This window comes from Pagrus major, chromosome 9 (genome assembly GCF_040436345.1).
Source record: "Pagrus major chromosome 9, Pma_NU_1.0".
Taxonomy (NCBI): domain Eukaryota; kingdom Metazoa; phylum Chordata; class Actinopteri; order Spariformes; family Sparidae; genus Pagrus; species Pagrus major.
In genome coordinates, this window is record NC_133223.1 from 17,446,728 (window position 1) to 17,502,109 (window position 55,382).

Here is a 55,382-nt window from a genome sequence, read left to right on the forward strand (position 1 = left end):
AGAAAGTATTTTATTTTGGTAGTCCATTTATTTGCACATTATACTTATATACAACTAATAAAATGCTTTAACTCAAAACAAAGTCTGCTACTTAGACAACTGTGTCTCTGACTGGTAACATTTATCATTTTATGACCTGTTGTCCATTTATTTAAGTCAAGGATTATTTTATTTTTTTATTCATTTTTTCGCCCCAGATCTGATTCTATCATCTCACTGAAGCCTGTTGACCTCTAACAGTGCGAACAAAAACACGCATGCATGATCTGTGCTCAAATACATTATTTCTCTCCCCAGTGAACCTGACACAATAAGACTGATGTCATTCATTCATCCGGGCCAATCCCAGAGCGCACAGCACCGCTGCCCCTCCTCTCCTCTCCTCTCCTCTCCTACTGCACAGAGCTGATGTGATGATGTGGGGCAGGTATGATAAATGGAAGGGCATCAGATCAGAGGCTTGTCACTTTTTACATGCATGTACTCATAAAAAAGGAGATTTCCCCTGCAGGTAATTAGTGGCCTCCTCGGTGTTTTATAAGTAGCTGAACTCACATTGTTCCCGCTCTAATACGAGGCCTGTGCAGTTTTAAATGCAGTCATTTTGCTTTCAGCCTCAGCAGCATTCATAAAAACCACCTCCTCTGACATCAGCATGAGGAGGATGTCATGCAAACTCTCATGAATCTGTGTGAAGATGTTCAAACAGCTGAAGTCAGTGAAGCTACAGCTTGTTTAGCATCTTTAACTGAAGTGGTCTCTGCTAATAAAGTCTCCTCTGATTAATTAATGACAATAAACAGCTGTTTGCTTCTTGCTGTAGAACAACTAATGGGTTTGTGGAGCACGAGAACACTTAAAGATCCCACAAAACACCAAATGCGGCAATAAAAAGGCAAATAAATCACACACAAATGCTGAACTTGGTGATCTTTTTTACACACAGAGCTCCAAAAACCACTTTCAAAAGTGAACCACGTCACGTGACCACGTGTCTCAGCCAATCACCGTGCTCAGGAAAAGCCTGCTGAACGTGTCCAGAGAGGCAGACTGTTGGGCAACAGCGCCTTCTGCTGGCACTTTAACGACCTCTCCTCTGTTCCACTGCAAAAAATGTCCAACAACACTGACAAATACTTTCACTTTATCACGGGTTTGATGGAAATATGGAAGAAATGTGCAAGACGGGAGAAGAAGCTGCAAATTCTGCATGCGAGTTAGTTCATTTCAATATTATTTGAATTAAATAGAGGTGTCTTAATTCAAGAGGGCTGATGAGTCTTGATGAGACTGGGTTTAATTAAGCTCTAGATAGATAGATCAATAGCTTTATTAATTCCCGAAGGTAAATTAGGTTCATTTAAACCAATGAAACTGCACGTGACTCAAGAGAAATCATCTCAGCCTTTCGCAAAATTATTTTCCTTGTGGTTTTTTTGTAATATGTTGAAAAAATAGAATTCAACAGAGTGTCGTGCAAATGTTTTGCAGTGTAGATGTTTTTATTGCTTGTGATTATGCCGATGAAGCGAAATAAACTCGTGTCTCGTGATGATTTTGATGTGAACACAGAAACTTGTCAATGAACGAGTCATTTCGTCTCACTGCAAAACGAAAAGAATGAAGAGGTAACACAAATAACAGCTTTTTAAAAACACCTTTTAGGTTTAATGTAAGCTAACAGGAAGAAATGTTTGTTTACTCTGTTTCACAATAATCCAAAAGAGTCTAATTTTGGACTACAACAAGTCTGCAGGGGGTTAAACGAGGGTGGAAAGGGGAAACCACATCCATTCATGCAAACTATCTGTTCTAATGTGAGCAGGGCCTGCGGTCAGACATCGTTCTACATAATAAGAAGTTAGAAAAACACACAGATATCGTGTGGGATATCCACATTGTCAGATTACACAACAGTGTAAAGCCATGTCTAATTTGCTCAGGCTTCTTCTTGCGCCTCTCTCCTCTCTCAGGGTCCATTTTGCCGCATTGCAGTAAGGCTGTAAATACTTTCGCAGCTGCCTGTCAGGCCACAGTGAAATACTGTCTTTGTCTAGTTGGCCCCATCTCCAAGCAGCTGAACACTGCTATGAAAACTCAACTTCTTCTGCCAGACTCGCATATGTGGAATAAAGCAAGGCAAACATTCTTCTGTGTGAAATTCTGTGCAGCATTTTAGCAAGTGAGCAAGTGTGGGGGGAAATACAGTGTCTTCATGAGACCAGTGCAGATATTCTGGAAGCTAAAGAAATGCTAAATGATAAAAAAAAAAAAAAAATGTGGGATCACTGCCATCTTAGAAGCTAGAGGATAATAAAAGGTTTGTCGACGTGCAATAAGGAGCTTCAAATTGGAAACGAAAGGGGAACTCTGTGGTTCAATACATGGAGCTCTCTTCTAAATAACTGCATCAGAAAAATACAGCTCAGACACCATCATCACAAACACAAGATACATTTCTGCAGAATAATCTAGAAATAAAAGGTGAGAGCCACGATGAAGAAACATGAAAACATGTCATAATAAAGTTGATTATTACTATAAAGAAAATATTTCTCTTTGATTCTTGCCACATAAAGGCACATTTTCACTAATACCAACATCATTATTAGCCTTTTCTGCGTTTAAACTACAAAAGCTTTGTATTTCAACACATCCAGCAACGTGTGAAATTACCCGAAAGCCCTTACCCTGCTGCTAATTTACATGACTAATGAAACAGGAAGCTGTCAAACTTCACATGCAGACACACGCGCGTAAATAAAGTCCATTATGACACAGAAAGCTTACCTATAGCCGGGAGGTAATCCATGTTCATTCTCTGAGGTTTACCTCTGCGGAACATTTTTGATAAAGCTGTGAAGAGCAAGATCTGCTTCTGCTTCTGCTGCTGCTGCTGCTGCTGCTGCTGCTTCTGCTACTTGCATGAAGATGTCAGATCTGTAGAAAAGTTGAAACGCTCCTCTTGTCATCCAGCAGAACGAGCATCTCAGTGCCGCAAATATGCGCCGATCGGACGTTTTATGAGACGAATGCGATTTTTAAGAAAGCCGACCGTGGCGCATCGGTTTGAACGCCATAGACTCAGAATGCAGTGGGAAAAAAATCGCCTGGGAAATCAGGAAAAGAGCCATGAAGACGTTTGCCTCTCACACATGACCAGTGGCATCCAATGACAGGCGATGGAGGCACATAAAAAGGTCTATTACCAAGTTGTAAATTGTCCCCGCACAAAAAGGAATTTCGACTGCAGCAATTCTCCCCATCTTTGCTGCATAATGGCAGAAGCCCCTCCATGTCCTCTGGAGGAAAACAAGAGGGGCTTTCCCTCCTGTTTTTTTTTTCCTTCTTCTTTTTTTGTTTCTGTCACACAACTATGAAATGTTAAATCTTAGAGCCCTTAGATTTTAGCCTTGAAATGTTTCAGCTTCATCATAACGCACATTCTTTAGCAGAACAGAAAATAGAAGATTTTAAAATGTAAAATGTGCCACTTTTCCTTGAACATATGGCAGAATCATGATGACGCAACGTTTTTGCTTCGCTCAGGATGAAAGTCGACATATTTTATTTAATAAAAAAATAAGAATTCATTAGATTTTTTTATCTGAGCGGTTTTTGCGTCGAATTGAAGCTTTTAGCGCGACGGAATTAATTACTTTCTTTTATTTTTGTTGCTTTTCAGGGAGCGGCCCTTACACCGACTGTTAACAAAATGTCACATGATACAACCAGCTATTTTATTCGGATTTATTACGACTAAAACTGGTGCGTAAAAATGTGCGTAAAATCATCAAAAATAGCCTAAAACTGAGACATTGGCCTTCTCCGAGTTGTTGCTCCACTATTGCTCGAGACGACAAAATATGTTTTTAAATCGATCTGTGTGTTTCCTGCTCCACATCATCGCTACAGGCCTGCTGTTATTCATACATATGAGGACGAAATGAGAGAGAAATAAATGATGATATATGAAAACGTTTCACACTATTGACCCTCGAGATTTAAAGGCTAAATATTGCAGCTGCAGCTCTCCTCCGTGTGTACACTTCTGCAGCAGCATAAAAGGAATTTCTTTCATTTCATTCTCGTTCATCTGGTCGCATGCCAGAGTCAGCACTGTGCGATTTATAGTCAGGCTATGGCTCGCTCTCTGGTTTCCTGTCTTATAGCTTTGTGCATGTGTGTGTGTGTGTGTGTGTGTGTGTGTGTGTGTGTGTGTGTGTGTGTTGCAAGAGATCAGGATTTGTTGCATTGCTGTGACATTGTTGTAAGTAACTCTAGTCCAGTTTCGTCCAGTGGGGAGAGGCCATTCTTCTGTTGGAGGGGTTAGAAAAAAATCTGGATTAACGTCGCTTTAGTCGCGGTGTAAAGAGATGAAGATAGAGGACTATTTGTCCGCGCATTTTTCTTACATGATGCTCTCGTCCGATGTTTGAGGTCACTGATGGTCAGAGAGCAGCCACGTTGCACTGGTCGGTTGGTGTTAGTTCCAGTATGTGATGTGGTGGAGGAGTAGTGCACAGTATGAGTGATGGAGAGGCAAAGACAAATCTATGAAGCTCACACTGGCCATTTCCTTTGATTAGGGGTAACACATGGTGTCTGCTGCAAGTCTGCTGGTGCGAATCAAATATTTAAACTGTGCACTTTTAACAAACCTGACTCATAAATTAGTTGGATAGTTCTGATATCGGCATATTGGCCGATAAATGCATATAGGCTACACACACATGCACATTTTATTTTTTATTTTTTATTTATTTATTGCAGTGATCCTTCAAATGGTTATCAAACACTTGTGATAAAGATATGTAATGGACGCAGAATATGTTATTGTCTAAAATGTCATCAGTGCACTAAAACAGTAAACTTACAGGGAATTTAATATTTAGAAATGACCCCAAGGAGCTTTTTTTGCTTATATTATAACCCCTTAAAAAAATATCAGAGGCCGATAAAGAAGTATCTGCGATAGGCCAGTATTGCTCTATAATATCTGCAAATATCTCAATATATCTGTCAAGGGCTAATAAATAGTTAGCTAGATAGCTAAATAGCTAAATAGATAGATGTCCTTGGTTTGTAATAACAAAAGGAAACTAGATTTTGCCAGCATCAGCTTACAGTGTTTGAGTCCAGAATTCCTGACTGATATTGGGATAAAAAAAGACATAGGCCTATGAAAAAGACATGGCATTGGTGGGTGGGGTTGGTAGGTTACACACACAGCTGCAACATTGTTAGACACCTAGAAGACCAATAAAAAATGGTGGCAACAACCAGTACACCACGTCTCATCGTGAGTCTGGTGGGCTTTTCTGTCTGTCTTCCTGTTCTCTCCAACTACCTCGGTTTAAAAACAGGCCATAAAGCCAATTTGGCTTACTTTCAATCCCGGCGAAAGGAATAAAGCCACACATCCAAATTAACGGCTCAGCACAGTAAATTAGTTGCAGTTGTAGCCTGTGTGCGCGTGCGTTGCTTTGAGTTGTCTGCTGACATCTAAACGTGATTTAAAAAAATAAAAAAACATCATTATTTTTAGTGGAGAAAATTCAAATAAGCTTTAAATTTTGACTTTAAAACCTTAAGTCCAACAGGAAAGTAGGCCTATGCATTGTGGTAATGTGATATTATCAACTTAGGCTCAAATGATGTGGTTTACTTTGATCACAGAGCTCTGATTGTGGTTTCCGCACGGCCTGATTCGCCTGAAATTAGGCCTAACCCAAATACGCAGAGGCCGTTATATAGCCTGGCTGCGCAATAGAAGAAGGCCAGTTGGTGGATTTTATAATGATAATTATTATTATTGTTGTTCTTGTTTTGTTTTTACATCATGTTGGTTGCATTGACTATTTTGATTTTACTAGCCACATGAATCAGAACTTGGAGCCATCATTTCAAAAGTCTGTTGCCATGGAAGTACCCAATGACTGATTCAAGTTTGCACGCGAACACGTGATTGTGATGATGTCATAACACAACATCCAGTTAGTAAACACACACACACAAAAAAAAAACTATACGGACAAATCAATCAATAATCAAATCACAACAATAAAAGTTTCATGGCGGAGTGGTGCGTTCAGGAGTCTCACAAGCCTGAGGAATAAAGAGTGCCATAATGGCCAAGATCATGAACTGACTGATCAGTTATGATGATTTAATTATTACAAATCCGTTGTTATAGCAACCGCCCCAGATCCAGTGTGGACATCCACCTCATCATTTCACATGTGCACCATATTACTTTACAACTTTGTTGGAATGACGCCATTTCATTCTGGGCTGCTCAGTCTGTCTCTCTGTCTCGCGCATAGGAACACACTGTAGAACCTCCGGGGTTCTTCAGAACGCGAGACGTCACAGTTCACTCTGGACTCCGGAATACCTGCTTGTCAAATTGCGTCATAGAGCTGAAGTATTTCACAGCTGCTGTGGTTTTGGTTGTGAACAAAAAAACGACAAGCAGGAAAACACCGCGAGATTTTAAAATGTCACAATAAGGCGAGGTTGGTTTAACGTCAAGAGAGCCTATAGGCTGGACAACAAGGTTTACTGAAGTAAGGTTTCCAGTCATAGGTTCAATTCAACACACACACACACACACACAGAGTGAGAGAGAGAGAGACAGAGAGAGGGAGGGAGGGAGAGGGAGAGAGAGAGAGAGGGAGAGAGAGCAGCAATTCTCCTGAAACCAGCCCAAGTTTGTTCCCAAATCGTTGACGTAAACTGTTATGTTGGCGTGTAAATGGAGGTAATGTGACTGCAGCTAATGGCCAGAGTGAAATAGTTGACCCCATGGCCTCTAAAGAAAGAGGCACATGACTACCCATAACTGTAAATCGATTATGACTGCGTGGACATATTGACAGAAATCCCCTCGTTATCAAAGAAAATGTTTCATCTGGTTATTGTGCGCGTGTAATCGACACATATGTCTTGCTGAACATTGTCACTATGAGGTCTGAAGTTATTCGGCCCTGATCGTCTCCGTCTCCTCTGCAGTCTACTGTCTTTATCACACATACACAGCTCGAGACATCAGGACGTCGCATCTCTTAAGATGCAAATAATCAATCCAGCATTTTCTCTAATTGCTTCAATATTTTCGCATCCATCTTGTGCTCTCTGCGCGCCGCCATTGGCTGCCAGTGTTTGGATGCTTCACACAACTGCAAACCTCATGACAATCATAATTTTAATGGCGATGAGTGAAGTAATGTTCACACCAGCTCCTCAGGACACAGCGAGGGAGGCGCCTCTTACTCTTCCTCTGCAGACTGAATTAAGAAAAACACACTGCTGCACTGCTGCGTTCTCATCAGATGTGTCAAACTGGAGTCCTGCGGTGTTTAAAGCTCCGAGAATCTGCTTTCAACTGCAAGTTAACGACTGTGAGGGTTTATCAGATGCCTCAGGCCCTGAGCTGGATGGTCAGAGGGTTTTGGCATCAGATAATGGAAATTAGGGGCCTCTTTTAATTATTCTAATTCCTCTTATCGTACTTTTCAAATTGTAAATTGTTTCTGTGCTGTGTTGATTTATTTGTTTGTTTCACTGACCTGGCTTTTAAAGAGGGGAAAACATATAGCTATTTTCTTCCACAGGCCCAGTATAGCACTGCTGATGTAAGTCACTTAAACATAAACATTTGAATTTGAAGTATTTTTAGCATTGTGGGGGGAAAAAAACACACAAGGCATGTGTTGGGCATGTTTAGAAGCTCCAGAGCCAAAACAGAGCTTACGTATAAATATTAGTCTACCATCAAAGGACACAAGTACAGGGACAATAAAATACATTTAGAATTAATCGATTTAATAAAGTTTTGAAGAAAATTGATGGTGTTTTAAAGGGGAGATTTAGAGAAATACATTTTCTAAAGTTGACTATAATTGTCTCTGTTGTTTCCATGTGTGCAGGATGATGAGGTGAGGCTGAGGACTTCTTTAACCCTTTACTGTGTCGATGAAAAGAGGCTGCTCTTCTGTGAAAATGTATATTTCTGAATTGTTGTTTGACGGATGTAAATTAGCACTATGCCCAATCCGGCATGTTTACATCGTGTGTTTAATAACGTGCTCTGTCCCTATCCAATAAACAAATAAAATTAGTTACTATGTATTTTTTTTGATTGCTCAGATTTGGGGTTTTAACATTATTAATGGACCGTTTATTTTATTTGAAAATAAAACATTTTTTTAAACTGCAATGGGCGATTAAAAAACATAAATTAGGACTTTTAATTGTTTAAATCAACGTGATATTCTTTTTTTTTCGCTCCCACAAAACAACAGCTGTCGACTCAGGACCTAAAATTGTACCATAATTGTTTACAATGCTGTAAAATCGACCCCCACACTTTTCACTCCTCACACTCTGGACTTTTGAGACGTTCACAATCCAAAAACCTCGACTATTATAAAGGACATTCAGAGATTCAGCCCACAGTATGTTTTCTACACTTTCTTCTCTGATTTTCATACAACTCAGTGGATCCATGAGTGCATGCTGAATGGTTTGCTGCATGTGTTGCCTTCACGTTCCAGCTGTGAATGAACTGCAGTAACTGAGACTAAAAGGACAATATCGCCCTCTAGCGCTCTCGTCACTTCCCCCCTGAAGCTCCAGCAGAGATAAAGTGATTGTATCTGTTTTGGCACGATTCAGGGTTTTCCCCATTTTGATCTGACTCGTGACTTTAAAATTGTTTCACTGATTTATAGGCAAAAGATCAATAAAAAAAAGATTGATGTCTGCTTCAGTAAAAACACTTAGTTTTCTCTGATTTTGCCTTCATGGGGTCAAAACCAGCACACACGGCCTGGTTTAACATTTCAAAATAAAATAAAAGCATCTGACTGTAAGGCTGCACCGGACACCAGTCAACGTGAAGTTTTTTTTTCCCATCAGTGGGAAGTGCAGTTGATGAATAAACCTGACCATTAAGGTTGGGGGGTGATTTCCTCTGAAACAATTCATCGACCAGACACCCTGTGGAAAAGTGTCTACATTCTGTTTGTCAGCAACAGACGCGAACGCCCGAGAAAAAAGGGGGTTTCAAAGGAGAGTGTAATTACTGGCCAGGGCCATAAAGTCATTTAGGCCAGACGTCTAGCCATTTCTATAGCTTTATTGGACCGCGTTTCTTCCTGCTTTAAAGTAATTATTCGTACAAGTTGGACAATAAATTGGAAATCCGCCGCAACACCTCTCCCAATCGTAAACACTTTATTACTCGTTTCTTCTGCGTTTACAAAATCCAGCGTTGAAAAAGAGTTAAATCAACCAATAATGTAACTTCTACTTCTACTACTCTGATTTAAAGGGGACTTTAAATTCATATATTTTGTGCAGATGCATTTGTAGTCTGCAATTAAGAAAATGTAGGCGTCAAACGCTCAAAAAAACAAACAAAAAAAACTGTTGTGTTACATTTTGTGTTGTATTTTTCTAGTAGTCGTCACGGTTAAAAAAAAACAAACAGGCCTCCAGGAGGATTTCCTGATTTTTAAAAAATTAAAAAACTTAAATAAAAAAGGCTAAAGTCGGCCGAAACATGCAGAGAAATGTGATATATTTATTAACGCTGACGTTAAGTGGATCATTTCCAATTCTCCAAGCAAAACGCAGAACTATTTTTCAGTCCATGTTTTTTTTTTTTTTTTTTTTTACCAATAAAGAAAATAGGGGTTGAACGCACGCTTTACTGACGCAGCATCTCCGTGTGTGTATACTGACAGAGACAGAAGTCAAAGTAGTTCAAGCTGTGAAAATGTTTTATATACAACTCCACATTCTTAACAACTATAAAAGCAATACACATAGGCACGTTTACTGTGGGAGGGGGTGCTGGACTCATCTGAGAGGCTGCTTGAACACCCCAGTGTGTGTTTGTGAAATCAAACAGATCATTTCAGATGAACTGAAACTGTATTCTTTTTTTTTTAAAGAATCCGTGTCTGTATATCCGGACAAACTCCTGCACGTTTTGATGCATATTCGGCCAAACACGTTCTGACACTGACACGCTAGAAAAAAATAATAATAATAATAATAATAATAAAACGGCTACCTTGGCTCCTACCAAAATAAATGTAAATAGTTCAGATGGCTTCCTTGGTACAAACATGAAACTGTGTGAGTCGGCAGCAGCAGCAGCAGCAGCAGCAGCAGCAGCAGCAGCAGCAGCAGCGGGGATGTTTCATAGGTGATCCTTTCCGCTCCTCTCTCTGTTCATCTTCTTCATTTTCATCCTCCTGTTCTGGAACCAGATCTTCACTTGTCTCTCGGTTAAACTGAGTATGCGGGCCACCTCATAGCGCCGGTCTCTTGTCAAATACATGTTGTAGAGGAACTCCTTCTCCAGCTCCAAAGTCTGATATTTTGTGTACGGGCACCGCTTCTTTCTCGTCGAGCGGGCGTGAATCCAGTTTGCCGCAGGGTTGCCTGCAAAAAAAAACAACAACAAGGGGGAAAAGATATATAATAAGATACATGTGATGAGGGTGTTTTGGATTTGAAACTTTAATGGCTTCAGTAAATGGTTGCCAGATTGGGGCTCGGGGACCTGTGAGGACACTGGTGTGGTTACAGGGAATCAAAAGCACCAAAAAAAGGAGGAAATAGTTTAATTTGAAGGAGTGTTTAGGTGATATGTTTCCTTGTTTTTTACACACACATCAAAATAAATCACATCAGGTAAAGTCTCATCGACTCTGAGCGTTGTGTATCTGTTTTGGGTGTCCTGTGACATGCAGAACTTCAGGATCCCCTGTAATAACCCGTGCAGGGCGGGTTTTTTCCCCTTCCCGAGCCGCGGTATAGTACGAGACACTTTTATAGGTTAGTAAAACCTCCAGTTTTACACACCCAGCTCATACAGTTCTTCAGGGTTGTAAATCAGCACCGGCTATTTCGTTTACTTACTTGGGTCAAGTTGTTGTTGTTTCTCCTCTTTGGGCTCGCTGTGGCTCGAAAGCTCACTTCCACTGAGATCCCTGTTCGCCTTTTCTGGACACTCCGACGCTCCGCACGCGAACTCACCGGCGAGCGGCCGAGCCTCTGCCTCCAAGGCGTCGCACTCCGCAGCTTTCGGTGGCAAGACCTCCGGCTTGGTCCCGTACGGCCGACCGCCGGAGTGAAATCCGGCGAACGAAACGTGGTTGGAGATGGGGTCCATCCAGGAGCGGACGCCGACATATCTGCCGTCCGAGGCGGGGAGATGGGACTGGTGGTGGTGGTGGTGGTGCACGTACGGATGATAAATCCCCTGCGGGTGAACCGAGGACCAAGACGACGAGAAAACGGCGGACTTTGGTGCAAAATTGCAAGAGGAGAAGTCTGCGTTGTCCGCCCCAGCACCTGCCGGCCTCGGGGTCACCATGTGTGGAGCCTGAATAAAGCGAGCACCGTACACATCCTCCGGCTCCTGCCCCATTATAGCGTCCACATAGCAGTTACTGAGAGTGCCACTGGAAGACATTTTTGATCCCTTCCTACTCATATAATAAGGGTTGCACTGTTACGGGAAGCTTCCCTCTATGAACAATCATAGTATTTTTGCTGGCCTGCATCTACAGGGATTGGTTACATGGATCACGTGGTCATATTTACCAATACAGCGAGTAAATCAATCCTGCCCTGCTGCTCTCTCTTTTTTTTTTTTTTTTTTTTTTTTTTCTTTTTTTTTTTTGGTCGTCAGGTTTAATTTAGCTTTTCATTTCACAAATAATAAAAAGCCCCATCAGATGTGACTGGGGGGAGAAAACATTCGCTCAAATTGGATTCAAATGTTTTTTTTTTGTTTTTCGTGCGGGTGGCTGCAGGACGCTGCAACAATACAAGCAACTTCAAAAAAAGAAAAAAAAAAAAGAAAAAAAGGAAAAGTCACACATAATCCAGACCAAAACGGATTCACTGCATCTTAATGTTTGAGAACAACTCTTATAATATCGTCCTGATACCCTCAATGCTAGTAAAATGGTTTATAGACTTACGGAGTCCTCGTAAAATAGATGTAATAACATGTTGTAAAATAACAGACGCCATTTCCGTTCACAATGCGGCGTACGGGCTTTATCCATTGTTAATATTCGGCGAGGAAACATATTTTCTGGGCTGGGTTTTAATTTTTAAAGCTAAGCCGGAAACGGCAGTTGTGAAATGATTGTGCTCATTCAAAGGAGGGCAATAATGTCTTTATGTATCAATAAATGTTTTATGAGGTGCGTGTGATTATACATGCCGTCAATAAAATAAAAAGAAAAGACTTGGAGGAGCAGGAGTCCATCTGTGTGCTGCCATCTGAAAGGTGCACTTTAAACCTAATATAGATGTTATATTTTTATTTTTTAAGAAGTGAACTTTAAGTTGTTTGTTTTTATAGTTTCTTGACCTTCAGTCCAGAATTAAAAGAAGAATTTCCAGGAAGATATTCTCAATATTTAGGTCGAACCTCCACACAGGATCACACTGACAGCTGCGCGTCATTTGTCGCATATAATCCCATCACATGAAGTTATTCTGGACTGTGAGGAGAGACGCGACGTGGCTGCTGAGGCCTCGGAAGGAAGGAAGAGCTGATTCTCGCCTGTGAATTTGTGCTTGGACGTATAATTCGGCCCCGTCCTGATAGTCCTGACAGAGTATTAGTTTAGACACAAACAAGAGCGTCTTTATTTGATGAAAGCGTCGCGCGTCTTTGCGCACGCACAGAAATAGACCTTTGGTAGACAGCAGAGGAGGCTGCGGCATTTTTTTTGGGTTTGCTTTGGACTATTTTTAGCGCTTAATTTCACAAATGTAACTTAATTTTTCTTCAGCGAGCTGGATCATCTTTAATAACAGGTTAGGTGTTGTATGAAACCCGCGTACGTCTAAACTGCGGCAGCCCGCAAACAAAATATTTTCACATTTTTAAGGCTCATCGCGTGATGACTTTAGAGCATAATTGTAGATCTAGTTAAATTAGAAACACATGTCAGGATCCACTTTGGAGCACCGTTTCTTCTCTTGCAGCAAAGTGCGACAGGCGCTTTGAAAACATGTCTTTTTCTCGCGTTTTCCCTCCTGATTTTACACATTTTAAGCAAAATATTTCCTGCGTCAGAGCGCCTGATACCGCAGATTTGATGAGACTGGTCTGGCACTGGCCCAGGTATTTGTAGACCACAGGCTTTGATAGCCACAAACAAATGCAAAAACAAAGATTATTTGACAATTTATTGCAAGATAACATGCCACAAACATGCAGTAAATTCACAGATTAACATCGTTTCTTGTCACTTTAAAGGCTCATACATTTCACTATTGAGCAAATGGCTTGCACTTACTGGAAAAAACAAAAACAAAACAAATGTTGCACTATTACACCACAATAAAATGTGCTTTCATGACTGAAATAGAGTAACTTTTTTTTTTTTTTTTTTTTCCAAACAGCGAGACCCAACAGAGGATCAATGTCTACTGGCAATAATTTAAGACCAAAAAGTGAGTTACCCTGTGATGAAACAAAACAAACAACACGACGTCACACAAAGTACTAAATTGGCATATACATATATTTATATTTATATATATATATAGTCACAGTTTCGTTGAAATTGAAGATAAACGTCCAATGCCGCTGAAGCATCAAACTGAGTATGAGAGGAAGAAGAAGAAAAAATAATAAAAGACAGCTAAACCACAAATACATGCGAGCTCACGAAAAGGTGAGATTTGAGGTCAGTTCACGGATGCGGTTTTCTCTGCTCATTTTCTTCAGCTTCATCCTGCGGTTCTGAAACCAGATCTTGACCTGCCTGTCGGTCAGGTTGACGCTCCGGCTGATCTCTAGGCGGCGCTCTCGGGTCAGATACATATTGAACAGAAACTCCTTCTCCAACTCCAAGGTCTGGTGCTTCGTGTAGGGGCATCTTTTCTTTCTGCCACTTTTTGCTGTTAACCAGTTGCTCGTTGGCGGGTCACTCTTGCAGCCTGTAACAGATGACACACACACACACACACACACACACAGTGTTTTAACGCTGCTGCTGCTGCTGCAAACTCCTCACCTGCTGATTTGGATTTCACCTCTGGGAAATAACACACAATTATAAATGTTTTCCCAGAATAGATAAAATAAAAAAGCAGGGGATGTTATTAGTCACGTACATGCCAACACTAATGAAGTAGAAATGAAATTAAACCCCAGCTGATCAGACCGCACCCTACGATCTTTGTACAGCTGGAAACATTAGCAAAAAATAAATAAATAAATAAATAATAAAAAATCTATTAATTTCATAAAAGCTTCAAATGAATTAGCAGGTGACAATTGATTAAATTGTTAAAATCGTCAGCTTTTAATTTAACTTGTAACTTCTGATTTAGTTAAAGATGCAAAACTATCCAGCACAATTATCCTGGAGATGTTGGAGTGATTACATTTTTGCAGTTGTACAACAAATATGGCTCTCATAAAAGCGCCTCGCGTTACACTTCTAGTGTCTGCAAACCGTGACATGTGCCCCAAAATATAACACAACACGTTGAGAAAATATTTTTTTTAAAAATTGCAGCTTATTTGACTTTAAATGTGTGAGGACAGAGCGACGCACAGTGTGCATGCTGCATGGTAAAACCATTCTCTGTTGCCTGTTACTGCAACCTGAGAAAGACTCTCATTAAACATTACGACTTTAGGGTTGTTTGTGTTTTATACTTGGTTTTATGATGCTGGAGCCTTCTCAGCACCGCAGCGCCACGAGATAAAAGCTTTCATTGTGTAGCCAACCCACCTTTCCCTTCCTCGTGGAGCAGCTCAGGACTGGACACAGGCGCCTCCATGGGGCAGCTCTTCTCCCCGGAGCTGCTGCTGGACTTCGGGCTTTCCGCTGCGGGGACCGGCGTCCTTGAGGTGTCGGGTTTTTGCGGGACGTCCTCACTTTTCTTTTCCACCTCTGCGAAATTCGAAGACGCCGAAGAGGAAGAAGAGGAGGAGGAGGAGGGTTGCGGTTTCGGAGTGACCCGGCTGAGTTGCATCAGTGTTGGGTTTGGACTCGGCGGATCATGGCAGTAGTTTTCCTGATGTTTCCCGTTCGCGTAAGTTTGGCTCAGTCTGAAATAGCCCGGAACCGGGATCTCTGGACCGCCATCGACTGGACACGACTCGGGAATAACGTCAGAATATGCGGGGACGTCTGACGAGCTGACTTTTTGCACTCTCTTATCCGAGTACATGCAGCAGTTACTCTCTTCCTTTATGCTCTGTGAAAATGTACAGTTTGACATCTGACTGGACGACTCTATCCTGCAGGGTCTGCTCGGATCAGTCCAGTTATCTATTTGAGGTATGTAAGAGTGGACATTCATGCCCATATTTTGGTGGTTGACCTCCCCTCTTTTGCCGAAAGACGGCAGGAGTCCACAGGTTTGCATTCCGTAAGTTCCCATTTCAGAGCCGGCGGACGGCATGTACATGTTGCTGTTGGAGTAAAAGCTGTCCGTCCTGCACGCCCCAATTAAAGAGTCCACTAAAAATGTGTTGGCCGCAGGAGAGCTACTGGGGAAGGACATTTTGGGGGGTAACGTTTTTTAAGAGGAGAGAGATGTCCTCTGGAAGCTGACATATCTAGGAAAAACAATCTCCGTGTAAGTCAGGATGCCTCCCGACCACATGACAAGCCCACCAATGAGATTTGAAAATGGCCTTGAGACGCAGCCTCCTCTCCCCCCTTCAGCCCCCCACCCACCCTCAACCCCTGCACGCGCTCGCACTGCGGATGCAGACGTGGTCAACAGCGACACCTACGACGCGGACTTGAAATTGGTTTTTGCTCGTGACTCGTGCAGGCGAGAGGCAACCCAACTGAAACAATGACATTTTTTAAAAAAAAAAAAAGACGATTTGGACTGACACCAGGAAATAGTCCAACTTTGTTTGGATGTTAGCTGCTCAGCAACAGAAGCTCTATGATTATTATTATTTGTTGTTTTTTTTTCAATGTGCAAAATGATTCAGAGGATGAGTGTGTTTTTGTGTGAGAGAGGGAGTGTGTGTGTGTGTGTGAGTGTGTGTGTGTGCGTAAAATGTTGCCTACATGACGCACAGGCGACAACTGCAGACTATTTGAAAGAATGTAAGCACCTCTACTGAATTCAACGTGTTTCTGTTCATATTAACCATTTCCATGACTCCCAGGACCACCAACGACAGAGTCAGCACTCACCGTGTTTGCACGTATTTTAAATACCCCGTGTAGGATCTGTGAAATAAAACAAAAATGGAAAGCCAAAGAATAAAGATGAAGAATTGTAAATATGCTGTTTGCTCTCACATTGTCTTTCTTTTCAATCCAGGGGTTGAGGTTTATTTTGAAAGGATTTTGTTCCCTTTTTGATGTTTTGTATTTAAAACAGGACCAAATCATTCGATGGATGAGTGTCGGCCATTTGGATTTCTTGCATTTCAGCATCAGAATAAGGAATCTATGAGGTAAAATGTGGCTCCAAGAAGCCCCACATACCTGAAGGTCAACGATAAGGCTGCACTTTTCAAATAAATTCCACTTCAGACGGATAGAAAACTGTTCTTTATTATTTGCACATATTATTAAGCACGAATTTCTTCATTTGCATTTCGTCACATGTTTATCTGATGGTCAAAAGTTGTAAATAAAAATCCTGCGGGAGGTGACGGTGTACACAGGGTGGGGATTATTTTGCTCAGGGCTCCATTGTTTTTGTCTGCAAGGGAGGCGAATGTGTGCAAGATAAACAGTGTGCCTGTTAAAAGTAAAAGGGTAAAGGAGGGGAAAAACTGAAAATATCCATCCACAAGATAAAAAATCAGAAGTCAGGCCAGAATAACTGCAACGATCCTGCAGATGTTCACAAGTAAACAGAACACGATAAATGCAGCTTGAAATAATTAAATCTTTGGTATTTATGCACCAAGCTCGAAATAATCACACAACGCATGTGTCTAGATATTTACAGTTTGTGGTATGCAAATCATCTCAACATCACGGGATTCACAAACAACAGAATACAGGCTGATCTCATCACGGAGTATACACGTGTAGAAAATACATTCCTCATCTTCGGTTATTGTTAAAGAAAAGAAAGAAAAGAACAAAACATTTGACTGAGAAATCTGACAACACGGACATCAGAATGTGGTTCCTAATAATGACACTGGGATTATTTTATTTATATCCTGTGACGCACAAAATTGAACAAAAGTCTTTCATGTTGGAATAGTTGGAGCTATTCTTCAGGTATAATCATTCAATATATGCACAACATATACACAAGTACCGTAAGAGTGGGAAACAAATTGGACCTCGGATTATGAAGCATAATAATAATAATAATAATAATAATAATAATAATAATAATAATAATAATAATAATTTAATGCAATTACAAGGAAATCCGCTGATGCTGAATATAAAATATAAAATATAAAACATAAGACATTGTTGTAGCTTCAGGCAGCCGAAAGCTTCTTGAAACCACAACAACACTTGTGTCATGCAGTAAGTGTACATGTGCTCATATGTGTGTAAGCATTGCTGTGTGTATATATGTGTACAAGTACGTGCGGATCTGTGTCATCTGGTTTGTACCTTTAATGCTCTCCATGATTCCTTTCGTATGTTTGTTTCTTTACGTCTCTCTGTATTTTTCTCTTCTTCTTCCTGATTTAAATAATCAAAATATAAAATAAAATACAATCAAATGAAATATAAAAGAAACTCTTGCGTCCTTTCTTTTGGAGTAATTGTCAACTTTGTATTATTGTTTAAATCAAATATCCAGACGCAGTTAAACAGCTGCAAATGAATTTAAATGAAAGGAAATGTTGAGGTTTTATTTTATATATATACCCATCATTAATTCTCCACAATGCTTTAATACTTGAGTCTGTGCAGACAGGTTTCTGCTGCCTTCAGGTGAAGATCGACGTCTGTATTTTAAAGCTTCGGAGGACAAAAGACACACACAAAAAAAGACGCAGCAGAATTATTTGAATTTGTTTGACTCGTCTTCACAAAACACTTGAACGTGACTCGTAAATGTAATTGCTGGAAGACACATCAACTAAAAATCGTGTTTTAGCATATTTATTGTTTATTTTATTTTATTTGTTTATTTAAAAGCGGAAAAACTCATTAACCAGCCCAGATTTAGCCAGATAGCTACATTTTATTTATCAGCAGCCTCCAGGCAGGAAAATCCTCCCAAAAAAGAAGAATTATGGCATCAATTTATTTAGGATTCATTATGTTTTTATTTTCTTCAGAGAAACTGCAGCCAACATGTTGAATCGTTTGATATACAGACCAAAAAAAAGGTGGTTTGGGACATTTATTTGAGAGAATAATGTGTTTAAATGTTTAAATCCTGTTAAAAACACGACATAAATCAGGCTTGGATTAAAATAAGAATCCAAACAAACCCTGTGTTAGCCGGATTTTCCTCCTCTGAAGGGTCTCCATGCATCTTAGATGTTAAATTTGGCTCAACTCTGCATTTCCTCTGGCAGCCAAAAGCTGCAAGTGTGCCCTCATGTGGATACACGGAGAAGCAAAGTGAGGCGAAACACCCCACACAGTTGGTAATGTAATTTCACTGTAGGAGCGATGACAACCCAATTAAACGCTTAATGAAACCTCGCTTTTCTAATAGCCTTTCTGGGAAATAACTGGAGACGTGATACAAATGAAATAAACGTTAAACTTCTCTCTCCGTCATAAAGGAGGCTGAAACAATGGCTGTTATTGTTGCTGCAGTGTGAAAAATTCACCTACTGGTATCACATGAATTATCAATGAAGCGACTGTTTGTGTGGTGGGATCAATGCATTTATTTACTCTGCCCTCAAAAATAGCACAGAGATAAACGCAGCGTGAGGTGAAGCTGGCACCCACAAAGATGGAAACCTGCGTTAATTAAAGACGTAAACGCGCTTTTTGTCGCCAACAAATTGGACAATCCCTCTCATTTGCAGCAGATTTAGATGCGTCACATTTACACGTTTGGCTTTAAAAAACGTAGATAAACTTGAAAAATCGCTTCATACCCTTCCCATGGTGGTCCTTGTCAGATTATTCCTCCATTGTTCCCCCCATGAAGTGCCACGAGATGTGGCGTCAAAACGGAGCTACATGTGGACTGGATGCGCAGAAATCTCCAAACATTTGTAGCCTGGAGTGAAACTATGAGGCAGGAAGGAGAGTCAGTCCTCTTGTGGTCTGGGGGTTGGGACACCAAAGTCCAATAGCCCCCTATTTAGACATTTACAGCTGCGTTTATTATACTGTCTAGACGGTTCAAGGTTTAGTAAACAACCCGGCGTTTGAAAGCAAAGGAAATAAAAAAAGACTACAGAGGCCTGCAAGCGCCACATTTCTCCAAAGATGAATGTCCAGGAAATAAAAAAAAAAGAAAAGAGAAAAAAAGAAAGAAAATAACCTTTTTCCTGGGTTATTTTTGTACGACTTGGTTAAGTTCATGTGACAAGTTTCGCAATCGTGACTATGATACGACATTTGTCTCACACCAACAACGTGCATTAGGTCTATACATGCGTCTCATACATGGATATCACACAAAGAGGAAGCCTACACAGATTTTATATAAATAATTTCAAAGCACAGCGCGCGCTCTGCGGAAATATCGGCTGCCGGTAAAGCGAAAAATATGTGAACACAAATAAATAAATGCAGGAGTCGTTCACAAAAATATGACACCGAGCGGTGGAATTATTCTGTGAATTAATCTGTTAACACAGGATGATGAGGGGGGACCAGTCTTTAAAACATATGTGTGTGTGTAGCTGATATTTCACTCCCGTGTGTGTGTGTGTGTGTGTGTGTGTGTGTGTGTGTGTGTGTGTGTGTGTGTGTGTGTGTGTGTGTGTATCAGAATAAAGGATTCCCAGTGAAATACTGTAGGCGGTCGCGGTTCAGCTTTTTCTCTTTCATTCTTCTGTTCTGAAACCAGATCTTCACCTGCCGATCGGACAGGTTCAACATCCTGGAGAGCTGGAGCCGCTTCTCTTTGTTAATGTACACGTTGAAGAAAAACTCTCGTTCAAGTTCTCGGATCTGGTATTTGGAGTAAGGGCACCTCTTCTTCCTGGACTTGGTTGATGAACCTGCGAGAGAAAAAAAAAACAAACAAAAAGAGAAAAAAAAACGTGGAAAAATGACGAATGTGAAGATAATATAATACAAATCTGGACTGTAGTAGTGTTAACAGGTTGGCAAATACAGTTATTTATTTATTTATCTCTGGACAAAGGCCCTCTCTCTCTGTCTCACACACACACACACACACACACACACACACACACACACACACACTGAGAGACAACAACAACAGTGCAAATGTGCATTAAAATTAACTTGAACTCTGATTTTACGCTTGAATTGATCTACAGAAGCAGATCGTGACATTACACCACGCACTCCTTTAACAATAACGCCATAACTGCACAATATTGCTTATAAAGGGCTAAAATAAACTTTAATCTTTAACTTTCTAGCATCCCCTATCAGGACAAATCAGCTCCGGCAGCACAGCATTGTTATTAGACACAAGGTAACCTTTAAAGTACGCTTACTTAACCGTTTCCCATTGTAAATACCTTTACAACCGTAAAGCAGATCTTATAGGGATATAAAAGCTTTTGCATGCTTATAAAGAGACACATAACCCTGGACGGCCACGCCGGTGGACACAGAGCAGTCCAGACGCTCTATTGTCTAAATTGCACACCTTATATCCAGGACAAAGAGGAAAACAGGGACTTACTCTGTTGGTTGCTCTTGTCGCCGCAGTTGGAGGATGAGTCCTCGTCGGCGCTCCCGCTCGGGTCAGCTTTGTGCTGCTCCAGTTTGGTTAAAGCCTGATTGTTATTCGCAGCATCTCCGGGAGCAGCAGCAGCAGCAGCAGCAGCAGCAGAGTCTGTCTTTTGTTTGGGGGGCTCCGCGTTGGGCTTGTCCGAGTTGGGAGTGTCAAGAAACTGGTCGAAGCCCTGGGGAAGAACCCCGTTTCGGCCGACGCCGGCGAAGAAGCCGCACGGCGAGCTCGTCCCTCCGTGGTGCCCGTACAAGGACTCGTTTTTGAATATCACATCCGCCCTGCTGCCGGAGGACTGGATCAAGTCCCGGTGCATTATCTCCGTGTCCGTGGAGTAGTAAGACGCGTAATTGCCCCTGTAGTGCCATTTGCTGGGATGGTCCAGTCCATAATCCCTGAAAGCGACCTCTCGAACAGGTTGGACTTGGGCTATGTTGGGTGAATAGGGGAAATTAATCTGACACGAAGTAGTCTGCGGTAAAAAGGAGGAGACTGATGTAAAATCAGGCGTCGAAACGTAATAAGTGCAGCTCGGTAAATACATATTTGACGCACAGCTGCGATCCTCGTATTCCGTCATATCTCTTCTTCCCTTTTCCTCTTTGCAACAGAGGAAAGGAATTGGCAGCTTGGCTGTGTTAAACTTTGTCCATCTATAGCACCACAGGCGTGTGGAAAGACCCCGCCAGGGAGAAAAAATCGGAAACGTAGGCAGACCTGCAATACATCTTGATCGATTCTTGAGGTAATTGTGTCATGTGATCCGGCCAAGAAATTACCATACATCAATATCAGTCATTAAAAACTGTCCGGAGAAACTCATGTGAGCGCATGCAAGAGACTTCATTGGCTGCCTGGCTGCAGAGGAAACTCCTCTCCAGCCTTCTTGCCCTATAGCTCACAGAAAAAAAAAAAAAAGAAAAGACATTTGTGAACCACCGCTGGAATATTTAATTGAAAGCTTTACAGCAGCATCATCTTCACCGCGTATTGACGCGTAATGACAGCCGCACACGCGCGTACCCGTCGATAAATTTGCGCGCTTTGGAGCAATCATCGCGGCGGCTGTAGCAACAGTTAGGTGGGGAACATTGAAGTTGACCTCGGCGTTTAATGCAAAGCTCCAGGAGAATGGCACCGAGGCCACCGTGGCTGCTGCACTGTTGAGCACAAGAAGGCCGCACAGTTATTATATTCACAAGCGGCTCATTAAATTAGTTTTTACGCAGATAAATTTGAGGGTTCACTGCGTGTGATCAGTGTGCGGGGTGTCGGATGGAGGAGGTTTAAACACACACAAACAAACGCAGCGGGGAAATATAAGAATTCATTATGAGATACAGTCATCCTCCTCCACCCTGCAGCACGTGGAAGAAAGAAATCACAAAACTACTCTGCTATAACTCATTAAATTATACATCCTATTACAAACAGAGCCCATGTGTGCGTCAGCGTCACAAACAGAATATTCAAACATGTTCTGCTGCTGTTTTATTTAAGAAGAATAATAAATGCAGATGCACACGGCCAGATAAAGCAGCCCACGGTTTTTGCTATAAGTTGATTTTGGATGCCACAAAAAAACCAAGCAGTCCATCACTGAGCACATTCAAGCATGGCCAAGTCCAAAACAACTGGCTTTGACCGTCTGTGGTCTAGGTGATGTCCACCAAGCATTCACCAACAAGCCTCTGCGCCCAAATCATTTTATTGCACGAAGGCTGCAGCAGCCATGCCTGCAGTGTTCAGGGCCTCTTCTCGGTGCTCAAAACGCGGAGTTAAAACACTGGTGAGCGGATATTTCTTCAAGCCTCCATCAATATTTTTGTTTGCCTTCTGTGAGTATGATGTTTTATGTTTTTGTGCAGCTCGTGGGGAAGTAGAAGAGGCGAAGTTAAATATTTAGAGAAAATCCGGATCACAATATTATCAGTCAAACTGCGCAGCCAAAGTAGGAATGCAGCTCAGACTTGAAGGCCAGTGTTGCGTTCAGAGGACACACAGTAGATTCTTCACAGCTTTAAAAGCCTGAAGGTCACACGCAATGTGGAAGTAGCTTAAAAGCGACTGGGTTTATTGTTATTGGGGGTAAAATCAACTCTGTGGTCGGGCTCTCTGTGCTCAGCTCTTTCCCACACTTCACGTTTAAACCCCCTCCTCAGGCAGCCGACAACATGTGCAACATTTAGAACAAAAATGTGGATTTATTCACAAATATAAGAAGGAAACTTGGATATTTCTTTGAAACGCAACAACCTACAGAACACAAAAACGCATATTTACTCATCACCAACAGTCAGCAGTGTTGTAGTGAAATGTTAAAGAATGTGAGGCTCGTACGAGACGAAATGAGTTTGTTATCAAACAGACAAGAAGAAAAAGTTGAAGCGACCTGTTGCTGTGACTTCTTTTACCTTGTGACTTTTTTATCGTCTCGACTGAACTTTTGGTGTGAGGCGTTTTTAAAGTTGGAATTCTTTATTGTGATTGTCGTTGTTATTTTATTTTTACTGCACTTTTCCATTAAAATATTGTGCAATGTTTAATTTTAACACTCATAATAAAAATAATAAACAATAATGCATTTTATTTTTGCGGCACTATTCAAAACATAAAACAAAACAAGAAGTGCTTTCCGTAGTTGAGCCAGGAACACAAAAATGTCAGTAAAGCAATGAAATAAAATCAGACGTTTAAAATACAACAAGAATAAAATGGATATAAAATGGAAATAAAATAATCTCCCGAGCTTTAACTCTAACAATCACTAATTCATGCGCTCAGCAGACGCACTTTAACTCACTCGCGTTTTACATTTCGATATTTCACATTTCAAATGGCGCTGAAGTCCTGAGTCACCAAACTTGAATTTAACTTTAACTGTCGCTGCTGCTGTGCCAATTTTTTTTTGTGCGCAATAATAGATGGACAGACACTTTATCCATCCTGAGGGAAATCTGGGCATCCAGTAGCTTACACGATGCACGCAAGGATGTAAGGATAAAAATAGAAATAGGAATATAAGACTAGAAACATGAATATGAGGTATAAAACACAGTGATGGAGTCCAGCCACAACTCCAAACAAAGAATCGTCTATATAATGTCACAGTTTTAATAATTATATGAGAGAAAACAACTCTAAATTGTACTTATTGGTTATATATTTAGACATTAAGTGAAACTAATTCCTATATGCTCAAATAGAAGTAGCTTTTGTGGGGCAAGTAGCAATGCACAGCCTACTAACTTGACCTTAACTTTGTTTTGGCGCCCCCACTTTTTTAAGTAGGCTGAGCTGTATGACGCTGTCTGGCTGCGTTTGGCAGTAAAGCAATAAAGCAACAAAAAGTGGAAGAAAACGTCGCAGAAAACTCGCTGTAACCATTCAAAATAGTCCGAGCAATAAAATCTAACAGCTAGTGGGTGAAACTTGTTGTGTGGGGAGGATTTGAAACTGAGAAAGACAGGCACACCTCGAGTTGGAGCACAACAGGCCCGCGGCGCGTTATATGAGCGACATGTGTGTAGATTGTGTGTAAAGTGATACGCACAAAACGCAGCAAAGTTGCGCCAATAAAAAAAGGGGACACATTTAGCCTAAACTGCTCCACAAAATAAAAGAGCAAAAGTGGAATTAAAAAAAAACCGTTGACCTGCAGCAGCCACTGATGGAAGAACCATCTCTTCACGTTTCATTACAAATTACTGGGTTTGAAATGTATCTCTGACTTTCATGAACCTTTAATATGGCTGCAGTGTTATGTGCTGCAGACAGTTGCAGTGGTGATGACGCGATGATGATGTAATGGGAGGGCCCATTATTAGATCCACTCTCTTAATGTTTCACGTGTGCTGCTCTGTCTTTGGTCGGTAGGTCCATCTCCGGAACCACTTGTGACCTGCAGCCTTCAACTCAAATCTCAACCACAATGTGAAATCAATATGATAATAATAATGTTTGAAGAATGACGCAGGTAGATATGAGCAAAACACATGCACCAACAGATCTAGCCTCCTGACTAATCCAACGCTATTTCCAGGATTGCTTATCGATTTGAACTGTTCCTGAGAAATAAACTGAATAACGCGCACAGCTGAATCTGTTTCTGTCTTATACACTGCTTTACATATCATTGATGGAATTAAAAAGGATGCATACATGACTTTTGAATTACACCAGATCCATTTGGCCACAGTAACCTCCCACTGACGAGTGGAGGCTTTGCCTGTTTGTAGGAGCTGCTGCTGTGTTGTATAGTCACCATAAGAAGGAATTACGCATCTGCGCCGGGTAGGAAATCTTAAAAAGTAGGCACACTAGAACATGTAAAGAATAGAAAATACGCACTCAACACTTACAAACACTGGGTTAAGATGCACCCATGCAATACAGGGTTTATTTTACGCAGAAGTAACGTGTTGTTTTGTTCCAGTAACCAAACAACAACGTCTTTACATGAAACCAACACTGTGTCGTTCCATCCCACTGGTAATGGGTCAAGTTAACCCAGTACTGCGTCGGTGTTATATTAACCTCACACTGGGTGAATTTTTAACCAGCTGTTTGTTGGTGCGTAAATGTGATGATAAAAGTCCACCCATCGCGCTTTGACTGAATTTTTATCAAGTATTTTGTACAAATCTACAACTAAAAGTAAAAATGGATGTTTGTGACGTGAATCTGTTAAAGTATGCGATAATTTAGGTGATTTTTATTTTTCTGATTGTGAAAATATTAGGATGATGTAGTTTTGAAGCTGCTTGACAGAGATAAATACAGATGTTAACTACAGATGTAGCTAGTCGAGGATCGTTCCCTCAGAAAGATTGTGCATAAAGGCAACAAATATTTTCCTTCCATGCATTGATCGATTTAAAAAATGGCGAATTTTCTGGTCTACCTCAAGTGAAAGGTAACAACACTACGAAGAATAAAAAAGAGGTATTTTCAGTAAACCCTCTCGACTTGTATTTTTAAATCATTACCGAAATTTAGCAGAAAGGATGCAGAGTTCTGACGCCTTCACATATTCCAACAATTCATGATCGATTTGTGAGCGACGGACTGAATAATCGTGATAATACAACCAGTGTACTTCAACTTGGTGCCTGTATACGACCAATGGACACAAAATGAGTGAAATGATGCGCATGTCATTTAAAAATGGTCTTTATTTACACATGTATTAATCTGGAGGTTGCATTTACATTTACAAAAAACTCTTATCCGTGCGTAAAAGTGAGGCTGGTGGTCCGTGGTCCGATTCCATCCATCATGCTTTCTGGAATTTTTTATAAATCAGTTCCATCCAAAGTATAAAGTGGAATATTCTTTAATTAATTATGTATTTATAAAGACTGGATCCGCAGAGCAGGACTGATACTGACGCATCAGATCTGTGACTGTTCAGTATTATATTCACGTTTGCATGGCAACACAAACCCACAGCTGACAACAACATTTAATACAATTAGAATGTAGTTTGAACCAACGCCAGATGAATATTTCACATCCGCAAACTCTTGTCCTGCAGACATCTGAAGTCAAAGCCTCCGACAATAAATGCGGCGCGGTTGGTTTTCCTCGGCACGACGCGGCCGCACCGAACAAAAGAAATGCCACTTTTCGTATTTAACTAGATTCACAATCAATTTGGGGGAAATCAGGGCATTTATTGAACGACAGTAATTAGGAAATAGACATGCAGTTAGAATATATTTTTGCGATACTGACTTCTGTTCGTCCGTAAACATGAACTTGACTGTTTGCCTCCACATTAGGCCTGCACCACATGCGCAGGCCATCATACAGAATACACAAAAAACATATAGAATCACATTCCTGTTTCAATAGGTCTGAAATCTGAGCTGCATATGAAATAGTAAGGTTTAAAGGTTTATCTTTATCCGGCGGCCACAGGCCAACAAGGAGCCAGGGCCTGCTGCGCATTTGGAGACCAGATAAGTAGAATTTACTGCACCTCAACCTGCAGACATTTCTTTATTAATATGAATATGACTGAAGGTTTGTCTCTGGATAGAAATGTAGCCTATTATCTGACAGGAATATAAACATTTTATACATTTTCATAAATACAAGTCCGAGCCACAAACCGAAAGGGGCGTGTGGAGTGTGTGCTGCAACATTCATAGTATAGCTACAACATATAATCTGTGCGCTGCTGCTTCTGCTGCTGCTGCTGCTGCTGCTGCTGCTGGTCACGATCAAGTCCAAAGGTCATCAGTACGCGGAGAAGGCCTGGTCGCGCATCATCAGTCGCTTCTTCTTCATCCTGCGGTTCTGAAACCAGATTTTCACCTGTTGGTCGCTCAGGTCCAGTCTGTCCGACAGCTCCTTTCGTTTCTGTCTGTTGATGAATTCATTCATCAGGAATTCATTCTCAAGTTCAGCCAGCTGTGGCTTCGAGTAGGGCTTTCTCTTCTTTCTGGTTTTAGCTTGTGACGAGCACCACGGGGCACCTGGAGGGAGCGGAGGGAGAAGCAGGTTTTATACTTTAAATTAACACCGACTTCAGCCACAGTGGAAGAAAGTAGAAGGCAACGAACTGCTCCCTTTACTAAGAATCGCTGCTCATATTTTACAAAGCTAAAAACGGTTTAATTCTGCATTTATAGAAGCTCAAAGCGCTCAAATAAGAGAGAAGTAGGGCAGATATGACCATGAACCCCACACACAGTAGCCTCTGTTAGGACATTATGGGAATGTTAAAATAGTAATGACACCACAGGAGATATAAACTGATCATAAAATAGTCCGACAGTCATAAGAACTCACATGATGTCACACACAAACTGCAAGCTCTCCATTCAACTCTAATAAAAATAATATTCGCTTATGGAAACTGGTTAGTCTTTTATAACGACGTGATAAAAAGAGAATGAGCATGAAATTAGATAAAAACAAGAAATAAAATCTATGTATAGGCCTGGTAGATGATAAATAATCAGTGTTAGAGTGGGTTTGTAAAAGCAATAAAAACAGGGAATCACTGTGAAGTGACAGAGAGGAGTTGTTGTGTAAAATAAGATACATAACCTTCTGCAAAACTCGTCCTGGAGCATGTGTGACTCGATGATGGGTGCTCCTGTTTGGTGGCGTTCACACTCAGCGATCCTGCCGAATCCGGATCGAGCTGCTGGGCCGCAGAACCGTGAGACCGGCTCCCCAAATCTGAGTAACCACCGCGCTCACTGGCGGCCCCGTGCTCACCGGCGTAAACTTCATCATGCCTGCTGCTAGACTCCTCCGCCTTCGCGCTCTGGAAGCACCGAGCTGACTCCTCCAAATGCGCCTTGGCGTGGCCGCCGGGGGAGTTGGAGTTTATAGACAGCGAGTTGGACAGAAACGGCGGACAGTAGCCTCCGAAGGCGCGGCTCTGTGGTGGCGGCGGCGCTGCTGCCGCTGGTCCAGACGTGCACGAACTTGAGGAAGTCCACGGGAGCGTGCACACCTCTCTCCTGTTGTAGGGGAGCTGATGCAGCCCGGGTATGTGGGCTCCATTACCCCGCAAGTTGGAGAAATAGAGCGAGTCAGGGGGCGCAAAATTCAAGAGAGAACCAACATAGCCGGGATTTAAAGGATTCCGCTCACACATTTCCATGGAGCTTTCCTCAAGCGCTTCTTGCAAGCCCTTTAGCAACTCCTGAAGAATAAAGGGTAGGTAATTGTTGATTTGTTAATACACCGTCACGTGATATGCAAAATATGTTGTTCCGCCCCACCCTTGCTCTCAATACTGCAAAGCAAAAAATACTCCATGAGGAAATATTTTGTTATTGGGTGGGGTGAGGGGGGTGAGGGTATACATTCTACACATCTGTCCGTAGACAGGAATACCTCAGGAAGATTTGGCTTTCGTGCAGGGTTTTTTCTTTTTGGTGTCATTGTGCTGTGGCAAGAAGAACAGCAAGGTGACACCGCTGAGGACCGGCCCACACAGTCTATGAGGGTAAATGAAGGGCCTTAAACGCACCACAGGAGACACGAGGCAAAGCATGGCCGCGTTCATGGGCTTCATTAAACACTTTGGGTGGACAAATCTAATAATTATACAGAATGATTTGAAAATATAACGTTAGAAAAGAAAATACACACTTATAGACAGACAGACAGACAGACAGACAGACAGATAGATAGATAGATAGATAGATAGATAGATAGATAGATAGATAGATAGATAGATAGATAGATAGACAGACAGACAGACAGACAGACAGACAGATAGATAGATAGATAGATAGATAGATGTCCATGACATCAATAAATCAAACGAAAAATCCCCTTATCTCACATGCAATCTCAAAAACAATGCAGCATTATAACCCTCACACAAATACCATTCATTGTATTCAATATATTATTGGTGCCCTGGAGGTGTTGCTTCTCATGTTGTCACTCCGTTGTAAACAGTGCAGCCTTTATTCGTGTAGCCTCGGAGCTATGGGCTGGAAACAACATATGAGGAGCACATACTGAAACATACAATTTCTCTCCTCTTCTTGTTTCTTTGAAGTAACTCCATAACCCGCTTAAAAATAGCCCATAACTCGCCTTTATTTAGTTTGAAAACTGGCTGTTTACCACCTGCAGCTTTCTTTATAGACATCATTGTCTTATATTTCTAAGGCCATATCTAAAATAAGCTAAACCTACCAGCGCGTTTTAGGTTGATAATAGCCTATCTATTAAAAAAAAAAACAAGAACTTTACTATTTTCCGGAGTGAAGAAAGGGACCTTTAGGCAATAAAAGCTTCTGTATTGCTCCCCTACTCTACAGTAACGACCGTGAATCTCTCAAGTGAGATGTTAGAAACCTCGAAATGATTAGACTTTCGTTTTTATTTAAAACACAATCAAATTTGAAGGATTCAAATGCTTTACTGTCATATGCAGCAATAAACCAAAACAATATAATTCTTACTTCACTGTCTCTAAATAGTGGCGTCAATTAACTTATTTTAAATATGGCCTACTCGAGACAAATAAAAGAAGGATTCAAATTACGCACATCCATATCTAACCAACACGCAGCACAATCTGATATCGCTTTGTTGGGGTTGTCAGAACATCATAGTAAATGTTGCTCCAGGTCCGTCATTGAATCTGACGAATCACGTTTTTGTGATTGTGAGTTTTGAGACGCGCAGGGAGGAAAGAGTGGAAAAAATACGCACACGGGAGAAGTTATTCTCTCAAACACGTGCGTAAAGTGGTGAAATGATCTATTTTAACCCAAACCATGGTTACCTAAAAATAACCAAGTATTTTTCTTGCCCCAAACAAAGTATTCTAGTTCTCTAAATACATAAAGAGGCGGGAATTTGTACTGCGTAAATGTATCCAAGTCCAAGTGCACTTTACCAGCAGCGTGTACTACCAAATGTTGTCAGTGCTGTCTTCAGGAAATATATTCACATATATCCACATACTCAGCCTGTATCTGATCAACTGGGTATCGCGATAATATACAATAATATATCTCAGAGCCTACCGAGAATAAACCTAAGCAAACCTACATTTTGTTATTTTGTTGTGGTATTGGAGTTTTCTTTTTTTAAACATTTATGTGTGTCTCTCTCTCTCTCTCTCTCTCTCTCTCTCTCTCTCTCTCTCTCTCTCTCTCTCTGTGTGTGTGTGTGTGTGTGTGTGTTCAAATACATTGACAGGGGGTCCCTGATCACTTCAGAGACACTAAAATACAGCTAGTTTGGATTCCTTATGATAAAAGTTTGTCCATGTTTATTTATATTTATCAGAGCCATCACCCCAAACAGACTAAAGTGATGTTGTGATTGGTTGAAACAGGCCAACTGCCTCAAAGTCGCATTATTAGGTAATCCTTAAAATATGAGTAATTGCACCTGCAGTCCAATAGGTGGCACTACAAGTTCATATATGGCCTCCATCCTGCAGTGCTGTCTGTGCTCTTTTCATTGTTTGTCAGTGGCTTAATTCTGCAATTAAACATCAGCAGCCTTCTCAGTCATCAGTGGAGCTGTGGGGATTTACTGCTACATGATAAAACCACCGCAGGAAAATAACCGTCAAGGGTAAAACAAAGTATGAAAATTACATCTGCTGCAAATCAGTCCTCTAAATATGCCTGTTGAGAATGAATGCTCCGAGTACGTTTACATAAAGAAAACAAGAAACATGTGTAGTAATATCGACACTTATATTAGAGATGAAAAAGAAACGAATGAAAAGGTTTTCAAAAAATGAAATAATACCAATACAACAAGGGTTTAAAACGGAAATATTTGAATAGAACAGACACAGGCTGAATCTTATGCTGTTTAAACACGAGAGGGGAAAGATAGAAATATAACACAAATAACTGCATCTGTGGTGGAGAAGCAAATACAAGCAAATCATTTAAAAGCTTTTTTGAATCTGCTACGTTCGATTTGTTTAGAAAACTGAGCTTTTAAATATTCAGTCTGCATGCAAAAGTTAATATAATGTTTTATAATATTTAAATTTAGCTAACTGACGTATAAAAACGTGTCTGAATCGCATGTGACCCTTCAAAATAAAAGAAAAACAAACAACGGCGATATGAATTGAATAAAAGAAGTGTATCACATCAGAATACCTGTGAACAGACTCACTCTTAATTAAGTTAATGTAGATAAAATAATGGTTAATCTTAACAGAAACTTTGAACTTACTGTTAGTCAGAACTGGCCGGTGTGCGTCACTTTAATCTGTATCTTCTTCTCAAAACGTGATGTTTGATCACACACTGTGCAGATCTCCTGGAGGCCGAGTGGACATTTAATTATGAGCGAGAGATGTTTAAAGACAAAGTAATTTCTATTCACAAACATCAAAATCAGAATAAGTTTGTATTTGGGACGTGCAGGCTTAAAGTTTTGCTGCGTAAAGTTGAGCCTGCATGCTGTGTAAAGCCTGATGTCACAGAGGTAGACGGGTTCACACAATTAGAAAATTAGGAGAAGTTTTAGTGTTCAGTTTTAGTGTCATTTACTGCTCTTCGTCCTTCATGTTTAGGGCGTCAGGAGCCAAATTGCGGAGCTTCGGTCTGGTTGTTTTCCAGGCCCTTTGAAGGAAGCTATCCGCCGTCTATTGTCCTTGGTAATAAACTTGCTGCTTCCCTCGTTCAAGTTCTCTGGGCTGAGAAATGTTGCCTTGAATCTCCCAAGTGTTGAAATCTCAACAGCGTTTGGAGTCAGCAGAAGTCAAAGTGGGTTCATAGTGAAATTTCATTCGATATAATTGACACAGAAGGTAGGCTTATCTTATTTCCTGTCTTCTAAAAATGTTAAATACAAACGATCGGGTGATAACAAGCATGAAAACACAGTCTGGCAAATTATTTTATGTCCTAATTTTGTCCATTTGTAAGAAAAATCTGTGAAGTCTCTTCGTCTTTCAGGTACAAACTTATCAAAAAGTAACAGACCGGAGGCTGCAGGCCCTCAGAGGGTTTTACAGAGCAGGTTTACAGATGTGTGTAACATTTTCGGATTTACCTGTTTGTCGAGTATATTCAGTTCTTTCAGGTCTACATTTCGAAACGAACATTTTTTGGTGGTTTGGTTGAGGATACGAGAAATGTGCCATAGAAATGACAGCATCGAAACGACATCACTCTTTACAAAAATGTAGAAAAAGCGACGAGTGATGATTTCACCTGGAGGCATCTGAACTGTGACATATTAATTAAATCCCTCGGTTTAAATATCTCACACGAGCTTCAGGAGTCTGCGCAACTTTCAGAGTGAAGATCCGAAATTAAACTGTGAAGCCAACTCATCACACTTTGGGACAAAGTTATTCTCCTCGGCACTTGCATGGGAAAGTGTCGGTGAAATAGTCTGAATTTATTATAGAAATTCAAACCAAAGTAACCATCGGTTACACTTTTAACATGTTTGCACCAGCGAAAAACCACACCACAACATGTTGTGTTTAATTAAGGAAGTATTTCTTAAAAATAACCACGATTTTAAGATTTAAAATTAGTGGAAAGAAGTTTTTTTTTAAGGGATCAAGAAATAGAGTCAACTATTAAGTCTGACTCCAGGACTAAAGATACTAATACGAGGCACAGGGTCTTTTTATTAAATAACACGGGGCTTGCATAACGAAATGAGAGTTCTTAACGTCATTCCAGCTACACAAACACATACATGCACTTATTAATATACAAATATCGGCCTGTCGACATAAACATTTAGTACTTCTTCTGCATTGTATGTGAAACAGCAGCAAAAACACGGTGATGATAGTGTGCTCGACATCTGGAGACAGTCACTGTAATGAGTCGAGATTAAACGTTAAAATAGTCTAAATCTGTACTAAGAGAACTTTATAATGAACTGCTGCTGGATTCTATCGCACACAACTCAATTATCCACATTTATTTCTAATTATTTACACATAATGAGCATTATTCTATATCACTAACTATTGTTGAGCCTGCTCAAGTGTACACACAGGCTTACTGAGTAGTTACTATTAGTTACTTTGTCGTCACTTACCCATCAGTGTCTCATAAAGCAGAAAGTAAGGTCCAAGGTACACGTTTTTAAATAGTGTTTTAAAATAGTAAAGAGTAGTTATCGCGTTTTTACGCTGAATGGATCCACATTTGGTTTCTTGATAGCAAAACTGAGGAAACAGGAAAACGATCGGCGACATTTCGTCAGTGAATGTTCACTGTAAAGAAACACGAGTTATTGTACAAACACTTGAACACACCTGACTATCGTTTATCGCTATGCAGCAGTTAAATATGTTGATACGGAGCGAACAGCTATCCCGAGAATAATGATACTCAGCGACTCATTAGTGAACTATGTGCAGCTCATTTTACCGAAAATGAGGAAATGTAGCCCACTGAAGTCCTACCTGAGGTAGAATATAAAGCAGTTAGATTACAGATGCAAACACTGACTACTTATTTCCACTGTTATGGCAATCACACTAATAATACCTACAATTTATACACACAATATGCAACTTAAAAGGCGCCTTCATTGCCACTCAAGGTCACTTTACATCATAAAGACAGACAGCCAAACAACAAAGCACCAATAACTGAACATGTAAGACGAAAATATACAATAAGCAACATCAGTCCAGATAACTGCTAACTGAGATGTTGTAAATCTAACTCTATATTGTAATTATCAGATGTAATACTGCATCGTGCCCAGGGCAGCAATTAGTTTGGTCCCTGTCCTTTTATTTGGTCTGTGTGCATTCACAACGTGTCGCCACTAGATGGCCCTCTCACTCAAGGAAAGAAGTCTGCAGGCCAGCAGAGCCAGAAGTGTCTTAACGAAGCAGCAGCTTCATTTAGCACTCAGCACTGAAACATGTGATGAGTGAGCAGGTTCAGCTCTCTGTGGGGGCTGACAAACCAAAGCAAGGGGAACCTTCTCTTCTGCACAGACACAATATGCTTTCATGTCCCTTATTACTAAAACAGCCTTGTGCTAATGTGCTTTAATGACAGTTGTTTTTTATATAAAAACAACATCATCATCATTCAGTGAGCTCTCGAGGCTGACTGGCAGCTCAAGTGTTTTTAGTAAGTGGTAATAAGTATCTCAGAAATGTTTCAACCAGATGTACATTTATACATTTTTATTTTATTTATTTATTTATTTTTATCAGGGACAGTTGGAGAAAAAACAAACAGTGTAACAAGTTACAATAACAAGTAACCTGTTGAAACCTCTGTCCCACATGTGTTGCATTTAGGATTTGTAGCCTGCGACCCCTGTCCACGGTCGGGCTTTTTGAAATATTACTTAAGTAAAAGTATGTCACTCATCCAAATATTACTTGAGTAAAAGTAATTATCTGATATGAAATGTACTTAAGGATCAGAAGTACAAGTAAAAGTAAATTACATGTATGTACTAATGTATAGTAAAGGTCGACTGATTATTGGTTATGCTGATCATGCTGAGTACATTATTTGCCTTCAAAATGTAAAATAACAAGCATTGTATGGTGACTTACATACCATTTTAATATGCAAATATAACATGTATTAAATTCTGCCAGGTCTGCAGGTGATGAATGTGTCACATGTGGCTCGCCTGATGGCTCAATGGGACTAACAATCAATAACGAAAAATCCAGCCCAGTGGCAGACCGAAAAGCATAGTGAAAGCGAGGTTTATAGAGAACCAATCTATATGTGGATTCATTTTTTCTACAGCCATTACACTGTGCAATCAGTATTTACTCCAGAATTATAAGTTAAAACAAAAAAGTTGTATATTGGCAGTTGAAATTATTGTATTTTTTTATCAACATGTTGTTGTTTTTTTGGCTTTGGACATCAAAATTGCATGTCAACTCATTTTTGAATTTATAGACCAATTTGATACTTAAATGCGGCATTTAACTGACAGTATGATTTAAAGTAACATTTCTTTCCCCCTTTCTTCTTCTTCTACAGTGTAGTGTAATATGACCATATGTAAGTAGTTAGTGGTTAATGACAACTGGTAATAAGTACTGAGATGTTAAAGAATCTAATCAGAATGTGAAGGAATCATAAATGAATGGTTAAAGCATATACTACTCTGCACTAGTTGATTAAACATGCACCTATTGATCGATTGATGATTAAACTACTGTATTGTGTTAACTTGGAATAAAATGTAGCCAGAAAAGTAAGAGTGAAATCATGTAACTAGATATACCACACTTTTATTATTTTTTAAAATGCAGTACAAAGAGTGATCAAAGCTAATGGGATATATTCAGAGGGAAACTTGTATAAAAAGCTAAGGCCTGAGTCACTAAGAGCTAATGGTGTATTCTGAGGAAAGTGCCTCTTTTTTTTAATAACCAATGGCAGGACATGGGCAGGTCCATTGCAAAACTCAGGACTTTCCAAGGGAAAATACCCGTGTCAGCAGCTTTGGCTCTGAAGCCACATGTAATCTGCAAAGTAACCAGTGACTTAATTCTGACTCTAATTCTGATTTGCCTTCAAAATGTAAAATAACAAGCATTGTGTGGTGACTTATAACCAACCAATAACCAACGACAGGACATGGGCAGGTCCATTGGAAAGCTCAGGACTTTCAAGGGAAAATACCCCCAAAAGTATTAGATCAGATCAGTTGTTCATGGCCATTGTCTGTGTATGATCTCAGCTCTTACTGCTGGCAATAAAAGCTCAACTGCACTCAGCTTTTGAGGACTCCTGGAGAGTATGTCCTTTTTTATTTTTTTATTGGATCCTTTTTGAAACTCTGAAAAACCTTTTCGAACAAACAAAGAAGAAGAAGTCGAGACACGACAACCGACAAGACATGACTTACCCAGAACATGTCCGCTTGAGGTAATGTAATCAGGAGTGTTTTTACAATTCATAGATATTGTTTCTTATTTAAAAATGTAGCTGGAGGAAGAAAAAATATTGACCAACCACATGAGTATGTCATGTAGAGTTAGGTTAGCGAGTTAAGAGTTTCTATTTAAAATTGTACACAGGTATTATTACCCTGTTAAAGTTAATATCTAATTTCTTTCCAACTGTAAACAACAGATGCACTTTTTGTGTTTGTGAGGGGAAACTATTAAGCATAAGCCTTTTTTTGTCATAGTTTTGTAGGTGAAACTGCCTCAGAAGCTGTCACAGAAGAAGAGACACAACACAACTGCATGAAGAGACTGCGATCCAGCTGGCATGCCATTCTGACTGGGGTTCTGATGATGCTCCTCTGTGTTGTGACCAGCTACCTCTTCATTCAAGAGCTTCAAATAAAGAACAGCCACCTGAAGCCACTCCTGAACTCTACTCATCAAAACTCCAGCGAGTGTGGCCATATGACACTGCTCATTGACGCAATGCTGTACAACTTCACCTCGTTGTCTGCTGAAAAGACCAAGCTGAGCCTGCTCCTGCAGAACATATCGCAAGAAAAAGCTCAGTTGAGCCTGGACCTGAAGAACACATTGCAAGACAAGACACAGTTAGAAGAGGAGAACAGAGAACTGTTTCTCAATTCAACAATTAAAAAAGAATTAAATAAACAGCAGCAATCAATCCTGTTCTCCAACAAGCTGTCCTTCCTCTGGCGACTCTGCGACAGGAACACACTGCAGTGTTCACGCTGCCTGCCTGGCTGGGTCGAGCACGCTTCACGCTGCTTCTTGCTTTCCAAAGACACAAAGAAGTGGGAAAAGGCTCGCAGCGATTGTCTCAACATGGGGGCTGATATGGCTGTGGTTCTGAATGCCGATGACCAGGCATTCTTGACCAACATGACATTTCAGTTTGTACAGCAGCACCCTGAAGAGCAGTTCCATTCAGCGTGGATCGGGTTGCAGGACATGGTGATGGAGAACGACTTCTTCTGGGTCACTGGCCAAAGAATCCATCCAAATGTGACTTATTGGATTAGTGGTGAACCAAACAATATCATGGCCTCCTGGGACAACAGCGGAGCGGGACAGGACTGTGTTGCAATTGTCCCACCAACAAGCACCGAGACGCAGGGTTGGTTGAACTCCTGGGATGATATCATTTGTGCTGGCAAACGGCACTACCTGTGTGAAACCACAGCTCTCAGTGTGACCTGACTGACTGGGATGATAAAGGCTCGAATCCCAAAATTTTGATTTTATGATTTATTATGATATTATTTTGAATTTGTTACCAATTCTTATTTTTTTTTAAGTGTAGCTTGCTTAAACAACTGAACTATATGGGGACTTGTTTTAAAACGTTGAAATATTATCGGAGAAAAAACATAAGTGGCTCATTACAGCTCGTCCGGTGTAATCCAAGTCTTCAAAAGCCCAGAGACCAACAATTGATTTGAAAGTACGGTTTTTAAACTCTTTTAAAGCCAAAATCATCACTGAAGCTGCTAAACTTAAAGCGTTTGCGCACACCAAGTGGATACATTGACTGTGTGTTGAGGTTGTGAATATTGTCTTTTGACAAGCGACATGGAGCTATTTTGTGATGATGAGAGGCCAAATTGATTTGAAAAGCTAATATTAACAACCTCATCATAAGTTCAAAATAGTGTAGTGCACCCACATGGTGTGCGCTAATGCTTTTAGCGTAGCGGCTACAGTGAAGATTTTGGCTTTAAATGGGGGAAATAACGTCTTTTCAAATCAATTTGGGACCTTGGGGCTCCTGAAGACAAGGATTAAGATACTTTAAATTACTTTTAAGGCACTACACAGCTTAACTCCTGTTTACATCTCCGAGCTACTCACCGCTTACACCACCTCTTAGATCATCCAACCAGAATCTCTTGGCTATACCACATACTGAACTGCTCTTCTGAAGTCTTAGCACCCAGACGATGGAACAATTAGATCAGCCGAATCCCTTGTTTGTTTCAAAAAACTCTTAAAATCACACTTTTTAAATCTGGCTTTTAAAGGATCTTAACCCTGTGGTTATGTTTTCCTCTGTGTGCTGAAAGTGTGAATATGTTTTGCTGCCTTCGTATGAATTTCAGATTTCAGTTGAATGTTTTCTGGTACATCTCCCCCTTTGTCTTTTGTGGTTTCTCACCTATATTATTATTATTATTATTAATATTATTATTATTATCATTATTATTAACATCATCATCATCATTTTTTTTGTTGTTGTTTCATTAATATTGCAATATTGCAATATTCCGATCAGTGATCACAGGTTTGTTTTTGTTTCAGCCGGTGTGTTGAAACTAAAATATTCAACATGTATATAATGATGTGCTCTTACTTCAGCAGTTGTCCACACATATATAGCACATATCTCTCACTGGCTGACAGCAGTAGACAGATATGTTATGCATCCTGTAATGAGTAGGACTGTATGGGGATGAATGCAGAACGTGGAATTATTTTGCAGCCACATACTGTGTATTCAACAGTTGCACATAGTTTTACATAGGCTACTGAACCACAGCTTATTAGACACACATGTAAAGTACGATGCAAATTGTGGTTCAATAGTTATTTGACTCTAATTTTGAAGGACAGAGTTCATGAAGTTGTTTGTGAAGTGACTGATCTCCATATCTACCCTACACATTTAATGTCCTCTCGACAGGTAGACTGTAATTGCTCATCTATAGTCCAAACAGAAGTCATCAAGAGACTAGTGGCCACTGTTTAGAGTAAAGACACGCAAACGGACAGCATGGCACACAGACTCCAGTGATACACAACTCCAGTGCGGGAATTTATGTGGAAACCTTCATCAAATTGCAGAAACAAACTCCAAATAGTTACTTCAGAGTGTTCAGTTCAGTTCATTCATGAACTGAACTGATGAAATAATTCAAAGAAGCTCAGTGGAACTTCTGTGTTGTGTGTTTTATTTAGTAAAATGTCACAAAACTTGCAAAAAGCACAATGAATTGTTGCTTGTTTACATATTCCTGCTCAAAATAAACATTACTTTATCAATGGAAAAACAGTTTTGTGTGTATGTGGTTAGGCTATTTTATAAATATACATTTTAGCGAATGATTTCTGCTATGATGATCAATGAAAATTACAGTTTTACAGTTTGGGGAATTCTGAATATGGGTCACATTTTTGCGTAACTGACTGATACTTACATTGACAAATATAGTGCAGTATTTGAACATTTCTCTTCAAATTTGTGCCTTCTGGAGCTCATTTCAACAAATACTGTCTAACAATATCAGCATTTTAAGTAGTTGTTACACTCACAGCAATACATATCAGGGAGCTGGTATGGTTTTGAGGCTGAAAGGAGCCCCTAACAGAGATAAGAAGCCTTGAACTCACCCCTGAACAGACAAAGTGGCAGCCACCATGCTCCAAAGTTGAACCAGGTGCCTTCAGTTGCAGTCCCTCTAATGGCCACTAGATGCTGTGTCCAACCACCCTGACTGTGTTGAGGTGGCTGAGAAACCACACAGTAGATGTGTGAATAATGAAATTAAAGATGGCTGCATTCAATTTAGCTGCTTCAGTTTCAGGGTCCTGGTGATTTGCAGATTGGATCACTGTCACACTGTCATTAATGGGCAACTTGAATAGAACAGAGCCATCGTTAATATTATTAGTAACACCTTGTGCTTTTCCTACTATGACAAGTCAAAATGTCTGTAGTAAAAAGGCTTATTGATCCGCTTTAAAAGGTTTTGTTGTAAATATTAAAATGGCCCTACACAGCCTTTTCTACACACACAGTCATGAGTTTAATTATTGTGTATACGTGTTCAGACTGAGCTCGACTGACATCCCCATTATTTCTCCTGTTAGCTTTGTTGCACCTTCATCATTCTTACAGGTAGATCGAAATATGACATCAGCTCGCCCACCTTCAATCTGAGCAGAGGTCCAATCAGCAGAGTAACAGAGAACATCTGCGTGGGTGTGCGGTGCCTTTCAGCCTTAAAGGGTAACTCCACCAATTTCGCATATGTGGAAAAAGTAGTATAAACCCTTTTGTGTCTCCAGAGGAAGCTGCATGTCATCTGATAAACTGCCTCCAGTGATGTCACTCAGTGGCTAATGTAACCATACATTAGCCACAATGCATTGTGGGTAATGTAGGCGGCAGGTTTTGAAAAGGAAGAAGAACGCATGGAATAAAAGAGGCGATATCTCTGATTCTGCTGTATCGATTGTGATCATTTGTTTTTAAACTGTCCAACAGTGTTACAGGAGTGCAATGCTAGACCAGTGGACTGCTTTTTAAAATCTGGTGCCTACATTACCCACAATGCAAAGACATTCATTTAAGAAAATGTTATTTTGTGTTATAGCTTTTATATTTTAATGTGTAACAACAGCTTCTTTAAGCTCAGCTGTGTGCCTTGCTGTAGCATTTATCTGCTTGAGGGCTTGGCTAGCTCACTATTATGCTGATTTCTATGGATTTACAGTAGCCGTCTAGTAGTTAGTCAGTCAAGTCTTTCACCAAGACTGCTGCTTTTTACTTTAATTCAATGTAACTGTTGCTAACTGCTGTAAGCTACTGTGTGCAACATTAACAGTAGCCTATTGTTCATTTGTTGACAAATATAATGAATAGTGGATGTTATCAGTATATTATTGCATCCAATATGTTTTCTGCTTCCTGTCTTGAAGATACTGATTTTGTTGTTTACGTCTTACTGTGCTTTGTTTGTGTTTCTGAACCCGTCACTTCGTCAGGTTTAGAACATCTTACCAAAGGATCGCAATCGAAAAATAAGACACTGCTACAGTTTTAGAAATGCTAAATGTATGACTATCTTTTATGATCCTACCTCCTTGTGAAATCTGGCCAACTTTACAGATTTATACCTCTAGTAAAGAATAAGTGTATTTTCTATACACATTTTCCACTAGTGTTGATCATTACTCAAAGGGAATGGTGAGTATTTTTCACATTACACATACATTACATTTCTTCATGGTTATTTAATTCCAAACATGGACAAATTAGAGTTGTTACCACAGAAAACAGGCCAAACGTAATAGTGAGATTTAACTAATTCTGCCCAAAAATGTTTCACTTCTGCTCTTTCCTCCCAGCCTGCTCCAGCATGGAGGCTGAAATGTGTGATGACCTACAGTGTGAGTGAAGAGAGAAAACCCTGCTGCTCCTATCATGAATCTACTCCCTATAAACCCAAATTCTCAGCATGTCATTAAAGTTTAATATGAAGTTTTTCATACTTTTGACTCCATGTGGCAGATGGGAGGTAACTGAAGTAAAAGAACTGAAAACTGCTAAGTTAGAAACTGAGCGACCCCAACCTTTTCACTATTCAATATTTCTGCTTATTTTGTGATTCAGGCTGATTCTGTATGAATTCTCAAACTTTAAGGGTAACTCCACCAATTTTACACATTGAAATGTGTTTACAGGTCTTGGGGATTACTACTGCAAATGTGATTTAAAAAAGTACTATAAAGCCTTTTGCGGCTCCAGAGGAAGCTGCATGTAGTCTGATAAATTGCCTCTTGTGATGTCGCCCAGTCGCCAAGTTGCGATGTGAGTAATGCAGAGGCCAGGTTTCTGGTCTAGCATTGCACTTCTATAACACTGCTGGCCTCATTATGGACAGTTTAAAAACAAATGATCCAAATTGATAAAGCAGAACCAGAGATGTCACCTTTTTTCCCCCTTTCTTTTCAAAACCAGGCGCCTATATTACCCACAATTCAACTCAGCCAGAGAGTGACATCACTGGAGGCGATTTATCAGGTTACATGCAGCTTCCTCTGGAGCCACAAAAGGCTTTATACTACTTTTTCACGAATGCAGTAGTACTCCCCAAGACCTGTGAACACACTTTAATACATAAAATTAGTGGAGTTGCCCTTTAAGTTTAATATCCATAGACACCAATTGTTCCTGTTTAGACAAAGGCACATTGTGCTACTGTTCATCAATGAGACCCCTTCACTGAAATCTGTAAATATGCACTTTCACTGTTACACTGTTAAATGTTGATAAGTGAATATTTAGTATAGCTTAAGGAACTTAACTATCTGTATATTTTGAACTAATATTCAGAAAATATGATGCTAATACTGGCGAGATGACTTTACCACGTGAATGCAAACAATGTGCAATAAAAGGCGTGATTTACAATAGAGCCTGACCAATAGTTTTTGGGGCTGATACAGATATTAGGGAGTTTTAAAAAAAATCAGATTTTGATATATAATGGCCGACGTATGATCCCTCAGATGTGGTTATCGATCAAATATGTAATGGAGGCAGGATATTTTACAGTTAAACAATAAAAATTATCATCTAAAATGACATCTGTGAACTAAATCAGTAAACTCCAATCAAAACGTAATAATTATAAATCACCCCAAGCATCGTTTTCTGCACTGTGTTCTTTAAAACATAAATGTTTTCATATCAGCCAATATCGACAACATATACTCCAATACTGAGATATCTGAATAGGCCAATACCGGCCGATAATATCGGCCAACCCATATATCTGTCGGGCTCTAATTTACAATTGTTTTTTGTTTTTTTGTTGACCAATAGAAAAGCTGAGCAGAAAAATTCAATTTGATCTATTCTACTCAAAAATGTCAACTAAAGTAAAGTTTACTCTATAGCTTTACTCAAAAGTACATTTTAAAAGTCTAAGACTACAGGATTATACAGTTGTCTGAGATGTGCAAATATCTCTTAAGGTAAAACTAACGTCATAGAAAGATTCATCAACTGCACAATTAATCCAGTACATGTATGCAAATTACCTCATTATATTTAATGTAAACTCTGAAAGCTTTAAGAGGAGACTGCACACCAGTGCCTTCACATGAAGTCATTTTTTTCACTCAAAAGACAATATTGTATTCATTGAACTTCGGTATCAGTCAGTAAACATTGCATTAATTGGTCTTATTATCCTGCAAGGTGTAAAACACGAGTCCCCAAAATAAGATTAGACGATCACTTTACATAAACACAGATTTTTGAACAAACGACTAAGTGGGCTGAAATATATTTAAATTAGCTGCATGCAGAGAGAGAAATTCAAGCTTCAGTAGGTCCTTATCCTGGTTCTGAAGCTTCATATTTGTCAATATTCAGTCTCATATTCTGTGTTTTCCCAGAGGGAAAGGCAGACAGCAGATTTTGTTCTGATTTGAATCTTATTATATTTCTCACCACTATTATAAAAAATATGGGGAGAAAGTGTTAGGGATACGAATCTCTGGTGCTTCAGCCGCTTCCTGCTCCTCCAAAATGGCTTTGCAGAAGCCCAATTAAAATAAATATTTATATTATCTATCTATTCATTGACATATACACTAATATTAGCTGGACAGACACAAGTCAGGTGAACTGCAGCCCACATCTTCCACTCAACACCTCACATCAATGACAGCAATTAATATTAACGCCTGCAGGAGGCGCCAGAGGACGCGCAGAGTATAATCTGATGGTGCCTTTATAGTCATTTCACATCGAGGAACCAGGAGTCCATGCATGGGTGTTATGTCTTTACATATCGAGTCTCCGTTGGAGTTGATATGATGCATGCATGTGCCAGTTATTTTCCTAGAAACACCCGAACCACCAGGCAGCAGAGAGACGGAAAGTGGGAGGAAATGACTCCAAACAGACGAAAGACTGTTAAAAAAAACCGAAAACATTCAAGTATCAGCTCTAAAATCTGCGCATTTCGTTTAAATTCGACATAAGAGACAATCAAAATGAACAAATAGAGTGTAAACAATTAGCTGTAACGAACTTGTAGTTAAAATAAGTGACTATTGGTCGTTTAATTATAAAAGATTACAAGTACGTTTTAGTTACTTTAAAAGTAGCTCTTCTGAACATAAATATATAACACTCCTGAATGCATTAATGAGCATGTAAGTGTGTGGTGTTGTGGGTAAATGCGTAATAATGCGCGCATTATCACCACATCACAATGTGTCTTTGACGAATACAGAAAGAGCTGCGTGGAAGAACAAATCCGGGAAAAAGGGAGAAAAATAGAAACAGCACGAAAAGAAAAAGAAAAACTGGAGGGGAAAAAAATAACATTGTTAATGTGGTAGCACAAACTCGCACCTTAATCCTGTAATGCACCTCACATACTGATTAAGTCGCAGATATGGTAACAACAAAAAAAAAAAAAGAAAGAAAGAAACAAGTAGAATAAATAAAAAGAACGATTAGAGAGAGAGAGGGAGGGCGGACGGAGAGGAGGGGAAAACAATAGAGAATCAAAGCATAATAATATTCCTAAATGAAGAGGGAAATGTTGCACCGCTCATTTTATTAATCAGACTGTCAATTTCACCCAAGAGGCCAAACCCAAGAGCAATCTAAAACAGACTCAGAGATCAACCCAGGGACAAGCACCTCGCTCCTCACTCCTCTCCTCCTCTCCACTTGGATATTATTCGTCTGACCGAAGGCCGCCTCCATCATCAAGTGACAGCCCTCTCCTATTTATTTGCTTATAAACCTGTTACAATAAATGATCATTGGAGCAACGTCAGCCGAGCATTTTAACAACGAACAGCGACCACTTTTTGATGAATGACATTTTTTCCCGCTGCTGCCGCGGGGAGGATGCACGGCTCGTTTTGAAGAAGCAGTCGCTCGTCGATTGCATTCAGATTCTTTCATTTTTTGCGTCTCGCTTATAAAAAGGTTTAGAGACAGTTATTTAGAGACAGTTGCTGAGTTGCATGCGGATTTAGCTCCCGACACAACTCATTGGTGCTCCAGCCCCCTGGACAAGTGCTGTGTGGGGTGTGAGTGAGTGTGTGCGTGCGTGTGTGTGAGTGTGAGTGTGAGTGTGTTTTTTTTTTTTTTTTTTTTTTTTTTTTCTCTTCTTCCTCGTCGTCGTCCTGCACGGCTTAATGATGGAGAGGATAAGAAAAGAGATGATATTGATGGAGAGAGGTCTGCACAGTCCCGTCGCAGGGAAGAGGCTCGCAGACACGCCTGGAAATTCAGTGCTGGAGGCCCTGGAAAACTCTCAGCACAGCGGACGGCTCAGCCCGAGAATAACTTCGGCTTCCCTCCATGGAAATCTTGGGGACATCCCGACGAAAGGCAAATTTGAAATTGACAGTCTTTTTGGTACGCACCACAACAGCGAAAATACCTCTTCGGCGGAGATTTCCTCGTCAGAAAGCAGGAAGAAAATGAGCCTTTACTCCGAAGTTTCGCCAGATTCAGATATTAACAGTGATGTGGAGGTGGGATGCCCTTCGCATCGCTCCCCGAGCCAACACAAGGAAAACAACAAAGGTGAGGTTTTATTTTGTATTCTTCATATTTATCTCGTTTTTAAATTCTGCTGCTGTAGATTAATGCTGATATGGCTGGTGTTAACCTGCTTGTATCATTATTATTCTCTCCCTTTTCCCAAAAAACGAAATAAAAATAAATTAAATTGTTATTTCTATTACTATTATTTCTATCATTATGAATATTTATATGATTATTATTATTACCGTAGCCTTACTACAACGGATAAATGTATTATTATAAAGTAATATGAACAAAAAAAATGTTTAGCATTTTGCCTCGACACAAATCTTGAGGCTACATCATCCAGTTTTATTGTTATTATCCTCCAGCTGTCACGCACATTGTAGGCCCACACTCTCTCTGGATAATCTAAATATTGTTGATATTAATAAAAACGTGTCTCTTTTTATTTTCATAGGTTTCTCGGACAGTAATTCTGGCTCCTCGGGCTCAAACTCCCTCGCGAATATGAACGGCAATGGCTCGGGAGGATCAAACAATTCAAACAGCGACCAAGTGAGGAGGTACCGGACTGCTTTCACCAGGGAGCAGATCGGCCGGCTGGAGAAGGAGTTTTACAGGGAAAATTACGTTTCCAGACCGAGAAGATGTGAACTAGCCGCAGCGCTCAATCTGCCCGAAACTACGATTAAGGTACCGATTAATCTTCATTATTCCTGTACACTGTGTGTGTGAGTACATGTGCGTAAAGGAGTAAAAAAAAGAATAATTATTACGATGCTCTGCAGTGACATTATTTCTCCTCTCCCTTTAACCTGCACGCAAAATAACGCTTTTATTTACTGACTCACTGGATGCTAACAGATTCAGCCTTCATGTGTTGCTACAATGAATTTATACTGCTTTAAATAAAATACTTTAAGTGATACATTTTAGTTAATTGGTTAGATTTTAACTCCTTCAACGTGCGATAATTGATCATTTTCACGTTCAATGACAGGAGCTTTATAGGAAATTGTAATCTCAGTGCAGAGATGAGTGTCTGTGCTGAGCGCACACACACACACACAAACACACACACTCCTCACAGGTGTAAATTTAGCGCTTGGAAACAACATGGCAGCTTCAATATGGGCCTTGTTTTGACTCTGTGTGCAGGTGTGGTTCCAGAACAGGCGGATGAAGGATAAAAGGCAGCGCTTGGCGATGTCCTGGCCCCATCCAGCAGACCCCAGCTTCTACACTTACATGATGACGCATGCGGCAGCTACAGGAAGTCTACCTTACCCTTTCCACTCGCACATGCCTCTACACTACTACCCGCACGTCGGTGTCACGGCAGCAGCAGCGGCCGCCGCCGCCACCGGCGCCGCCTCGTCACCTTTCGCCACTTCCATCCGGCCCCTCGATACCTTCCGGGCGCTCTCACACCCCTACTCGCGGCCGGAGCTCCTGTGCAGCTTCAGGCACCCGGGACTCTACCAGTCACCCGCAGGCCTGAATCCTTCAGCGGCGGCATCGGCGGCCGCGGCGGCTGCGGCAGCGGCGGCGGCGGTCAGCGCCCCGTCAACCACCGGGCCTTGTTCGTGTCTGAGCTGCCACAGCAGCCAGGCGGCCAGCGCGCTGGGCTCCAGGAGCGCCAGCGCTGACTTTACCTGCACAGCCTCGGGGCAAAGATCCGAGAGTGGATTTCTGCCGTATTCTGCTGCTGTTCTCAGCAAGACCTCAGTCCCGTCACCAGACCAACGAGAAGAAACCTCACTTAACAGATAACTCGTCATTCAGACCACATTTCCTATTTTGCTCTAGTCCTACTTTAGGGGATAGGCCTACTTTAAAAGAAAAAAGAAATCACACCTGGGTTAAAGCAGTCGTTTGTTAGGCAGCATTGTAAACACACATACACGGAGATTAATTTCTTAAAGTCCAAAAGACTCTTTATAACAAAAAAAATACACGAACAGCTAAGCACCGAAAATTTTGCAGCTCACAAAAAAAACTTTTTTCTAAAAGCTTGTGCCCTTGTGTTGTGCAAGTAGACCGATTTTTATGAACTGTGCTGGATTATACATATTGGGGGAAAAATAACAGATCATGCAGACTATCCACTCTCTCCCATTCAGATTATTATTATCTACAAATCCCGCAAATTTACAATACAAGAATAACGTGAGTCCCATTCTCATATTCCTGCGGCTCAAATGTCCAACACCCCAGCCTGGCTACCTTGACTCCTTTGGTTTTTTAAGATCCAAAGCTAATTATGCTATCTAAATTTAGATAGCACAAGGTCCTGCTTCTCAAGCCCAGCAGCATATCTTTCTTCACTATAGGCCTAATAGACTCAGATTTTGGCAGGAGCAGCTTCTCCAGCACCCAGCCTCTGCTCTGTGGGGACACCCCTAATCAGCTTAGAAGGTGCATATAATTTTTGCAGCGCGTCTTTCGTGTCAATTTTTATGTTAATAATGAGAGGATCATGACAAAAATTGCCAATCATGTACCTAGATGGAGCTCCTTTGAATACATGACTGTAAGAAAGTTCCTCGTTTTGAGACCCGCTGTCAAGTGCTAACAACCCGCGGAGGGAAGTCATTAGACATACAAAAGAGCTGGAACAAAGCGACAGTCCTGGTACACAGGATGCACTGCAGAAGGATGGTGATATTTGACAGATGTAGGGTTTAAAATATCGCATTAAGAGCAGCATACAAAGACTTCCTCGTTGTTATTTTTTTTTTTTTAGCTGATCATGGGAAATACCTCGAGCATCTCCTTTTATTTACCTACATTTGCTGAACCTCATTATATCGAATCCAGTATTTTCATAAGTGTGTAATCCCTTCAGGACCTCTTCACTCAACACACACACATACTGTACACACAGTGACGGGACTGAGCAAGGTTCAGACAAAATAGCCTGGCTTTTACAATCTGTCTGCGCCTGTAAAAATGGCTATGTGCTATTTTATTCGTTCCTGTTGGGACATCACCGATATGTTAATTATAAAACATGTGAAACTGTAAATCGTGAAATATTTTGCAAATATTATTATGGATAGTCCTACTGATAGTTGAGAACTGAATTATTGATCGCCCTGGAAAAAAAATTTGCTTCATGAAATTTGTTGGGTGGTAGGCTATTTTTTAAACTTTTTTTGTTTTGTTTTTATGTTATTTATTTTGTGTGACTTGCTGAATGTTTTTTATTTTTATGATTTTAATTTTTTAATGTCAAAACACTGGATGTACAACGCCAATGGGAGCATCACGTAGCCTGACAAAATTGGCCTGTAAAGCTCGACCAGTAGTCCAAAATTCACGATTTGTACTTCGTGCGAAAATTAAATGATGGAGATGGAGATGGAGAACATTTCAGTCAAAGGAAAGAGGCTTTAAAAAAAAGGGCTGACAAAAACGAGCACTGAAATTAAACAATGAAAAAAGAAAATCGTCCCTGGGGTCTCTGTTATAACTCTATATCTCTGTATTTAAAATATCAATGACTGTATGAATTTAAATATTTTAACTTGAAAAAAAAATGTGCAATATGAAATGTAAATCATGTTATTTATTGATCGTGTTTGTTCTTGGAAAATAAAATAAAAAAAACATCTTTACACATTTCTGCTTCTTCACATTAATGACACGAGAGGTTGACTCTTAAAATTGGATTTCGTTACAGCAGTTTCAACTCTCATTTCTCGACAGAATCTGAACGCTACACATTGGGAACATATTATGTTATATGTTATATTCCGAGAATGAAGACATCTCTTTATTTAGGTGCTGTGACACCATTCCTATAGGAAACACGGTGTAATATTAATTAAAAGGACGTGTAAAGCTACAGGGAATATGAGGCCTGCCATCACGGGTCATTCCGGCCCTATAATTTACCATTATTTTTACATTACCTCTAAATGATACAAGCTGATACTGTCGTTAATTGCACTTGGTTAAAATATAGCCTCCACCAGAATGGCCCCGAGAGACTTTAAGATAGGTTGCTTTTTTGAACGTCCCCATTAAAAGAAATAGGATTAGAGCAGCAAATATGGGCGTGATATATCACCATGTTTCCTTGCTCTTTACTAAAGCGAGGGGTTGCAACCCATACAACAAAAGCATTGAGATAGATGGAGGTGTAAAAGGGAAAAGACAAGAGGCCAGAAAAACACTGGCCACAATAACACGATTAGTTTTGTATCCAATGTGCAGGACTGAAAAAAGAATTCATCATAATGCAGAGAGGACTGTCTGTCACCTTCGCTGAATGGTTTTTGACAAGAAAATAAATCTTTGGGTTGTTTAATATATTTTATATTTTCTTTATTTCGGTGCTAATAGAAAAACCAAATTAAATGTCCAGCAGCGAGATAGAAATGCAAAGATCGATGATCCTGCCCCTACTGTCCAATCACCCCTATTTAATTGACTGTATTTTCAGGGTAATTGAACTGCTTGTTGTAAATTGAGGATTTTATAGAAACGACATGAAAACTACATTTACTGACATTCATCGCATCTTTGACATTGATTATCTGATCAGCGCCGTGTCATGCTAACCTCCAATTCTTCATTACACACTGTTTATGAGCTGTTACAGAACAACTTGCTTGTTCCAGAGTGATTGATTGCCTTATTAACGCGTGTTCTTGTAAGTGTGACCGGACTGATTACGATGCATATGTTTAGAATAATGTTTCATTTAGCTGACTGCGAGTAATGCAGGGTGACAGCTGCTGCGGGAGGACAAAAAACCTAAACTACAGGGAGCAAGCGGGGCCAAAACGCATTTAAGGTGGAACTAGAAGACAGCGCAGACCCCTAATGGTCAAATGCAGTCACTCAGCGCCAGATGAAGGGCTGGCAGCTCAGTAGGGCCTTCAGTGAGCCAAGTGAGGGCTAAAATACAACATTATTGTGACTAAAATCACGATATGTAAGTCCTTTTGTTCCTCCTAATGGTTTAAAGCAGGAACTTAAAGCCACAACTGTGAGATTACACTCCAACACAGCTCAGGCTTGTTCTTAAAACATATTGTCCCCACATTTAAATCTGGTGCAGCTCAGTATTTACAACTGACATACCAGCTGTTACATCAAAACATTCATATCAATCAAATCTCATCAAATAAGAAAACATATAAGCACTCCACATCTTCAAATCCTCCTCATTGTAGGATTTTTCTTATCTGTTCAGCGAGTGTTTTTCTTGTCCGAAATGTAAGACATGAACTGCAGCCTGATGAGATTTATGCCACCATTATGCTTCTAAAGCAGGCTCTGCTCTGTTTGTCTCAAATCATTGCCTCTGTTCAAATGTTACTTTCATATATTACATGACATTAATTCAACTATAGCTCATTAAGACAGAATGAAATGGTTAAATTAACTTATCAACCCATAATGATGATGAATGAGGTATTAATTCAGATACAAGCTGGGCAATTTGCAATTTTGCGCGTTTTGATGGTTCTCAAATAACATTTAATAGAACGGGTCATCCCCTCAATCAATTACATGAGCGTATGAGTCGGTCGTATGGAAAATCCTTTTTTCATGCATATGTATTGAAATGTGTTACCAATTATCCTTGGAAATTGCTTTTATTGGTGTAAAGACTAATTCTTTCCAGCAGTCCTAAGCTCTGGATGCGGTTAAGGTGGTACAATAAACTGCTATTCTTCTGACTTGTTCTTGAAACACAGCCTGAGACACCTTTATTAGGAACAAATGTATTGTTTTCACATCATGTTTGAGAAATCTTAAGAGTAAAATATATTTGAGAGAAGTACATTTGAAATATAATATTATTTTAGCTCATTTTAACTGTTTCTAGTTACATCTCACGTCAACATTACATACAGTTTGTTATTTTTTGTGAAGAATGCGTTTGAACTGGGAAAATGTGCAGTCACTGGGGCAACTGGAGTGTCACTTAAAGGGCGGCTACACTTGAACATACAAAAAAAAGCTGAAAGAGCAGCTGAAAAACATCAAATCATCAAGTTGTCATCAAGTTTCAAATGGCAGTAAAATTGTGCACATACAGGATCTGTGCTTAATGTAAAAAACACAATAATATATGGTTTTACATGCTGCCTTGATACATGTGTATTTTATGGATGGACCCATTTTCGGCTTGGCTGATTATCGCGGCCAATATTTAGCATTTTTCCGATTATCGGTATCAGGGATTTTTCTGTTAGATTGCCAATAAAGTACACTAATTTAAAAATGTGCTACTTTGGCTCTGATGCAACATCCTCTAACACAACACTATCTGATTGTTGATGAACACATCACAATGAACAGCCTATAAACAATAAGATAATATGAATCTGCAAAGTAACTAGTAACTAAATGTATCAAAAAATGTAGTGGAGAGGAAGTATAAAGTAGCAGAAAAAGGAAAGTACGTCAAAATTGTACTAAAGAATAGTACTTGACATACATTTTTACTGCAAGTTAATGTCGTTTCCTAATATTAGTTACCTGTTTCCTTGATTTCTAATGATTTTTATCGATATCGGCCCTGGAAAAGATGTATCGGTTGACCCCTAATTTATATATACTTTATTTTTTACATAATTACATTGGAAGACACACACAGGAGATGTTAGTCATACAGTGTTACACTTTCCATGACATTCATTCCTGTTTCACAATTACACTTACCATATCAGTTGTCAGACTCTTCGTTAGCCAGGTTTGTAACCCATTAAGACCAATACTCTTCTCCCTTTTCTGTCTGTAATCTTAAATCGGATGTCACATCTTCCATACTGTATATGTTGTTTTACATGCCTGACCAATTGTAAAACCATATTTTCCAGGTCCCAGGATTATTCTTAGTGTCATTGAGATTCACTGTGCCCTATTGTCATTGGAATTAAAGGCACACTATGTAGTTTTGGAAAAGAAATTCAGACACTCAAAAAGGTAATATTTACAATATCGATAAGGTAATAATACCAACTTAGAAATATCTATTATTTCCACAACTGAATAAACAAGCTGTTCTCAGAGGAAAATAAGGTCCACAGAACACTGTTTGAAGCTAGATTGGTGGCAGGGTCCGCCACATATAAACAAAGTAAAACAGTATGAAACTGTGTTGTCCTTTAAGGTCAGTTTGTTTATTCAGTTTATTCAGTCATGAAAACAAAGACAGTTTATGTATCTAGTTTGTTTAAGCGTGAAAATCAGTCAATGAAGATCTTTCTCTTCTGATAAAAATGTCTTCCCAAAAACTACATAATGCACCTTTAAATGACACGGTGCTCTATGGGAATTCCTGACAAAATCCCAAATCCCACTGGAAATTCCTAAAATCTAAACATACCATTATTGGTTGTCTCAGAGTGATTTTTGGTTTTAATTCATTTTAATTTCAGAATCATCATCACTGTTTTTCCACTATACTCTTATTTTCAGACAGCGTTTGCCAGTACAAATAAATGTCACTTCTATGGTTCGTTTCATTACAGTCATTATGTTGTGGACCCGTCTCTGGTGTAATTCTTTAATGAGTCTGGCTCCCAAGAGGGTTCTTATTTTACATTTTTTAGTTTGACACAATATGTAGAAGTGAAGCCTTGAATTATTTAAGGCTCATGTAAAAGACAAGTAAGATTATTTCTCCAGACTAAAATAAGAAAGGATCCTGACCTCACCGAAGCGTGTGGCTAGACGTTTGTCTAAATCAATGTTCTCAACAGTGAACACGTTTATAGAGGCGGATAGGCTCAAACAAGTGTGCAGTTACTTTTTTTTCCCCACAAGATGCTGTGAGGATACCTCTCCCCAGTGACCACTTCACTTCAACGTTTCGACTTCCCTGTTATCTGAAGATTTTGAAGTTAAAATGGAGAGAGTGCTTCAAAGTGACAAACAGTGACAAAGTGATCTCCTGTTGCATGTCTAATATCATTTCTTACGTTTCGACTTAACAATGGCTTTTCAAATGTAACTGATCTGTCCCTACAACTACCGTGAGTACAGAACCACAAAGCAAACAAGCAACAAAAAAAAAGTTATATAATAATTAAACATTAAAAAAGTGTTTTGAGGTGAGCAGAGAAGGGCTTTGACTGTCAAGTTTGTATATCATATGATGAATACAAAAAATGACTATTGTGTATAATTACTTTGTATCAGCTTCACTGTTTCCATGTATTGAACCTTTCATACGTTTAAGTGTATTATAAATATCTTAAAATCGTATTTATATCATTGGTCCCTATCAAGAGTTTCCTAAAACCGGTCACACAGGATCATACTGTAGTACATGACCACAGTATGTGCACAGAATAGGGGCCATCCTATTTCATTTGCTACGGAAGCCCTAAACGGTCATGTGTCAAACAAATTATTCATAACCAGTTGAATCTTATTTATTATCCTTGAAAATCACAAGTTATTTATGTCATTATCTCGGACTAACAAATCTGACATTTTCAGCTTAAATCAGCAACTACACTTGTCAGGACACCATCTACAGTATGCATGCTGGCATGTCCCTGTCGATCTAAAAAGCATTAAGGTATAAGCATTAAGAGGGAATGACCTTTTGTTTTTTCATGATAACGGGTTATTTATCTCTTTATATCGGGAAATCAAAGAAAATTTTACTTGTCATCCCGGGAAAATGTAGGAAATAATATGTTTGATCCATGACCATTTATGCCTTCCCCATGAAAGATTAATATACTAAGTAAAAAAGATTTGAGTGAGGATGAAAGATTGCCATGCTGTCATCCCCTAAATATCATACCTGGTTGTTAGTACAAACAGACTGAAATGATCGAAGTTCATGTTCAGTGGCAAAGCAGAAAGTTAAAGTGACATTTGAATAAAGCTAAAGAGAAGAACCGGTTGGGATGGAGGGAGATCAGAGATAGTGCTCTTACGTGGCACTCACCAAAAGTTTTTAACTGTCAAATCATTCCCATATGTTTGAAAGGTAGCTCTTAAAAATTGGTTGTTCTCCCCTTCATAACAGACAGTGAATGTATTCAAGTTGCACTGTCTGATATCATTGCGTTGTTTGTTTTTTATTAATGTTGCTCCAGGACCATCATTGAAACTGACCAATCATGTGTTTGTAATGTCATAGCTTAGAAACTTGCAGAAAAAAAGACACGGAAAATACACACATGGGAGAAGTTATCCATTCAAACACCTGTTTAACACTGAAAGAACAGATTTGTTCCCAGGCTATCTAGTGCCATCAACAGGTAAAAAATGTAATGTAGTTTAGGACCAAATGGTTGCAAAACATCTGACTTTCACATCAATCTCAGCTGTACATTGTGTGTAGTGCTAACTGATAAATGGTACTAAGATGATGAACAGAAAATTGTGTCTTGCACTTTGCACACTGTTACAAAATCAAAATGAGCATAACATCCTGATGTACTTGTAGCCATCCCTCTGACTGTGATGTCTTTGGTCAGATAAATTCTGTCAATGCCTAAACAAGTGAGGCCAAACAGTGATCAAGGCCACACATTGATGTCTGTCCTGAACAAGTTTTGTTAAATAAAAATGTCAATTGCCCAATTCTTGCATTGTTATCTTTTGTGATGATATGAGTCAACAAATTAGCTTTATCTGGGCAAGTTTATACATTTTATTATACACATGTAGTATTATATTGCCAGCTATATTGTTGAATAAAATATAACCATATTGGAATAAATATTTGAATGAAATACTGAAAACTAAACAAAAAATCACTGCAACTGATCACATTGTTAAACATCACATAGTCCAATTTGCAAACATTGCTCA

The 55,382-nt window shown here is 39.9% G+C and overlaps 6 protein-coding genes across 6 annotated transcripts; 2 read left to right on the forward strand and 4 right to left on the reverse strand.

The window, feature by feature from the left end:
- Window positions 1-10,213: 10,213 nt before the first annotated feature.
- Window positions 10,214-11,515, reverse strand: hoxd9a (homeobox D9a). The gene is made up of 2 exons (XM_073474037.1): window positions 10,939-11,515; window positions 10,214-10,458 (listed from the first exon to the last, which is right to left on the reverse strand). The coding sequence occupies exons 1-2, from the start codon at window positions 11,513-11,515 to the stop codon at window positions 10,214-10,216; spliced, it is 822 nt and encodes a 273-aa protein (XP_073330138.1).
- Window positions 11,516-13,714: 2,199 nt separating this feature from the next.
- hoxd10a (homeobox D10a) lies at window positions 13,715-15,570 on the reverse strand. Its single transcript, XM_073474121.1, has 2 exons — window positions 14,793-15,570; window positions 13,715-13,989 (listed from the first exon to the last, which is right to left on the reverse strand). Exons 1-2 carry the CDS (start codon window positions 15,568-15,570, stop codon window positions 13,715-13,717), a joined length of 1,053 nt encoding a protein of 350 aa, XP_073330222.1.
- Window positions 15,571-19,922: 4,352 nt separating this feature from the next.
- On the reverse strand, window positions 19,923-21,537 carry hoxd11a (homeobox D11a). Its single transcript, XM_073474073.1, has 2 exons — window positions 20,818-21,537; window positions 19,923-20,158 (listed from the first exon to the last, which is right to left on the reverse strand). The coding sequence occupies exons 1-2, from the start codon at window positions 21,443-21,445 to the stop codon at window positions 19,923-19,925; spliced, it is 864 nt and encodes a 287-aa protein (XP_073330174.1). The 5' UTR covers window positions 21,446-21,537.
- A 5,571-nt stretch (window positions 21,538-27,108) lies between these two features.
- hoxd12a (homeobox D12a) lies at window positions 27,109-28,489 on the reverse strand. Its single transcript, XM_073474157.1, has 2 exons — window positions 27,925-28,489; window positions 27,109-27,347 (listed from the first exon to the last, which is right to left on the reverse strand). Exons 1-2 carry the CDS (start codon window positions 28,487-28,489, stop codon window positions 27,109-27,111), a joined length of 804 nt encoding a protein of 267 aa, XP_073330258.1.
- An 8,061-nt stretch (window positions 28,490-36,550) lies between these two features.
- On the forward strand, window positions 36,551-37,471 carry LOC141001973 (C-type lectin domain family 4 member C-like). Its single transcript, XM_073473138.1, has one exon. It carries the CDS (start codon window positions 36,551-36,553, stop codon window positions 37,469-37,471), a length of 921 nt encoding a protein of 306 aa, XP_073329239.1.
- Window positions 37,472-45,223: 7,752 nt separating this feature from the next.
- Window positions 45,224-47,354, forward strand: evx2 (even-skipped homeobox 2). The gene is made up of 3 exons (XM_073474328.1): window positions 45,224-45,617; window positions 46,039-46,274; window positions 46,740-47,354. Exons 1-3 carry the CDS (start codon window positions 45,224-45,226, stop codon window positions 47,352-47,354), a joined length of 1,245 nt encoding a protein of 414 aa, XP_073330429.1.
- Window positions 47,355-55,382: the final 8,028 nt, after the last annotated feature.

Excerpts from the sequence above, each read along its gene's own strand:
- hoxd10a (XM_073474121.1), bottom strand. The coding sequence starts at position 15,570 with ATGTCCTTCCCCAGTAGCTCTCCTGCGGCCAACACATTTTTAGTGGAC. Across the intron at positions 13,990-14,792 it reads GCTCCACGAGGAAGGGAAAG|GCTGCAAGAGTGACCCGCCA; the intron begins GTGGGTTGGCTA and ends CATCTGTTACAG.
- hoxd12a (XM_073474157.1), bottom strand. The coding sequence starts at position 28,489 with ATGGAAATGTGTGAGCGGAATCCTTTAAATCCCGGCTATGTTGGTTCT. Across the intron at positions 27,348-27,924 it reads CAGGACGAGTTTTGCAGAAG|GTGCCCCGTGGTGCTCGTCA; the intron begins GTTATGTATCTT and ends CGCTCCCTCCAG.
- hoxd11a (XM_073474073.1), bottom strand. The coding sequence starts at position 21,445 with ATGACGGAATACGAGGATCGCAGCTGTGCGTCAAATATGTATTTACCG. Across the intron at positions 20,159-20,817 it reads CGACAAGAGCAACCAACAGA|GTTCATCAACCAAGTCCAGG; the intron begins GTAAGTCCCTGT and ends TTTCTCTCGCAG.
- LOC141001973 (XM_073473138.1), top strand. The coding sequence starts at position 36,551 with ATGAAGAGACTGCGATCCAGCTGGCATGCCATTCTGACTGGGGTTCTG.
- hoxd9a (XM_073474037.1), bottom strand. The coding sequence starts at position 11,515 with ATGAGTAGGAAGGGATCAAAAATGTCTTCCAGTGGCACTCTCAGTAAC. Across the intron at positions 10,459-10,938 it reads ACAACAACAACTTGACCCAA|GCAACCCTGCGGCAAACTGG; the intron begins GTAAGTAAACGA and ends TTTTTTTTGCAG.
- evx2 (XM_073474328.1), top strand. The coding sequence starts at position 45,224 with ATGATGGAGAGGATAAGAAAAGAGATGATATTGATGGAGAGAGGTCTG. Across the intron at positions 45,618-46,038 it reads ACACAAGGAAAACAACAAAG|GTTTCTCGGACAGTAATTCT; the intron begins GTGAGGTTTTAT and ends TTATTTTCATAG. Across the intron at positions 46,275-46,739 it reads TGCCCGAAACTACGATTAAG|GTGTGGTTCCAGAACAGGCG; the intron begins GTACCGATTAAT and ends CTCTGTGTGCAG.